The following is a 54,655-nucleotide window of genomic DNA, read 5'->3' on the forward strand; positions in this document are numbered from 1 at the left end:
AGATATTTGACCAAAGTTTAATATAAAATAGGAGAATTACATTGATCTCGCTCCTGAATTTACCCAAGATGTGCACTTTGCCCCTGTGCATTGTTAACATCATAAAAAGCGAGGCAAAGTCTTCCTTAGATTATCTTTAATTATAGACTACTCTTTCACAAAAAAAACCCCCAAAACTCAAAAACAACACATTTATCTGCTTTTATACAGTGAAATCAGGGGAGAGCGCGAACGCAGTCCCCCACTACCACAAATTATGCAGTCGAGATTCCCACATTTGGGGAATTCGCAGGGGTCAGACAGCCGGAGTGCAATGGCTGAGCCTCGCCCTGGGTGAACCACCTTCTTGATCATGGTATCTCCCCTGCCAGGTAAGTATGAGTTCACAACCCACTGCGGAGCGCCGCCACCACCACACACACTCTTCACCAGCATGGTGAGGATAACATTTCCCATGATGCACTGCTCCTGACCATATAAGGAGAGCCACGCTTTTCCGGAAGTAGTTCTTCACTCCAACTTGATCACTCAGTTCACAATTGGTAAAACAAATCTTTCCACATTCTACTTCGAGAGACAATATAACATTTGGCATGATCTTGCAAAACAAAAATGATGAACTCTAATGTAATTCCATGTTTGGCCAATTTTTTTTTTAAATGCACAAGAACAGTATCCTGAAATCATCCCCCAAATTTTCTTTGTTGAACGAATTTAAATGATACTTAAGAGTCTTAAAATTTGTAAAAAGGTGCAAAAGCAGAAAGATTGATATTTTAAAACATTTTCCCACTGAATTAGATAACTGAGATAAAACCATTTCCCCCTTGGACACGTTTTTCTTAATTGTTCATTTTCTTGTGTGTTTTCTTTTGTCCCCCCCCTTCTGTCCATGGATATCTTTAACTACAGCATTTCATACATAATTTATTTTCAGTTTTGTAGCGTATTATAAAAGTTGTTTATCCTCGATTTTTATTAGATTGTTCCCTTTGATAACTTCTCTGTTCTTTCCTATATTTAGGAGGATAACATATTATACTATATTGGTTTTGTACTTTCAATAAGGACTCAAGATTCAAAGATTTTTTATTTTCAATTCACTATATATCCAGGACATATAGGAGAATCGAAATGCCATTTTTCTCTCACCTTACTTGTAAGAACAGAAAAAATATTTATATTAAGAATATATATATATATACACACACAAGTTATACTAGATTATGATGTTACCATAGGGGCGGCACGGTGGTGTAGTGGTTAGCGCTGTCGCCTCACAGCAAGAAGGTCCTGGGTTCGAGCCCCGGGGCCGGCGAGGGCCTTTCTGTGCGGAGTTTGCATGTTCTCCCCGTGTCCGCGTGGGTTTCCTCTGGGTGCTCCGGTTTCCCCCACAGTCCAAAGACATGCAGGTTAGGTTAACTGGTGACTCTAAATTGACCGTAGGTGTGAATGTGAGTGTGAATGGTTGTCTGTGTCTATGTGTTGCCCTGTGATGACCTGGCGACTTGTCCAGGGTGTACCCCGCCTTTCGCCCGTAGTCAGCTGGGATAGGCTCCAGCTTGCCTGCGACCCTGTAGAAGGATAAAGCGGCTAGAGATAATGAAATGAGATGAGATGAGATGTTACCATATTGGTTTTGTACTTTCAATAAAAGGTGTTTTAAAAAAACAGTTGATCCAGAAGAAGGGAAGCATTTCTCCACAGACAGCCTGATCCTTCACTCGGTTCTCACCAACATTTTTTTTATGGCTTGGAAACCACTACAGCTTGCGCCAATTACAGTGACCCCATTGTACAATCCGTATGTCTTTGGACGGGTGGGCGAACCCTCGCAGACACGGGGAGAACATGCAAACTCCACGACAGAAAGACCCCTGTCGGCCGCAAAGTTCGAACCCATAACCTTCCTGCTGTGAGGCGACAAGGATGATAACTACACTGCCACACAGTGACATGAAACAAAATCTACCCCTTGCTTATGTAAAACATGGTGGGATACATACAGAAAATACATTATCAAGGAAAACTAATGACAGCACAACATTAAAAGTTCTTTAAAACAAAAATATACCCATGCTCAAAATTAACTTACACATATATTGTAGTGACAGATTATCTAAACACTAGTCTTTTTCGTTTTTCCACTGTATAAAGGAGGTGCACTATTCCCAAAAATACTACAATATTGAGTCAATGCGTGGAGTGGCCAGAGCAAGCCCCTATTCCACCTCCCTATTCCAAAAATCAATTTAATATATGATCCCTAGATAGGAGACGTATAAGATATTAAACAGATAAAAACAGATACTACACTTGATCTTAGCCAAAAGGCCAAAAAGCAATACTTTAACGAACGACCAGGAGGGACATCCTTCACTACACAACACACGAGGACGGAAGATACTGCTTTAGTCACTAAACAGTTAATTAAATATAGAAACTGCATCATTAATAAAATGCATTTAAACATGTTTTAAAATGGATAAAGCTGTATTAAACAATACACATTTAATACAAGGTCAGAACGTCTCGGATTAAAATAAGTTGCCTCTCGGTGGCCAAATGTGGAACTGCAGGTTGGAGTGAAGTGGCCATTTTACATGTGAGGAGAATGTGGGCACGCACACCTAATGCCGCATTCTTTACTTAGGCCTGTGGGGTTCTCTCTCCCTGTGTGTCCTTGTCCAAGTTTTACATTTATCCATCCATCCATTATCCTGTCCTACAGGGTCGCAGGCAAGCTGGAGCCTATCCCAGCTGACTATGGGCGAGACAGAGGCTCCAACTTGGGAAATTGCAAAGATTCTCCCTCTCTGCGAGTAGTTTGGAGGGAGACAAGTTTGAGCGCCGTAGGCGCGAAGGCGATATATCTCATCTCATTTCATTATCTCTAGCCGCTTTATCCTTCTACAGGGTCGCAGGCAAGCTGGAGCCTATCCCAGCTGACTACGGGCGAAAGGCGGGGTACACCCTGGACAAGTCGCCAGGTCATCACAGGGCAACACATAGACACAGACAACCATTCACACTCACATTCACACCTACGGTCAATTTAGAGTCACCAGTTAACCTAACCTGCATGGCTTTGGACTGTGGGGGAAACCGGAGCACCCGGAGGAAACCCACGCGGACACGGGGAGAACATGCAAACTCCACACAGAAAGGCCCTCACCGGCCCTGGGGCTCGAACCCAGGACCTTCTTGCTGTGAGGCGACAGCGCTAACCACTACACCACCGTGCCGCCAAGGCGATATATATTATATATATATATATATATATATATACACACACACAGTGGGGCAAAAAAGTATTTAGTCAGTCACCAATTGTGCAAGTTCTCCCACTTAAAAAGATGAGAGAGGCCTGTAATTTTCATCATAGGTATACCTCAACTATGAGAGACAGAATCTCATCTCATATTATCTGTAGCCGCTTTAGCCTGTTCTACAGGGTCACAGGCAAGCTGGAGCCTATCCCACTGACTATGGGTGAGAGGCGGGGTACACCCTGGACAAGTCGCCAGGTGATCACAGGGCTGACACATAGACACAGACAACCATTCACACTCACATTCACACCTATGGTCAATTTAGAGTCATCAGTTAACCTAACCTGCATGTCTTTGGACTGTGGGGGAAACCGGAGCACCCGGAGGAAACCCGTGCAGACATGGGGAGAACATGCAAACTCCACACAGAAAGGACCTCACCAGCCACAGGGCTCGAACCCAGAACCATCTTGCTGTGAGGTGACAGCGCTAACCACTACACCACCGTGCCACCAGAAGAGCAATATAGCCCTTTTTAAATACTTGAATTCTGTACCTTGAATGATAATATTAATGCACATTAAAAATTCACACTGATTTGTTAAATGGAGAACCAAGGGAACTGTGACTGATCAACTGGGGCGGTATGATGGTGTAGTGGTTAGCACGGTCGCCTCACAGCAAGAGGGTTCCAGGTTCGAACTCAGCGGCTGGCGAAGGCCTTTCTGTGTGGAGTTTGCATGTTCTCCCCGTGTCCACGTGGGTTACCTCTGGGTGCTCCAGTTTCCCCCACAATCCAAAGACATGCAGTTATGGCCCTTTTCCACTACCCTTTTTCAGCTCGCTTCAGCTCACTTCAGCCCGACACGGCTCGCGTTTCGACTATCTCAGAGCAGCACGACTCAGCTCGCTTCAGCCCTGCTTAGCACCCAAAACTCGCACCGTTTTGGAGTGGGGCTGAAGCGAGCCAAACCGAGCCGAGTGGGGTTAGGGGCATGAGGAGACACTCCCCTGTGCACTGATTGGTGAGGAGGAGTGTCCTCACACGCCCACACATGCCCCGCGAGCACGCTGGGATCTGTAAACCCGGAAGAAGAATAATTACGAATTACGAGAATTTCTGAAGCCTTATGTGCCTCGCCTCATCTATACGCTCTTGCCAGTATCTGTTGGCGTTGTCGGTGACAACAAGCCACAGAACCAAGACCAGCAACACTAACGAATTCATGTCCTCCATGTTTATTGTTTACTATCCGGGTCATGAGACTACCACTTAAAAGATCACTGATGTCACTGTTTGCGCCGCCTAATGACATCATGTGACGTCCACCCACTTTCGCTAACTCCACCCAATGTGTCCACCCACTTCCAGCCAGCACGGTTCAGCGTGGTTGTAGTCGAAATGCAACTCCAACAGCCCCACTCAGCTCGACTCAGCACGGCACAGCTCAGCCCAACTCAGCCGCGTTGGTAGTGGAAAAGCAGCATTAGGTTGACGTGGGGCGGCCTTGAGCTGAGGTGCCCTTGAGCAAGGTACCGAACCCATAACTGCTCCCTGGGCACTCTGGTGTGGCTGCCCACTGCTCTGAGTGTGTGTGTTCACTGCTTCAGATGGGTTAAATGCAGAGGATGAATTTCACTGTGCTTGAAGTGTGCATGTGACAAATAAAGGTTTCTTCTTCTTCAGCAGCCATTTTAATACCCAAATACAATGAGTATTTTAGGTCAGTTTATAGTGTTTATACATCCATCTTCAAAATTTTGTTTTGAAATGGATCAGTGTTAGAGTTGTTGGTCTATTTATTTATGTGTGTTTTTTTAACTTGCAGTTTGCACAGTAAAATTTGTTTACATTCTGCAATTGTTTCATGCATACAATATATGAAGGAATCAGGTGTCATTTTGTGGGGCTGAGCAAACCTTGTAGTAATCAAAGCCTTCATTATATACACATGATGAAATAAAAAAAAAAGAAGAAGAATCAAAAAATGTGTACACACACACACCAGAATCTTAAACACAGTGATACAAGTTTTGGGTCATACTACCTAGCACTATTAAGAAGCAAGGAACAGGACAAATTCCATGTTGGCATTAAAAATATGACTCTTAATTGATTCCAAGAGCAGATGGACTCCCCTTAGGAATAACAATCTTGTTACTCCTGATACTTCCCTTATGTGTTTTAAAATGTTCTGTCTGGCAGTCAGGGACGCAAGTCCTGTATTTTACAATCATCTCCTGCAGAAATTTATGCTCTTATAATGCAAGTTAAAGGCGATTCTATTAGGGCAGATATGTCTACAACAATTTACACTAGCTTTTAATTTATGGCCTTTCAATTTCATAAAATCAGTGAAATTTAGTTCCCTCTGAAATTTGGTCATTGTGATATTTGTTTATTTCTGTAATATCTCAAAAATCAGGCCATTTTGTAGCTAAGTTATTTAGTTTGAGGGGATACCCTAGCAAATAATTTGCATGAAATTACTCGCTTCATGCAGTCAAGTAAACAGAGGAAGTCTGTGTGCACATGTGCAAGTTTACCTGTTGCTGCTTCTTCCTCCTCCTCCTCCTCTTCGTCTTTTGGGTTTTACGGCAGCTAGCATCCAGTGTTGCATTACTGCCATCTACAGGTTTACCTTGACCGTGCACTGACAGTTACATCATTCTATCACTAAACGAACAGCTGATCACTGAGGTGCTCACTGACCGCTGATATTTATTAGTTTCATCCTGCGTTTCCTTTCCTTGTAGTCGGTCTTTTACGTTTCATTTGCATCCTCCATTTTCCTCTTCTGTTACAAATTTGTATCCCACAATGCCTTGCATGAACGGGGAAAGCCCACCACGTGATGCATGACATACAACCCCGATTCCAAAAAAGTTGGGACAAAGTACAAATTGTAAATAAAAACAGAATGCAATGATGTGGAAGTTTCAAAATTCCATATTTTATTCAGAATAGAACATAGATGACATATCAAATGTTTAAACTGAGAAAATGTATCATTTAAAGAGAAAAATTAGGTGATTTTAAATTTCATGACAACACATCTCAAAAAAGTTGGGACAAGGCCATGTTTCCCACTGTGAGACATCCCCTTTTCTCTTTACAACAGTCTGTAAACGTCTGGGGACTGAGGAGACAAGTTGCTCAAGTTTAGGGATAGGAATGTTAACCCATTCTTGTCTAATGTAGGATTCTAGTTGCTCAACTGTCTTAGGTCTTTTTTGTCATATCTTCCGTTTTATGATGCGCCAAATGTTTTCTATGGGTGAAAGATCTGGACTGCAGGCTGGCCAGTTCAGTACCCGGACCCTTCTTCTACGCAGCCATGATGCTGTAATTGATGCAGTATGTGGTTTGGCATTGTCATGTTGGAAAATGCAAGGTCTCCCCTGAAAGAGACGTAGTCTGGATGGGAGCATATGTTGCTCTAGAACCTGGATATACCTTTCAGCATTGATGGTGTCTTTCCAGATGTGTAAGCTGCCCATGCCACACGCACTAATGCAACCCCATACCATCAGAGATGCAGGCTTCTGAACTGAGCGCTGATAACAACTTGGGTCGTCCTTCTCCTCTTTAGTCCGAATGACACGGCGTCCCTGATTTCCATAAAGAACTTCAAATTTTGATTCGTCTGACCACAGAACAGTTTTCCACTTTGCCACAGTCCATTTTAAATGAGCCTTGGCCCAGAGAAGACGTCTGCGCTTCTGGATCATGTTTAGATACTGCTTCTTCTTTAAACTATAGAGTTTTAGCTGGCAACGGCGGATGGCACGGTGAATTGTGTTCACAGATATTCCTGAGCCCATTTTGTGATTTCCAATACAGAAGCATGCCTGTATGTGATGCAGTGCCGTCTAAGGGCCCGAAGATCACGGGCACCCAGTATGGTTTTCCGGCCTTGACCCTTACGCACAGAGATTCTTCCAGATTCTCTGAATCTTTTGATGATATTATGCACTGTAGATGATGATATGTTCAAACTCTTTGCAATTTTACACTGTCGAACTCCTTTCTGATATCGCTCCACTATTTGTCGGCGCAGAATTAGGGGGATTGGTGATCCTCTTCCCATCTTTACTTCTGAGAGCTGCTGCCACTCCAAGATGCTCTTTTTATACCCAGTCATGTTAATGACCTATTGCCAATTGACCTAATGAGTTGCAATTTGGTCCTCCAGCTGTTCCTTTTTGGTACCTTTAACTTTTCCAGCCTCTTATTGCCCCTGTCCCAACTTTTTTGAGATGTGTTGCTGTCATGAAATTTCAAATGAGCCAATATTTGGCATGAAATTTCAAAATGTCTCACTTTCAACATTTGATATGTTGTCTATGTTCTATTGTGAATACAATATCAGTTTTTGAGATTTGTAAATTATTGCATTCTATTTTTATTTACAATTTGTACTTTGTCCCAACATTTTTGGAATTGGGGTTGTAGTATCTTGAATTAGGTCATGGTGAAGCAAGAAAAAATAGTGGAGAATTTAGGGCCACGTGGCCCTAATTCATTAATTGTTCTATTTAAAAAAAAACTAATAAAATTGGAAGTCTGTGATTCAAATTCAGTAGCTTTCGGTCCACTAAACAAAAATAACTGGGTGTCGGGGAAAATTCTTTTTATGGCCTAAACTTGAAAAATCTGAAAGGCAGTCTACCTTTAATTCTACAAAATCAACAGTACATATAAATGCAGTTTCAGGTCAGACTGAGTAATTACTCAAACTAATAATAAAAATATATGATCATTAAGTAAGTTTTTGTAAAACACCTTTATACAATGTGTTGTAGAGATGCATGTACTGTTTATGTATAGCTCATTTTCATTTAAGTCATTCAGTAGTAATTAAAATGTCCTGCTCTGAACTCTTTAAATAAACAATTTGTCCCAAGACGCATTACAGGCTACCACTTGTAAGAAGAGGAGGAGGTGGTCTTACCAAGGAAGGCAAGCTGAGGGGCAAGGAAAAGGCATTAGTATATCTCCCCTAACAGACCACAGGCAGCTTTGAATCGACTCTGAGGTGAAGGAGAGGAGAAGCTAAGAGAGTGTTTGATGATTTAAGAGACTAATGCTTTGCTACTTTATATTAGCAAAAGAAACAGAAATTCCTTAAATGTATAGCGCTATATACCTGAAACTTTAACAAGCAGAGCAAAACTGAAGATTTTTTTTTTTCAATTTCAAGTTAGCATTTGTGAAACCACTGAGATCCAAATATTTCAAGAAAGACATTACAGAAAGGCTTGGCAAATTTTTTTTGGGGTGGTATCTTTACACTGGTGTATTAACAAGGATTTACTTAAAGGACTCTCTAGAAGAGGACAACTAGACTCCATACCACACGGTGAGTGCTTGCAGAGGAGGAACATGATGAAGTGCAGATGATGGCCACCTATCTGATCTAATTCTCATGGAATGTGAGGTATTCCCACTACCAGACCATAGGTTTTAGGGGTAAATTTCACTTAAAAATGAAACCTTTTGAACATACTCAAGATTTATAGGAAGTACGGTAGTAAACCTATGCACTTTGGGCAAATTAGTACAGGGTCTGAAATAGAGCTGAAATGTTTTTTTTCTTTTTTTTAAATAATTAATTAATTTAAAAAATCAGCAGAATTGTCATAGAGTATATTAAATGGACATCAAGTGTGCAATCTAATTCTTAATGCAGTACAATGCCCTTCTAATCTAATAATTAATGCCCTTTTGGAAATTACTTTCAATTAATGAAATACACAAAGCTTTCAGAGAATGAAAATTGAATAATGACAATGAAAACAGGACAACTATTGATCTACAAAACCTAGGCAAGTTTAATGTCACATTATCCAATGTGTGGGAAAACTGCAGAAGTGTTGCAGGCCAAATAGAATTTAGCATCAAATATCAAAACATGACCATATCCCCTCCCATTAAATCCCTCAGAAATCATGTGAATGTTTATTTAACAAAAAAAGGGGGGGAAATTCAATTGTGTAGTTCCCAGAAAGGCAGACGTGAACAGGAATGCAGATTTTAAAGAACCGTACAAAATATTGTTTTTAGATTCTGATTGGCACTTGATACATGCACTCTGATAAAGTGCGCCAGCATCCAAAAAACACAACAGCAGGAAATCCTTTGTATGGAATTTAAATATAGATCTTTAAAACTTCCTGACTCATACCTTACCTCAGTCTCACAGTACTTGTGTGTGTAGCTTTTTATTTATCAGTAAAGAAGGGATTAAGTTCTGTGCAATTTTTTTTCCAGGATGTAAACCTCAGCATGATTACTGTGTGTAGATATGGTCACATCTCTTCACTATTGAGACTTTTGCATACTATTTCACTAGAAGACATTTCTCCACAAAGGAATTCATTTCAGACTAAATGTAATCCAGGTCCAATAAACCTACAGGCATTTTAGACATTATGTTTGGTGCAGCATACAATTGTCATTGAGTATTCTTTGATTTTTAAATCCAATCTTTAATTTTTTGCTTAATCAGTGTCTGAAAAACTAAATTTTCTGTTCAGTGAGCAGAAAGAATCCTTTGCTACAGATTGATTGATTTTTCCAGTAATGTTCTCAGTGATCAGAGTCAGTTGCTGTTTCCACTTTTATCCTTTAATATGATATACATTAGGGCGACACAGTGGTGTAATGGTTAGCACTGTCGCCTCACAGCAAGAAGGTTCTGGGTTCAAGCCCAGTGGCTGATGGGGGCCTTTCTGTGTGGAGTTTGCATGTTCTCCCTGTGTCTGTGCGTGGGTTTCCTCTGGGTGCTCTGGTTTCCCCCACAGTTCAAAGACATGCAGGTTAGGCTAATTGGTGGCTCTAAATTGACCGTAGGTGTGAATGTGAATGGTTGTTTGTCTCTATGGTGGGGTTTACATTAGACCGTATCAGCGGATCATCAGATTAACGTTTTTAAAACGATTAGCGTGCACACAGCAATGCCAATACACGATTCGCTTGCACACAGCAACGCCAATACACGGATACGCTCGGCTCCGCAGGCATCCTGCGCTCCAAATCACTCCGCCCTGAACAGCGAGTGCCCTCTGGAGGGTGCGCACTCCGGCCCTGCGCAGCTCACAGAGCGCGCGAGTGAAGCGCACGAGCAGTGATTCGGGACTGAGCCGCTGTGTGTGTGATCTCAGTGCATATCGGGTATGCGTGTCACTTACCACTTGCAAGTGGAAGGATGGCAAGCCTAAAGACAATCATAACTACACAATGGGCAGTATTTGGATCAGTATTTGCAGTATTTTCATACTTTTATACTCTTTAATGAAGGGTGATACCAGGCGGAAGTCCGCGCCGTTTTTTAGCAGTCGTGTCACATGACCAACACCAGCGAATCAGGAAGGTGGATGTCACAGTGACGTTGTCCAATGACGACGCCAGCTAGAGCTCAGCACAGCGTATCCGCGTATCCGTGTATTCTCAATGTTTACACAGCACCGGACCAGACACGATCTGGATTGAACACGTGGACCCTGGCGGATTCCCGTTTCCCGGCATTTCCAGGCGTTTTAATGTAAACGGACAGTGCATCCGCGAAGAAAACGAGACAGATACGGTCTAATGTAAACTTGGCCTATGTGTCAGCCCTGTGATGACCTAGCGACTTGTCCAGGGTGTACCCTGCCTTTCGCCCATAGTCAGCTGGGATAGGCTCCAGCTTGCCCACAACACTGCACAGGATAAGCGGTTATGGATAATGGATGGATGGATTATATATATTAGGGGAAAGAAAATACACTTCAGAAGTAAAATGTAATGCACAGGGACAGCCATGGTCTAAAAGGTTAGAGAAGCAGCCTTGAGCCCAAAGGGTCACTAGTTCGATTCCCTGGACTGGTAGGAAAATCCCTGGCTGAAGTGCCCTTAGGCAAGGCACCTAACCCCCAACTGCTTCAAAGGCCCAGGGGATGTGTGTGTGTGTGCTTGTTGAATGTTGCTCTGGATAAGATCATCTGCTAAATGCCTATAATATTATGTAACAGTGGGATACAATTTAAAAGATTATAACCAGATTAACAAACAACAATAATTTAAAATATTTGCACAGCCTACAAGGCACCCAAAACAAGCACATACATTGTTTGCACTAGCTGGAAATCATACCACTGTTTCAATCCAATAATAGAACAATTATTTCATAAGATTCTAAAACCACTGCCATGAGAGGCATATGATATTGATGAGAACTGGTTGAGTCGATTGCTGTTATGGAGTGAGGTTAGCTGGATGAACTCCAAATAATAATTTAGGAAAGTGAAAAACAAAAAAACACCCAGCTTCCTATGTGGCTAGTAATGGCAGTTACTAAAAGCCTCTCATAATTAATTATTACATCAACACTCGATCACAAACACTTGCAGAGCAGCTTCCAGCCAAGCTGATTAACTTTTATATCATTCAAGTTTATCTTCACTGTCAAAAGGCACATTCCTTCACTATGATCTCTCATTCAATATAATAAAATTTGATATGCATTACTAAATTGGATAAAATGCAACCGACATTTGAATACAACATTACAAGGAACACTGACTGACTATCATCTTAAAGTTCATGAACTAAACATTCTGTGCAGAGAATTCTGGACCAACACTCAAGTAAACTCTGCTCTGTATACTCACGTAAAGGCTCCATAGCAGTATTAACAGTTGAAGAATAATGTAAATTGTATGAATATGAGCAAAAGACGGGTGACATGGTGGTGTAGTGGTTAGCACTGTCACCTCACAGCAAGAAGGTCCTGGGTTTGAGCCCAGCAACCAACGAGGGCCTTTCTGTGTGGCGTTTGCATGCTCTCCCACATGGGTTTCCTCTGGGTGCTCTGGTTTCCCCCACAGTCCAAAGACATGCAGGTTAGGCTAATTGGTGGCTCTAAATTGACCGTAGGTGTGAATGTGAGTGTGAATGGTTGTCTGTGTCTATGTGTCAGCCCTGTGATGACCTGGCGACTTGTCCAGGGTGTACCCCGCCTTTCGCCCGTAGTCAGCTGGGATAGGCTCCAGCTTGCCTGCAACTCTGTAGAAGGATAAAGCGGCTAGAGATAATGAGATGAGATGAGATGAGATGAGACGGGTGACATGGTGGTGTAGTGGTTAGCATTGTCACCTCATAGCAAGAAGGTCCTGGGTTTGAGCCTAGCAGCCAATGAGGGCCTTTCTGTGTGGCGTTTGCATACTCTCCCACATGGGTTTCCTCTGGGTGCTCTGGTTTCCCCCACAGTCCAAAGGCATGCAGGTTAGGCTAATTGGTGGCTCTAAATTGACCGTAGGTGTGAATGTGAGTGTGAATGGTTGCCTGTGTCTATGTGTCAGCCCTGTGATGACCTGGCAACTTGTCCAGGGTGTACCCTGCCTTTCGCCCATAGTCAGCTGGGATAGGCTCCAGCTTGCCTGCGACTCTGCAGGACAGGATAAGCGGCTACAGATAATGGATGGATGGATGGATGGATGACCAAAAGGCAAAAATAAAGGAAGCTAGGTAAAAATCTCATACCATTATACTGTACATTAAAGAGAGTCTACTTGTGACAAGAATATTACATATAAAGCCATGGAATAACAGCAATTCCATTTCCAGTTTTATGTGATCATAACAAAAATGCATCTATGCACCCATTATCCATACTGCTTATCCATCAGGAGGGAAGCTGGAGGCAATCCTACCAGACTTCGGGTGTAAAGCAAGGTATGCCCCGGGCATGTCTATTGCAGGGCTTGGGGGGAGGAGGACCATCATTTTGAAAATGATTATTAATATATTAATAACTTCTCACTCATTTTATCACCTTGTCAAATTATATAAATGCTTCACTGAGTAAGGGGGAAAGTATAATTAGGTATTTAAATGAACATAAGGAAAAGAGAGGGGCAGATGGTCATGTGGCATCCTGGAACATATGAACAAGATCTAACCATCCACACTCAGTTAATACCCAGTCATCGGCTGCATTCAAATATGCATATTTACGTACATATTATTAGTACACAAACAGTTGTATGTAGGATGTCTGAATACACAGAAGGCATTTAGTAGTAGCTGAATGGTACCTGGATGATCTACTACATTTGTAGTATGTAAACGTACTACACTACACTACCCCAGAATCCAGCTGGAGCCTCCGTATAACCTAAGAAGAATTCTCATCTCATCTCATTATCTCTAGCCACTTTATCCTTCTACAGGGTCGCAGGCAAGCTGGAGCCTATCCCAGCTGACTACGGGCGAAAGGCGGGGTACACCCTGGACAAGTCGCCAGGTCATCACAGGGCTGACACATAGACACAGACAACCATTCACACTCACATTCACGCCTACGGTCAATTTAGAGTCACCAGTTAACCTAACCTGCATGTCTTTGGACTGTGGGGGAAACCGGAGCACCCGGAGGAAACCCACGCGGACACGGGGAGAACATGCAAACTCCTCACAGAAAGGCCCTCGCCGGCCCCGGGGCTCGAACCCAGGACCTTCTTGCTGTGAGACGACAGCGCTAACCACTACACCACCGTGCCGCCCCCTAAGAAGAATTCCCCAGAGAAAACATAGATGGCTGTCCGAAGCAAAGCAAGTTGTTGCAGTGGTGTACAAATGTATCAGGAATTGTTTCAACATTTCTGCCATTGCAGAAATTATTATTATTTTTTATTTAGCAGCATATGTGGGTATACGTCATCTGTGAATATCCAGGTCAGAGGACAGGCAAGATGGCAGAGAGAGTACATCTGAATTGTGTCTTTGCTACTCGTTCGCATATCCATAGAATGTACTACAGTTATGGTTGTGTTGTAGGTACTTAAAGGTAGATTGCCTTTCAGATTTTTCAAGTTTAGGTCATAAAAAGAACTTTTCCTGACTCCCAAATAGTTTTGTTTAGTGGACCGAAAGTGACTGAATTTGAGTCACAGACTTCCGATGTTATTAGTTTTTTTTTTTTAAATAAAACAATTAATGAATTTAGGGCTACATGGCCCTAAATTCTGCGTTATTTTTTCTTGCTTCACCGTGACCCAGTTCAAGATACTATGTCATTTGTCACGTGGTGGGCTTTTCCCATTCACGCAAGGCATTGTGGGATACAAATTTGAAACAGGAGAGGAAAATGGAGGATGTGAGTGTGCGAATGAACCATGAAAGACCGACTACAGTAATGGAATGTGAGAAGAAAAGATGTTATGTTGTGAAGGAAAGGAAATGCAGGACCAAACTAATAAATATCGGCAGTCAGTGAGCACCTCGGTGTAATCAGCTGTTCGTTTAGCGACAGAATTATGTAACTGTCAGTGCACAGACAAGGTAAACCTGTAGATGGCAGTAATGCAACACTGGATGCCAGCTGCCGTAAAACCAAAAAGAAGAAGGGAAAGAAGAAGAAGCAGGTAAACCTGCGCATGCGCACACAGACTTCCTCTGTCTGCTTGACTGCATGAAGCAAGTGATTTCATGCACGTTATTTGCTAGGGAATTGCCTCAAATTAAAAAACTTCCAAGTCACAGAAAGGCCTGTTTTTTTTTCCAAGATATTACAGAAATAAACAGATATCACAGTGACTAAATTTCAGAAGGAACTAAATTTCACCGATTTTATGAAATTGAAAGGCCATATAGCTTTAAGTCATTAGTACATACTGAGAATTCGGATGCAGCCATGGAGTCATGTACAGTGGTGCTTGAAAGTTTGTGAACCCGTTAGAATTTTCTATATTTCTGCATAAATATGACCTAAAACATCATCAGATTTTCACACAAGTCCTAAAAGTAGATACAGAGAGCCCAGTTAAACAAATGAGACCAAAATATTATACTTGGCCATTTATTTATTGAGGAAAATGAACCAATATTACATATTTGTGAGTGGCAAAAGTATGTGAACCTTTGCTTTCAGTCTCTGGTGTGACCCCCTTGTGCAGCAATAACTGCAACTAAATGTTTCTGGTAACTGTTGATCAGTCCTGCACACCAGCTTGGAGGAATTTTAGCCCATTCCTCCGTACAGAACAGCTTCAACTCTGGGATGTTGGTGGGTTTCCTCACATGAACTGCTCGCTTCAGGTCCTTCCACAACATTTCCTTTGGATTAAGGTCAGGACTTTGACTTGGCCATTCCAAACATTAACTTTATTCTTCTTTAACCATTCTTTGGTAGAATGACTTGTGTGCTTAGGGTCGTTGTCTTGCTGCATGACCCACCTTCTCTTGAGATTCAGTTCATGGACAGATGTCCTGACATTTTCCTTTAGAATTCGCTGGTATAATTCAGAATTCATTGCTCCATCAATGATGGCAAGCCGTCCTGGCCCAGATGCAGCAAAACAGGCCCAAACCATGATACTACTACCACCATGTTTCACAGATGGGATAAGGTTCTTATGCTGGAATGCAGTGTTTTCCTTTCTCCAAACATCTCATCTCATCTCATTATCTCTAGCCGCTTTATCCTTCTACAGGGTCGCAGGCAAGCTGGAGCCTATCCCAGCTGACTATGGGCGAAAGGCGGGGTACACCCTGGACAAGTCGCCAGGTCATCACAGGGCTGACACATAGACACAGACAACCATTCACACTCACATTCACACCTACGGTCAATTTAGAGTCACCAGTTAACCTAACCTGCATGTCTTTGGACTGTGGGGGAAACCGGAGCACCCGGAGGAAACCCACGCGGACACGGGGAGAACATGCAAACTCCGCACAGAAAGGCCCTCGCCGGCCACGGGGCTCGAACCCGGACCTTCTTGCTGTGAGGCGACAGCGCTAACCACTACACCACCATGCCGCCCTTCTCCAAACATAACACTTCTAATTTAAACCAAAAAGTTCTATTTTGGTCTCATCCATCCACAAAACATTTTTTCAATAGCCTTCTGGCTTCTCCATGTGATCTTTAGCAAACTGCAGATGAGCAGCAATGTTCTTTTTGGAGAGCAGTGAATTTCTCCTTGTAACCCTGCCAGTGTTCTCCTGATGGTGGACTCATGAACATTAACATTAGCCAATGTGAGAGAGGCCTTCAGTTGCTTAGAAGTTATCCTAGGTTCCTTTGTGACCTCAACAACTATTATACACCTTGCTCTTGGAGTGATCTTTGTTGGTCGACCACTCCTGGGGAGGGTAACAATGTCTTGAATTTCCTCCATTTGTACGCAATCTGTCTGACTGTGGATTGGTGGAGTCCAAACTCTTTAGAGATGGTTTTGTAACCTTTTCCAGCCTGATGAGCATCAACAACGCTTTTTCTGAGGTCCTCAGAAATCTCCTTTGTTCGTGCCATGATACACTTCCACAAAAATGTGTTGTGAAGATCAGACTTTGATAGATCCCTGTTCTTTAAATAAAACAGGGTGCCCACTCACACCTGATTGTCATCTCATTGATTGAAAACACCTGACTCTAATTTCACCTTCAAATTAACTGCTAATCCTAGAGGTTCACATACTTTTGCCACTCACAGATATGTAATATTGGTTCATTTTCCTCAATAAATAAATGACCAAGTATAATATTTTTGTCTTATTTGTTTAACTGAGTTCTCTTTATCTACTTTTAGGACTTGTGTGAAAATCTGATGATGTTTTAGGTCATATTTATGCAGAAATATAGAAAATTCTAAAGGGTTCACAAACTTTCAAGTACCACTGTATCCTGATGAAAGAGAAGAAATGAATACCCCCCAAAATTAAATTTCTATAATAAACAATAAACTAAAAAAAAAAAATTAAACCTCAATAACAACAGCAACCGCATTGATTCCTTCTACACAGGTCACCATGAGTATGACTGGCACCCTAGAGAAGGGAGCTCATCATCAGGCCCTTGACCTCTCTGAGGAGCTCCCACCAAACCACCACCATCAACAGGTTCATCTCCAGCACAGTGGTTCCACAGCCTCCACATCTGCAGCTGGGACTCCCATCAGTGGCTCTGGGGTGGTGGTGCCTCCTCCATATTCTGCACCAGTGTCTGGAGGTGGTGAGGTTCCCCTTGAGCTGAGGGGCTCTCTGGACTGTTGGGCATGTTCAGTACTTGTAACAGCCCAGAACCTGGTGATAACCATTATTAACGTGTGCCTGGCTGCTCTGGTTTTTGGCCCGATTCTCACTCCTGTCTTAGTTATGGTGGTGTTTGGGTTTCTGTGCCACTCCACTGTAAGTATTTTACAACACATCATTTGGCAGAAGATATTAGAATAAATGATAAACATACTTAAATAATATTATTGCTATATGATTATATGAACTGAAAAGATATGAAATTTAGATAACTATGCCCAATTACAACAAATTTTAACCACAAAAATCAGAATGGTGTGGGGTCTCTCCCCCTTTTAGTATATAATCTCTTAATCTCTGGTGTTTCCCAGATGTTTAAACAGGAGGTCAGGGGAGTTCATATCATCCCAGGAGCCCACTGCAGACTCTTCAGGGGCTCCAGTAATTAAGTGATCCACTCTTAGATAGACAAACAAGTAATCAAATAAGAGATATAACATTTCAAACAGCCATACTCTTCATGTTGGGCTGAGTTCTTAACTCTTTCCACCTTCATACTGTATGCTTGTTCACACAAGTAAAACACTTGCATATAACATTATCTTTGGACACTTGTATTTTTCTTCTGTGACTTTGTAGCACTGAATCTTAGTCAGTAAAGGTCAAACAGGAGATTCATTTTACCTTCTCCACATCTTTTTAACATGCCAATCGATTAGTGGTCTTAGGACACCAGATTAGTGAAGGGATTAAGCAAAAAAAGAAAACTTTTTACAAAATGAGGGAGAGCCAGAGACTGAAAGCAGGCCATGAACAAAATCCAACCTAAATTTAAAAGCTTTTGCTGTACACTGAAAGCAAAAAGCTTACATTTTCCAGACCTCTGAACAGCCACTAAGGTATTTGAGACTAGAGGTTTTAAAAATCAGAAGTAGTTTATAATACTTAAAACATCACAACACAAATCCTTGCTTTCTGTAGGGCATGCTTTAAGATGAGGGCTTGAGATAGCAAGTAAGGAAGTTTATTTATCTGTATAAGCCTTATAATAGAGTATGATAACATTACAACTTGGCTTTGTAGTGATTGTGTATTCTCCACACCTCTGTTTCAAGTGTCTCTAACTAATTCCTTACTCGTGTATTTATCCCAAGTTTTCCACAGTTACACTGAGGATTTCGTCCTCTGTGTTGGAAATGGTGATCCATTTCCCTCTTCTGGTCCCCTATTCTTTTTTTTTCCTTTATGCAAGTGCCTTTTTACTCAAATGTGCAAATGTTCTTATAAGTGACTTGCCAGTGTATTTGCACATAATACTAGGGGACAAAAATCACATGAAATGAGAATCTCATTTCCTATTTCAGTACTGACTTCTGTGTTACTGTACTCTTAGTCAAAAATGTCAAAAATTATCATTAAATGTTTGGAAAGGGGACAGAAAAGGTCGTTTTCTGCACAGAAGAACAGGAGTCAAATAGGCATGGACATAGCACATAAAAGGGAATAATTATCAACCTAAAATCTTTTCAATTTTAGACAGCATTCCTAGTTATATATTAGTAGACATTATTCTATCCACATTCACTGGATATGAGCAATCACATGTTCTGATTGGCTACTCTACTACTAGAATATCAGCTCATATACCATGAGTAGAGAAAAACAAAATGGCGGAGCAACCGAGGATGAAATAAAAACTCTACTCAAAAACAAAACCCCCAAAATTGTCATCAAGTATTTAAAAGAAACAGAAATAGCTAAAAGAGTATAGTCCCGTCTCCCCCCAATATCTCCTGTTTCACACTCCAGCCCAGTCGGTGGCAGTAATGCACCTTTAAGCACCAAAAAACACTAAAGAAGAAGAAGAAGCCACCCACAAAAAAAGGCAAAAAAACCTACATCCATCCATCCATCCATCTATCTATTATCTGTAGCCACTTATCCTGTTCTACAGGGTCACAGGCAAGCTGGAGCCTATCCCAGCTGACTATAGGTGAGAGGCAGGGTACACTGTCCTTGGACAAGTCACCAAGTTATCACAGGACTGACACATAGAGACAAACAACCATTCACACCTATTTAGTGCCACAAATTATCCTAACCTGCATGTCTTTGGACTGTGGGGGAAACCAGAGCACCCAGAGGAAACCCACGCAGACACGGGGAGAACATACAAACTCCACACAGAAAGGGCCTCACCAGCCGCTGGGCTCGAACCCAGGATCTCCTTGCTGTGGGGTGATAGTGCTAACCACTACACCACCGTGTCACCCCAACAAGACGATGATCTCTCCCCCCAAACAAAACAAAACCATGGAATAAAATTATTTGATGGTAAGAATGTATCTTTTTTTATTTTTCAATAATGATTATTATTGCATTTTTAACAATTTGCTTTTCTCCGGATTGTTTACATTCTAAGCGGAAATGATTTTGTCGGATGTTTTGTATAAAGTTTTTATTTATCGAATTTGCAAAAAATAAAAATAATAATGCTCTGTTTCTCAAAATCCAGTGAATGTGGACAGAATAAAATGGCTATTCCACTCAATCTCATCGTACATTGTTGGCTTATAGCCAACTTAATGCTACGCGCTTCATTGGCTATCAGCTCACGTATGACTCAATTTTGTGGAATAACTCTTAAATATTCTACCCTTCATAGCATCACAGTGTCATTATATCATGCCAGTCATCTGCATTCTTTCCAGTGAAGGGGGAAACCAGAAGAAAGAAAAAAAAAACACCCACAACACAACCACAGCTGAGTTTGAAGAAGTCTTATCAGCATACCTCCTGCCCCATCCACCCTACATTCTCTGTTCAGCCTTCTGTTAATTTCTCCCCTTCAGACGGCCATATCAAATGTTTTCTCTCACATTTTTACACCAGACCTCTTCCCTCAGTTGTGCAGTCTTCATTATAAATTATTATGACATCCAAGTGCTGCCAAATTTTACAGATACTAGATTCCCATGTTTATGGACACTTCACATAAAGAGCAAATCTATAGTTTTTTTTTTCTTTTTGTCAAAACAGACCGTAAAACTTCTGGTTAACGAGGGAAGCCTAAATGGAACTTGGAACTGATTTACATGTTTACAGCACACATGATCAGTGATGTATTTTACAACTAGTGTGTAAGTGTACATGTAATAATGCAACAGATATTTGAGCCTTATGTGTCTGTTCTTCGTCTGTCTGCACTTCAAAAGCACATTCTTTCAGCAGCACCTCATCCCTTAACTTCTCCTCTGAAAGAATTCTCTGTTATCTCCTCCAAGTTAAACACCAAGCCCTACTATGCACTGAACCTATAACCCCAAATCAGTAAAAGTTGGGACGGTATGGAAAATGCTAATAAAAAAGAAAGCAGTGATTTCTAAATTTACTTTGACTTATATTTCATTGCAGACAGTATGAACCCAAGCTATTTCATGTTTCGCCTGGGCAGCTTCATTTCATTTGTTAATATACAGCTATTCCTGTGTTTCAGACCTGCAACACTTTCCAAAAATGTTGGGACAAGGGCAATTTAAAGCTAGTAATGAGGTAAAACAATCAAATGATGACAATGTGATTTGAAACAGGTGATGTCAACAGGTGATTGTAATCATGATTTGGTACATGATTTGCTATCCAGGAAAGACCTCGTCTTTGAGGATCAAAGATGGGTCGAGGATCTTCAGTTTGTCAATAAATACATGAGAAAATTATTGAAATGTTGAAAAACAATGTTCCTCCAAGAAAGATAGGAATGGATTTGGATATTTCACACTCTATGGTGCAGATTATAAAATGATTCAAGGAATTTAGAGGAATTGCAATGCGTAAAGAGTAAGGGCGTAAGCCTAAGCTGAACTCCAATCCTCAGATGGCACTGCATCAAGAACCGTCATTCATCTATAGCTGATGTAATCACGTGGGCTTGAGATTACTTTGACAAACTTTTGTCAAGCACTGCAATACACAGTTACAGCCACAAATGCCAGTTAAAAATTTACTGTACAAAAAGGAAGCCTTATATTAATTGTGTCCGGGAGCACTTTTCACCTCTTCGGGCTCTGAGGTATCTGGAATGGACCATCACACAGTGGAAATGTTTATTGTGGTCAGATGAATCAGTATTCCAGGACTTTTTTTGGAAGAAATGGATGCAGTGTGCTCTGGAACAAAAATGAAAAGGACCATCCAGCCTGTTACCTGCAACAAGTCCAAAAGCCAGGGTCTGTCATGGTATGGGTTTGTGTCAGTGCTCTTGGCAAAGATAACTTACACTTCTTTGATGGCAGCATTAATGCAGAAAAGCACATTGAGATTTTGGAGCAACATATGCTGCCTTCAAGACGACATCGTTTCCAGGGAGATTTTAACAAGCGAATGCAAAACTACATTCTGCACACATTACAAAGGCATGGCTGTGGAAGAAGAGGGTGCCTGTCCCCTCTGTCCCCAATAGAGAATGTGTGGTGAATTTTGAAACAAAACATATGACAACAACGATCCTGTACTGTTGCACACCTTAAGACTTGTTTGCAGGAAGAACGGGACAAAGTAACACCTGAAACGCTTCATCACCTGGTGTTTTAGTCCCTAAACATCTTAAGTGTTGTGAGAAGGAATGACAAAGTGGTAAATGCTTTGCCTTCCCAACTTTTTTTGAAATGTGTTACAAGAATCAAAATTGAAATGTGTTTATTTTGAAAAAGAAAAACCAAAAGCAATCAAACTCATGAGGTAAAACATCAAATAATATGCTGTTGTATTGTTTTGAGTGCAATACAGGTCTAAAATTATTTACAAATTATTGTTTGCAGTTTTAATTTCAATTTACCATCCCATTTTTTTCTAATTTGGGGTTGTAGTTTCAATCCAAAATATAATGCACATTGTTGAAAATATCAACCAAACCCCTTATATGCAGTGTGACAAAAAGAGGTTCGTGTGTGTGTGTTTGAACAAATGGGTTAGTCTATATTCCTAAAAAAGTATTACGTAAAGTAATGTAAACTTACAGCACCAGTAAAAAGCATTAAGAAGGCAAATAATTGCACTAATTAACTTTTGACAAAGTACACCCGCTAACTGAAAAGCATTCCAGGTGACTACCTCATGAAGTAGATAGTTAAGATAATGCCAGTAGTGTCATCAAGGTAAACAGTGGCTACTTTGAAGAATCTAAAATATGAAACATTTAGTTTTTTTAACACTTTGTTTACCACATAATTCCATATATGTTCCATGTGTTATGTCATGGGGCGGCACGGTGGTGGAGTGGTTAGCACTGTCGCCTCACAGAAAGAAGGTCCTGGGTTTGAGCCCAGCGGCTGGTGAGAGCCTTTCTGTGTGGGGTTTGCATGTTCTCCCTGTGTCTACGTGGGTTTCCTCTGGGTGCTCCGGTTTCCCCCACAGTCCAAAGACATGCAGGTTAGGTTAACTGGTGACTCTAAATTGACCGTGAGTGTGAATGGTTGTTTGTCTCTGTGTCAGCCCTGCGATAACCTGGCGACTTGTCCAGGGTGTACCTCGCCTCTCGCCTGTAGTCAGCTTGGATAGGCTCCAGCTTGCCTGCGACCCTTTAGAACAGGATAAGCGGCTACAGATAATGGATGGATGGATGTTATGTCATAGTTTTGATGTCTCCAGTATTGTTCTACACTGTAGAAAATAGCCAAAATACAGAAAAACCTATGAATGAGTAGGGGTGTCCAAACTTTTGTCTAGTACTGTACGTGTGAATGATTAAAAAAAAAAAGTTACCACACTTGTGATACACAACTGCATCTGACTGGTCTAAATCGGACAAAACATTTTAATGACATTCCTCTGTTCAAGTTTAATTTGTCACCTTCTCCATACTCTCTCTCTAAGGTGCGTCCACATGGTACATCACCCTACTGTTTGGACCTGCTGAGTGACGGAGGCTGTGTGGCTTTGTTAATCATTGGCTTCCTGCTCGTCACCCCACTGCTTGTTCTGGCATTGGCTGCCTATTGCAGATTAGCTCGTCACCTGCAGCTCAGCCTCTGTTTCATCCCTTACAGTCGCGCTGTCTACAAAAACCTGCCTGTCACATACCACTACGGCCTGGGAGGAGGCTGCTGTATACAAGACGCAGGTCAAGACAGAAAGAAGGGAAAAGTTTGGGTATGATGGTGGAATTTGATGGGTCTCAACCAATTTGCCATTTGCAGTATGTTTAATTAAAATACTACAACTCTTACAAATGATAGCCAATTCATAGCCATACGAGGTCCTTGAAACATGTAAAATATTTTTATTAACAAATTCTGTCAAAAGTGAACCAAATTCTCAACTATTTAGTATGTGTTTGCTACATGTCTCAAAATGGAGGAAAAGGGGAAACAAAAAAGGTAAACAAACAGGGTCAAGAAGAAGAGGGTTTTTTTCTTATGTATTTTCAAATCACCATCACAGATACCTTATCTTATATAACCAAGATCGCATATTTTCTGTTTTGTATAAATACTCCATGTATAGCAGCACTGTTATATAAACCAGAGTTTTTGCCAAGCTATCAGCAATTTACAAGTCTATATTAAAAGCTAATTAGACTTTCGTAAATTACTACTTTTATCATAAAAACACTGGATTTTTTTCCCTAAATAAAGCTGGATTATTTGTACTAGATTGTAATGTTGTATGCATTTATCACTCCATATATGATGGCCTTAAAAACAAAACTTTTAAAATGTGTGTCCCCATATTTCCCCCTTCTTTTTAAAAATTAATTTTTGGATAGTGAACTATTTGATCCTGTCCATTTGTTTACACCTGCTATGCGTTTTTATCCTCTGCATTCTGTAGCATTGTGATAGGATGTTCTTCTCCTGGACGATACGTAAAATGACATGGAAATTCAGGCAGTTAAAAGCGTGCCTGTATGCTCAAGGAAGGACAAATGAAGGATTACACTAATACTGGCAATGTCATGTGCTTGTCCATGATTAGGAAAAGAGTTCTGTGAAGAAATATAGCTGCCATAAGAGTCTGCAAATAAAGCTTGTCCACTATAAAACCATAGTAGTAGTAGCAGCTTATAACTAATGGAATCAAAACCACTGTAACCTGTTTGTAAAGTCACCTCGTGGAGCCCCCTATTGTTTCACTCACAATACAGCAGCATATCATCATTTGCACCAGGGGGCATTATCGTCCCTGCTCTGTGGGTGTAATTTATCTCATCTCATTATCTCTAGCCGCTTTATCCTGTTCTACAGGGTCGCAGGCAAGCTGGAGCCTATCCCAGCTGACTACGGGCGAAAGGCGGGGTACACCCTGGACAAGTCGCCAGGTCATCACAGGGCTGACACATAGACACAGACAACCATTCACACTCACATCTACGGTCAATTTAGAGTCACCAGTTAACCTAACCTGCATGTCTTTGGACTGTGGGGGAAACCGGAGCACCCGGAGGAAACCCACGCGGACACGGGGAGAACATGGAAACTCCGCACAGAAAGGCCCTCATCGGCCACGGGGCTCGAACCCGGACCTTCTTGCTGTGAGGCGACAGCACTAACCACTACACCACCGTGCCGCCCGGTGTAATTTATTTTTTAACCTCCACTGACTTTATTGGAGGTTGTTTTCGCCTCCATTTGTTTGTCTGTTCCCAGTGTAACTCAAAAAGCAGTGGACAGATTTTGATGAAATTTTGAGGAAAGGTGGAAAAAAAAGTAAACTTTGGGGAAACACTGTTTTCAATGTAGTGGGGCCTAAAACCCCACAGGGCCTAGTGCCTCCCTTTCCCTTATTTACATGCATATCCAGATTTATTTTTTTACCTTTAATCATATTTAAGTATAAGTAAAATATGTACCAGGTCTATAGACATAGGGCACAGTTAAAAAATAGATTCAGGCAAAAACCTGCACTTCTTTCTGTGTTCACATTATTAGGTCAACTTTACAACACACTCTCTGGGGCCGAGGCCCTAACATTAATTTTCCTACAACTATTCTGACTACTGTCAAATCCGTGGTGTTAAACTATTGTCCAATTCACAGATTTATGCCACAATGAATGTGGTCGACGTTGCATATAGTTATTAGGGAATTTAGGGCCAACAAATATACATTCACATTGAGTGTATGTGCATGAGTGACGGCCACGACAGTGGAATGTGGAGCAGCCACTCGCCGTGGGATCAATTCTGATTTGTTTCCTTTTGTTGGTAAAACTTTGTATTCAAAATCATCATTTTAAATTATACACTGAATTTTAGGAAACATTATCATGAAGCAGTTTAGCTCCAGGGACATCTGTTTCTATGAATTTTATTTGATAAAATGGACTAGAAGTCGTCACCATTGTACACGTAAATACACTTGCTCCTTGTTTTCCTTGTACGAGTCTTGAGCACTTGTGTATCACGTGATGCACAACATCAAAAATGATAATGCATTAGTAGAACTTGGCTATTAGTAAAATAAAATGGCTGCCTTACTGAAATCACCTGCTGCTCAAGTCTAATTAGTGTTTGTGAGGGCGGGCACAATCTCTAAGAGGCCAAAGGTTATGTCTGAAATTTGTGTGCGCTCAAAAATATTATCAGTCATAGACAAGTGAAAATGATTTGTTATACAGGTTTTAAGCAAATATTAGATAGCCTATATTATACTGAGAATAAATGTTAGAGTGCATATGTCACCCTTTTTCTATGTATTTTCAAATTCACACTGAATCTTAATCAGTGGAGTTTTTAATTTTATGAAGACTGAGTTTTCCACCAAAAATAACTCCTATCAAAATGTATAACCAACTGCAACTGAGTAGAATCCACACAATTTCATCCCAGAAGCACTTTAGGGATGCAGCAGCAGTGGATGAATGTAACCATGGGGTGAGACCAAATAGGAGAGTCACATAAACAGCTTGAAGACTGTGATATACCAATATCTTATATGGACATGAGTGTTTTACTGGGAAATACATCACTCGTATTTTTCATGCGTGATACATCCGGGCCATCAAGAATGGCAACCATGACATATTTCTCAAAATGTCACTCATGGGGAAATTGATGAATTGTTTTGATAAATTTGGGTACTTTTTGTTTGTGAATGAGTCTATATAAGAAAAAGAAAATCACAGGTTGGCTTGAAGATATGAAGTTTATCTTCTCGTGTTGAAAATTTGCATTTTTCAGATGAAATACATTGTGGATCTGAGTGACATATTTAAATAATATTGGCTGGCTTTTTCATGGTATATCAGATATAACGTATTCCATTCAGCTAGCATGATATTGAATGACTCGTTCAATATCATGCTAGCTGAATGGAATATATCTGATATACCACGAAAAAAGCCAGCCAATATTATTATTATTATTATTATTATTATTATTATTATACATGCACACTCCCTTTTCCAGTTTTTCGATGTCCGTTGGTATATTTTTCTCTTGTAAATATGGGTAAAGAATTTCTAATGAAGTTTTGGTAGCCCTCGGGTGTTCAACGCGTCTTTCTCTTTCTTGATGAACAAAGAAATGCTTCTATGCATGCGCAGCAGAAAACTTTCTCATTGGATATTCACGTCAGTTCAGATGTGTGACGTCATGTTTTCTTGACAACCATGCAATATGGTAAACCATATTCAATGCTCATTCTCCACTGGGTAGAGTGATCTAATACACATAGGATAAGCGAAATGCGAACAATATTGCATGCTATCAAACCAAATGGATGGAACAGGCTAGAAGGGAATAGAATACATGTTTTTATTCCATCGAAAATGTGTCCTGTATGTATAATAATTCCCGATATTTCACTCTGATGATGGCACTCCCAGTGTTTTCCTGCTGTCTGGACGTGCATTGTCAAAATGGTGAACTGGTTCAAAATTAAAATTATTTGGATTAATTTGCATATTTTTTGTGGATGTGTCTGTATAATATAAAGAATATTCTACGGTGGCGTGAAAATATGAAGTTTATCTTCTCGTGTTGAAAAATATATCACTCATTTGCTGTGCTCACTCATGAATACACAGTGGTTCTTGAAAGTTTGTGAACCCTTTAGAATTTTCTTTATTTCTGCATAAGTATGACCTAAAACATCATCAGATTTTCACACAAGTCCTAAAAATAGATAAAGAGAACCCAGTTAAACAAATGAGACAAAAATATTATACTCGGTCATTTATTTATTGAGGAAAATTATCCAATATGACATATCTGTCAGTGGCAAAAGTATGCGAACCTCTAGGATTAGCAGTTAATTTGAAGGTGAAATTAGAGTCAGGTGTTTTCAATTAATGGGATGACAATCAGGTGTGAGTGGGCACCCTGCTTTATTTAAAGAACAGGGATCCATCAAAGTCTGATCTTCACAACACATGTTTGTGGAAGTGCACGAACAAAGGAGATTCCTGAGGCCCTCAAAAAAAGCATTGTTGATGCTCATCAGGTTGGAAAAGGTGAAAAAAACATCTCTAAAGAGTTTGGACTCCACCAATCCACAGTCAGACAGATTGTGTACAAATGGAGGAAATTCAAGACCATTATTACCCTCCACAGGAGTGGTCGACCAACAAAGACCACTCCAAGAGTAAGGCGTATAATAGTCAGCAAGGTCACAAAGGACCCCAGAGTAACTTCTAAGCAACTGAAGGCCTCTCTCACATTGGCTAATGTTAATGTTCATGAGTCCACCATCAGGAGAACACTGAACAACAATGGTGTGCATGGCAGAGTTGCAAGGAGAAAGCCACTGCTCTCCAAAAAGAACATTGCTGCTTGTCTGCAGTTTGCTAAAGATCATGTGGACAAGCCAGAAGGCTATTGGAAAAATGTTTTGTGGATGGATGAGACCAAAATAGAACTTTTTGGTTTAAATGAGAAGCGTTATGTTTGGAGAAAGGAAAACACTGCATTCCAGCATAAGAACCTTTTCCCATCTCTGAAACATGGTGGTGGTAGTATCATGGTTTGGGCCTGTTTTGCTGCATCTGGGCCAGGACGGCTTGTCATTATTGATGGAACAATGAATTCTGAATTATACCAGTGAATTCTAAAGGAAAATGTCAGGACATCTGTCCATGAACTGAATCTCAAGAGAAGGTGGGTCATGCAACGACCCAAACCACACAAGTCATTCTACCAAAGAATGGTTAAAGAAGAATAAATTTAATGTTTTGGAATGGCCAAGTCAAAGTCCTGACCTTAATCCAAACAAAATGTTGTGGAAGGACCTGAAGCGAGCAGTTCATGTGAGGAAACCCACCAACATCCCAGAGTTGAAGCTGTTCTGTACAGAGGAATGGGCTAAAATTCCTCCAAGCCGGTGTGCAGGACTGATCAAAAGGTACCAGAAACATTTATTTGCAGTTATTGCTTCACAAGGGGGTCGCACCAGATACTGTAAGCAAAGGTTCACATACTTTTGCCACTCACAAATATGTAATATTGGATCATTTTCCTCAATAAATAAATGACCATGCATAATATTTTTGTCTCATTTGTTTAACTGGGTTCCCTTTATCTACTTTTTGGACTTGTGTGAAAATCTGATGATGTTTTAGGTCATATTTATGGGGAAATATAGAAAATTCTAAAGGGTTCACAAACTTTCAAGCACCACTGTATACATTCGCCACTCAAAGATAAACTTCATATCTTTGCACCACTGTGTAATATCATATATATATATATATATATATATAGAGAGAGAGAGAGAGCTGTCCAAATATATGGGAACCAAGGCAGCTGTCCTTCTAGACCAGGGGTGTCAAACCTGATCCATAAAGGGCCGTGTGGCTGCAGGTTTTCATTCCAGCCATGCAGCAGCACCCTGATTTGGCTTATTCAATCAACTGACACACCCACCCTTTAATCAAGGGTGGGTGTGGCTGCAAGTATTTGACTGTGTGAAGACAGTTCAGTTGATTGAATGAGCCAAGTCAGGTGTGCTGCTGCATGGCTGGAATGAAAACCTGCAGCCACAAGGCCCTTTATGGATCAGGTTTGACACCCCTGTTCTAGACCTTTATTATGGTATGTGATATTTTACTGAATAAAATAATGAATGTATATTTAATAATTAATTAGCTGCAGTAGTACCAAACACATTTGTCTGATTAAAGAGGGTAGGAACATAAAGATTGTGCACAAATTGGTAATTGATCTGTGTTATTAGACACAAGGTATTAGCTACAATTGCATGAGCTTTTTCAGATTAATCCACCAACACTATTAACACAGATGTGTGTGCAAGAGAAGCTGAAACTGAGTATGAAATGTTGACCCGCATATTAGAGATAAAATTAGAGTATTTAGAAATCCACCCTGACCTGAGGTTCCTAATAGATATTTTCATCATTTATAGAGCCTGTAAATCTACATGGTCTGGAATGCAGTTTGGTTGTCTTGGAGAGAGATTAATTGAGAGATTACGCCAAGGTGTGATAGGGTGATTGTGGGTATTTTTATTTATTTATTTATTTTTTAAGGTTATGTCTAGGAAACACTTGTAATAACAGGGACAAAGCCACAAAACCATCCTGGAGATGCAGTTCTATGTAGCAGAGACTAATTAGAATCTAATGGAGTCTAATTGGTTTACAATTTGCAGAAATATGTTTTTGAAATGGCTATCCATTTGCTAAACTATATGGATACAAGGTCTTCGCTGTTGTACAGAGTACAGTGAAAGATGTGTAAAATGGCATGAACATGGCTGTACGTCAAGGGAGAAAAAAGCTCAGCCACACACAAAGACATTTTGCTTGTGAAATTCCTCAGCTGAACCACAGAAATAGAGTCATTGGCCAACAGATGTAATGATCACTGCAAGACCTTAGCTTTAGAAAATGAGAGTGGCAGTCATGGAAAAAACTGACCTGTAATCAGACGACTAACAGACAATATGACTAGACTTCTCCCAGACAACATGACTATGTCTATCTTTCATCCAAAAGAAACAATTGAAGGAAATCTGCCCAGTTCTCTGGACTGAAGCTTAATGTACACTGTCCCTACAACTGTGGAATTTTTTTCTTATCTAAGGTCAGCAGCAGGCTGGGAATACATCATGACATGTACAATAATAACTGTAATTTGGCATATCATTAATGAATTCAGAAGACAGCAGGTAAACAGTAGAGTTTGATTGAGTTCACTGATTGAGTTCAGTGAAAAGCAGCACAGAGAAGTTGTGTAAATCTAGTTTTACATATCTATAAAATAAAGCACATTATTTTACCTTTAGGGGTACAATGGCTTCTCACTGGGGCAGTACCCTCTAGGGTAGTTATTTGTACTCTTTATGTACTGCTTGGGAACATATATGTACCTTTTTGGCCCTAAAAGGTGCACATAGTTACCTTGAGGTCCAATAATGAGCCCTAGGAGGTACATTAGTGTAGATTGTAGCTTGGGGGACAGAAATTGACTCCTACTGTACCCTTATCTCTGACAGTGTAGTGTTTCTTAAATGTGCTCACTAATTTTAAAGCCATCTTATTAAATTAATTTTAAATCTTACTTTGAAACCGTTGCATGATTTTAATTTAATAGTCATTGATTTATTTGTGGGCGGCACGGTGGTGTAGTGGTTAGCGCTGTCGCCTCACAGCAAGAAGGTCCTGGGTTCGAGCCCCGGAGCCGGCGAGGGCCTTTCTGTGTGGAGTTTGCATGTTCTCCCCGTGTCCGTGTGGGTTTCCTCCGGGTGCTCCGGTTTCCCCCAAAGACATGCAGGTTAGGTTAACTGGTGACTCTAAATTGACCGTAGGTGTGAATGTGAGTGTGAATGGTTGTCTGTGTCTATGTGTCAGCCCTGTGATGACCTGGCGACTTGTCCAGGGTGTACCCCGCCTTTCGCCCGTAGTCAGCTGGGATAGGCTCCAGCTTGCCTGCAACCCTGTAGAAGGATAAAGCGGCTAGAGATAATGAGATGAGATGAGATTTATTTGTTCATTACCTAAATTCATATTATATATTTCAATGTCCATCTGTTCTTCCTGGGCAAATCTTTCTCTGTTTCACTTTAATTATAATACTCAGATGAGCTTGATCACTGTTCCTCTACCTTTATTTTGTACAAGATTAATAAAATAATCCAATCCAAAGCTACAGTAATAAGACAATTTTACCTTGCACTTGTATTTCCTGAAGATTTAAACAAGAACTGCAATTCCTTGATAAAGCCCTGGGCCATAAGTATGTGTAAACAAAATTGTTTAGCATTTATTGGAGAACAAAAAGATATGGAGTGTGCCCCTCAGGAAGACAATGTATTGTACAGACGTGAGAGTTCAGTCAAGCTAATAGAATATATACTGGAAGAATGAAGAATGTGCAGATATACAATCGTTCTTGCTCTAGCACCACCCGCATAGAACCAAAACCCTCTAAATCCAAAGGAATTGTTCTGGATTAGTGGTGCACACATGAGCGAACCACAGGAAGGAAGGATGAGGAGGAGAAGCGTTTTTGGTTCATAGATAAAGAGCCATGACTTAAAACTTGACCTTGGCTAATGATAGTTTGCATAAAATGTGTTATCCTTGGATTCTTTGTTTCTACTGAAAAAATATACATTACTTAATTTGTTGAATAATGTTATTAATGGTGGCACGGTGGTGTAGTGGTTAGTGCTGTTGCCTCACAGCAAGAAGGTCCTGGGTTCGAGCCCCGGGGCCGGCGAGGGCCTTTCTGTGTGGAGTTTGCATGTTCTCCCCGTGTCCGCGTGGGTTTCCTCCGGGTGCTCCGGTTTCCCCCACAGTCCAAAGACATGCAGGTTAAGTTAACTGGTGACTCTAAATTGACCGTAGGTGTGAATGTGAGTGTGAATGGTTGTCTGTGTCTATGTGTCAGCCCTGTGATGACCTGGCGACTTGTCCAGGGTGTACCCCGCCTTTCGCCCGTAGTCAGCTGGGATAGGCTCCAGCTTGCCTGCGACCCTGTAGAAGGATAAAGCGGCTAGAGATAATGAATGAATGAAATGAATGAATGTTATTAATACCATTTCAGAGAATTCCTGCATGGAACATTTTGATTTTCATATACAAACACAATGATCACAGACACACACACAATGACCACAGACACTATGTTTCCAATTAAAAGAAATTAATTTAATTTTAATTTATATAAAATAGGTCTTGTCTTTGTCCAGCAAAAGAACTTTAGATTTGACAAAGTCAATAATATCTTCATCCATAGCATCAACCTTTACATTTTATTCTGTCTGGCTTATTTGAGTCCTTGGCCTGCTTGGACTCCTAGACTATCAACACCATCAACAAAACAGGTTTCCTTCAATCAAAATTATAGTTCCTACGAATATTTAGGATTCAAGACAGCATTTATAGTAGTGTTACTAAATAAATAGGCTCCAGGCCTTTTTAGATTAGTAGGGCATAGAATTGTTAGTGCATAAGTAACTAGAAAATAACATGTGTAGGCTGTCATTCTCACATACACTAAGTATGAGAACATGACGACCATTGACTTACTGAGATACAGCCAAGCACAAAATTGTTCTCTCACTCAAAAAGAAAAAGAAAACAAACTGGTCCATACCATACCAAATATGAATCCAAATATGGCTAACTCCCATAAGCATTGCTTTTTCTACTTGCACAGACGTTCTTCCACTTCACAGACAAAATGATACAATTTCACATTATATCAATCAGATTCTCGTTCTTTATCCTTCTCACACATACATATCATTTCATCACACTTTTCCTGTCCATCGCTTCACATTTCAGATCTCACCCATTTAAAAAAATATATATTAATTTCTTACTCAACTTTACTTGTACTTCTTTGTTATCCATCTAAACTCCTAACACACACTCCTCCACAAACCAATTACATTACTTTAGGAATTACCATCTACTGAACTGAAATATTTCTCGTAGTTATGTTACTCCAAGAGACAGCTGTAAATAACTTGCAGTTTACTGTGATTAACAGTAATATTAATTTAAAAATGACATTCTTTCCATTTTTGAGAGATGTATCAGAAACTAATATTTTTATCATTTTTGTTCTTTTTAAAATGTACTGTCCCTGTCTTTTGTCCACAAATAGTATATAAAAACCAAGCGAGAATGAGAACAAAGCCAGGCAAATAAATAATAAAGTAGAAAAGTATGATAATTAATAAATGTCAGCACGTCAAGTGCAGGAGAACAGCATTCCTGGAAGGCATTTGTGTGTTTTGATGTGCATATGCTTTCCAGGAATGCAACACTCCACCTCATTTTGTAAATCATAAAAGCCTAGGAGTAGTTTCCATGCCTTTCTCTTCATATGGAGCAATTTTGTAAGCCTTTGCCAATATCAGAAGTTACAGAATGCTAATCTGGGATTTTTCTGAGTATAATAAACCTAACTGGAATACTAGAATGATATTATATCAGACCTTGAAACTTGTCAGGACATTGTAAAATGGGTGACGATGGTATTAGATCCTTCAGGAGGCCTAAAGTATGGCTGGTCCAGTCTGGTATGGGTCGGCCAGGACTTTATAGCGGATCTTGGTGTTGGTAATAGCACCATGCTTCTGCCTCAGATGTAGCCTCAGCTGGCTCTTATGACGGAAACGCAGATCACACTTCTCACACTGGCACAGATGGAGGGAAGGAAACAATGGAGAAATAACGACAATAGATTTATTATGTTGTTATATTTTTCCCTCCTTGGTAACCTCATACAATACAGCTGATAAGTTTATAAATAGTGCAACACAGGAACATTTTACCGATCTTTTTGCTTGTGACTCTGAGTATTAGTTATTACTCACGCTGTATGGTTTCTCCCCTGTGTGAATGCGCAGATGGCTCTTCAGTGTTTGCAGATGACGGAAACGTGTTCCACAGGTGTGACAAGGATATGGTTTCTCCCCAGTGTGGATCAGAACATGGGCACGCAGGTGAGCCACCTACACACACACAGTAAGTGATCTGGTGTCATACATACCTAGTACAAGTTTCTAAAAGAATCTCTATAAATTTGTGCATGGGTTCTCTCTCATGTAATGTTTGTGTATATACATCATGGTAATTCATCATCTTCTCCAGCACTGTTGCCAGGTCAGGGTCCATGTGGACCCGATTGAGCCACGTCATATTAACTGGAGCATAGTTTTACATCGGATGCCCTTCCTGCCACAACCCTTCCATTTCTGGGCTTGGGAAAGAACCATTCACACCTATGGACAATTTAGAGTAGACCGTTAACCTAACCGCATGTCTTTGGACTGTGGGGGAAACCGGAACACCCGGAGGGAGAACATGCAAACTCCACACAGAAAGGCCCCCACTGGCCACTGGGCTTGAACCCAGAACCTTTTTGCTGTGAGTTGACAGTGGTAACCACCACACCACCATGTCCACCCTATGTACATCATGGTAACTGATGTCCAAAATGCTTTAAAAATGAATCAAAATATGTTCACAATTTTTAATAATGTTTTTATTTATATTTTTTATTTATGTAAGGCATTATTTGGGTATTTAAACCTCACAAGAATATTAGAAGATATTATACCAGGCCCTTGGAGTGGCACAGTGGTGTAGTAGCCTCACTATCACCTCACAGCAAGAAGGTTCTGGGTTCGAGCCCAGTGGCTGACAGGGGCCTTTTTGTGTGGAGTTTGCATGTTCTCCCTGTGTCTGCATGGGTTTCCTCCAGGTGCTCTGGTTTCCTCCCACAGTCCAAAGATGTGGATCAGGTCGATTGGCTACTTTAAATTGCTCTTAGGTGTGTATGCATACCTGCCACTAGATGAGGGTTTGGGTCCCTCTGGTGTGTTATAAACACCCAAGAGAATTCAGGGAAGCTAGTTGATAGCTTCCTGGATCACCGACCCTCAACTATGAGGATGGCGACAGACAGACAGACAGATACCAGGCCCTAAAATTTACCAGGGTAGAATAGGACATTGTGAATATGTCCATCATATATGTACACTATGGTGATTAACTTCCATGATACTACATCACAAATAGTGCACTGACCTGCCCGCTGTAGCACACTTACTTCAATCAAAGCATGGCAATTAAGTAACACCAGTACCAGTAATAAATTTGACCATATATGCATATGTTTATAACTGTTTTTGTGATACTGGGAAGTGATAAAATTACAGATTAACCCTTTGATGCAAAACATGGGTCAAAAGTGACCCGGCTGAGTTTTTATCTTCTATATCTTTGCAATAAATTAATTCCATCATTCAGTATTCAAGGTATTCCTCAATTAACTTGTTTTTGATCATCATACATCCTTATTTTATTTTTTCCCTTCTTACTTTTTGAATAAAAACCCTTTTTGTATCACTACCCTTCTAATGCACAACATGGGTCAAAAACAACCTGCATTCATTTTCCAGGTTATTTCATGTATGGCTGAGTGTTTCTATGATATACTTTTGAAATAAATTCATTTTGTCATTTACTTTTCCAAATATGCAGTAAATATCTTGTTTTTGTTTAGCACAAATCTCATCTCATCATCTCTAGCCGCTTTATCCTTCTACAGGGTCGCAGGCAAGCTGGAGCCTATCCCAGCTGACTACGGGCGAAAGGCGGGGTACACCCTGGACAAGTCGCCAGGTCATCACAGGGCTGACACATAGACACAGACAACCATTCACACCTACGGTCAATTTAGAGTCACCAGTTAACCTAACCTGCATGTCTTTGGACTGTGGAGGAAACCGGAGCACCCGGAGGAAACCCACGCAGACACGGGGAGAACATGCAAACTCCACACAGAAAGGCCCTCGCCGGCCCCGGGGCTCGAACCCAGGACCTTCTTGCTGTGAGGCGACAGCGCTAACCACTACACCACCGTGCCGCCTTAGCACAAATCATCATTTTTATTTTTCCTTCCTTAAGTTATGAACAATCACAGCTTTTGTAATTCTACATCAAGTTTACACACATGGGTCAGAAACAACCCGCATGCATTTACTACAGCGTTTGGTGGGAACTGTGAATTGTGCTTGTGTCAGGCATTTCACAGCACAGCGCCCTTTGCCCATCTAATACGTGTAAGTAATGTTTTTCAATTGTTCTAACATTACCTTAGAAAAAAATTGATTATGTTTAGGTTACCTTGAGAGTGAGTAGATTACTTGTCAGAAAGTTACAAGTAATTACTATTAGCTACCGAGCTGTTGACATTCTACTTTAGTTAGCTAATTTTATTGTAGTTGGCTTAGCTAACTACATAGTTAATAAATAAATAACTGGCTCCATTCACTGCTAAAGTAATTACTTGAAACAAATTATTATTATAGTATTAAGACATTTAATTTTAAATCACACTTGGATGACTCATGTGTAGTAATATAAAAAGTATTTTTGTTCATAAAGTAGGAAAGAAAAAAATTAAATTAATGATTTGTGGTAATTAAAAACAAGATATTTAAAGAATACTTGGAATATTCAATCATAAAATAAATTGATTTCAAAAGATAGAGCAAAGAAAAACTCAGTCAGCATGAAATAACCTGGAAAATGAATGCGGGTCATTTTTGACCCATGTTGTGCATTAGAAGGGGTGTGCATATGTTTTGCATCAAAGGGTTAAGCTTATTTAAACTACACTGTAGCACATGAGTCTTGTTCATTACCTGGACAAATCGAGCACCACAGGTATCACAGCGATACGGCTTCTCTCCTGAATGAATGCGGGAGTGAGTCTTCAAATTGGCTGGACGATTAAACTGTGCCCCACACACATGACAGCGGTATGGCTTTTCTCCTATAGAAACACAGATCACAGGCAGAACAGCTGAAGTTAATTGAAATACTTTAGAGTTTGTATGTGAAAATGTGACAATTATCTTCTGTAAGTCACTCTGGATAAGGGCATTTGCTAAATGCCATAAATGTAAATGTACAAGTAAATGTCACTTTATAATACTCTATGTCACACTGAGCTTGTCTGAGAAGTAGCCACCTTACCTGAGCAGGTAGGCTTTGTGCTCCCTTGAGTTCCCGAATAACAAATCACTGGGGAGTGAGTCTCAAGCTTGACTGGAAGCTTCTCAAAAGGATGGGTATTCTGTTTGGCGCCATCTAACACAGGGTGGCATGGGCGCTGATACAGAGAGCAGAGGTCTAGGGACAGAGATAGATCCCAGACATTGTTATTTTTAAACATTTTATATGAACACAATGAACTATACATAATTAACACATCCATGACAAAATCTTTTTTTAGCTTCAGCTGAGTAAGCATTATTTTTTTATTAGAAATAAAGACTGTGCTAAACGCTGTTACCCTGGGCAACAGCTGTTGGCGGTCCCGTGTAAGTGTCTGCTGTGTGTGGTGAGAGTCCATGGTAGGCTGTGAAGGGTGTTTGTCTGAAAAAAAAAATTGATTTGTCAAAATAGTTTTTTGCTCTTTTGCATCTTACTATTACCATTTTATGAGCACCAACGTATAAGCTGGCATTTAGTTTTCAGTTAGCAAATATTCTATGTGTGACTCTGACATTACAACTATAAAAGATGATTATAATATGTATAAATATGAAGAGATGTGTTACGAATTCCATCACTTAATTGAACTTACATATCATTTAGGCCATGTCCAGCTGTTGACCATGCCTCATTGGACAGTTTGGGTGTTACATCTGGCTTATCACTAGAGGAGGAGGAGGAGTGGTCAAAAGTGTGCTGCTCCTCCCCTGGACCTTCTTCTTTAATGGGCGTAGCACAGAGAGGATTGAGGACAATATATTTATATTTCTTCCAGTTACAAGCCTTAGGGTCAGGATTAGGTCTGGATTCAGAACGTGGCTGTAAAGAAATATCACACACACACACACACACACACACACACACACACACATTAATATTCCATAGCAAATGCGATGCCTTGACCTTCCTATAGCATCAGTACACAAAAACATTTAGCCCTTTTACTTTTTGAATATAAAATTATCTAACTACATAAGCTAAGCACACTTAAATACATGGCCACATATAAACACTCAGAGACAGTGTCAACATACCTTTAGCTTAGGGGAAAGACTACAACCACTGGACTCAGCTGGTGAGTTAGGTTGACCTCTGGACTGACAGGGACTGCCTGGAGATGGAGTGTTTGGAGATAAGGCTGGTGATTCAGAGCTGGGAGCAGGACTTTGGCATATCATTGGCTCTAATGAAGCTGAGCTCTCTCCAGGAACCCTACATAGGACCCAACAGTATAATATAATATAGCAAATGTGAAATTCAAATACAGGATGTTATTATTGGTTGCTCATATAGTTCAACCATTTCACTTGCTATTTAACCCTTTCTTCCCTTCCCCCTCTCTCACCTGGCTCGGGCAGGGTGGGGTTCCTCCATGTCCACTGCAGGTCTGGAAGGGGAGGAGGAGAAAGAGGGATGGGCTGGAGGTGATCTGCCACCAGGGATAACTGTGAAACTAACATGGGTGTTTCTGGATGCCAGGTCCACCAGAGGAGGGCTTACACAGACTTTTTCACTGCAAGGGACAGAATGGTTCAGCTTTCCACAGTCTACAGCAAACACACCATAACTTAAACATTAGAATACCACTGTGTCATCTATGCATTCCAGTGTTATGCATCACTAAATGCATACATATAGTACCAGTCAAAAGTTTGGGCACACCTTCTAATTCAATGGTTTTACTTGTTTTTTTTTATGAATTAAAAGACACTTCATTTCTTAAAGTATTGATGGATGTTGTTTCGCTTTAGTTGAGCAGTTCTTGATCTAAAATGGATTACTACAGTTGTGGAATAGGGCTATTTACTGTATTTTTATTATTTACTATTTGATCCCAAATGCATTAAGAAGCCAAGAAATTGCACTAATTAACTTTTGATGAGGCACGCCTGTTAATTGAAAAGCATTCCAGGTGACGACCTTATGAAGCTGGTTAAGATAATGCCAATAGTGTGTAAAGCGTCATCAAGGTAAACAGTGGATACTTTGAAGAATCTAAAATATGAAACATAATTTTGTCTTTTAAACACTTTTTGTTTACTACATAATTCCATATCTGTTCCATATGTTATTTCATAGTTTTGATGTCTTCAGTATTGTTCTACAATGTAGAAAATAGTCAAAATACAGAAAAAACGATGAATAAGTAGGTGTGTCCAAACTTTTGACTGGTACTGTATGTGCTGCAAGCCTCACCATTATTAAGGACAATTTTACCAAAAAAAACAAACAAAAAAAATTGTATGCTGTTTTGAACAGCTGTAAGGTAGCTCCAAGTTTCACCTCTTCTGTAAAAAAGCTCGGCAGGTGTCAGCAACATGCTCCATCTGTAGGTAGGTGGCAGCGGCGAGTACACCAGGCGCAGTGCCAGGACTGAGGGGAAGGCGGGAGGTGTACATGAAGTCCAGCAGCAATGCCACACTGCCCACATCAAGCCCCTCCGGGAGAGACAGGGAAACCCCTCGTTCTCCCACAGCACCGGTCTTGTGGCGGGAGAACAAGGAATAGAAGAAGCCACTGAGAGGAAAGAGATACAAGGCAGTAACAGAGAGACAGACAGACAGACAGAGTCATCATAAGGTCATAGGAAAGAAAGACACAAAATGCAATTGACCACCTCAAAGTTTGAAGACAAAAAGCATGAAGGAAATCAGTGGAGATAAACAAGCCTGGATTTCAGGATTTGGACATTCAAATATATCAAATAAAGTAAAAAGAAAAAAAAGACTTAAAATATAAGAAACATACATTCAGAAAGTAGTCTATACAGATTTCCTTAAAAAATAAACTTGGGGTGAAAATGATGAGGGAAACATATACAGATATAAATGGCCTCAGGAGAGTAAAGAATGACATAACCATCTTCAAACAATAAGGCGTTTTTCTGAAAACAGGATCAACAGAGGGAGGAAAGTGGGAAAGGGAAGAAAGATGGGAGGGAGGATGAGAGAAAGCACACGTGTCCTGGTGATGCCTGCAAACTGACCTGCATGCTATGAGAACTGCACAGTGGGCGTGCAGCCGGGCACTGCCCACCAGAAGTGTGGCATCAGTCAGAATGTTGCGATGCCGTAGCTCGTTTAAATTGAGCAGAACATCATTGGAGTGGCGTGTGAACTCCTTCACATATCCCTGCACCTCCACCACCAAGTCACATGTGGTGGAGCCTTGATAATCCTCCTTAGCCAGCTGCATTTTGCTCATTGTCTATTACAGGAAGATAAGTATATAATCTCAATTTACAACACACTACTTATTCAGTTTTGCACATTTTCAGAGAATGAATAAAGTTATCTTGACTTTCTTACCCTGTATTAGAAATGTCGAGAAGAGAAAGTTCTAGATGGATCTGTTTGGGGAGACCAGCTCCCTACTCGTACCTACCAACAGAGAGACAATTAATCGAATCTCAAATCAGTGCATTCTCTAATTCCCTAATAACTTAATTTGGAATGCTTTAATTTAAAAAAGTACAAATGTTATCTGTTCTATATAATGAATGTGAAATTGATGCTAAAGTGATCACTGCCTATTTCAGCAAGTCACTCATTAAAAGCTTAGAAAGTCCCATAGTTTTCACAGAAAAAAAAACAAATTGCAAAGCATATCATGAAATAAACCAATACTGAAAAGTTATGCAGGATTCAATACAACCAGACAGTCATGCATTCATTCTGAAAGCACCAATCAATGACTCTCCACACCTGAAGGGCCCTTAAAACATTTCACTGCAGCTTCATGTAAAAGCACTAAATTATCCATTAACCTTAAAAAATAAAAGGTGTACATCTCGTAACATTCTTTATAAGGTGTATTCAGGATTCAAAAGATACTCATGGAACTACACAAATCCAAGATATTAAAAATGAAGAAATATATTTAAAATATATTAATAGTAAACTCACCCCGACCAGCAGGGACGAGAACACACACCACCGTGTCTTTGTAACCCCTCTCTACCACTGCCAATTCACACACACAGACTTCTGTGCTCTCTTCTCAGATGTTTATTACAACTGGCTGGGGCAAATGGAAGGAGGAGATCCTTTATAATGTAAGGCAGGAAGTTCCATGTGGCTGGGCTGTTCATTTCCTGTGTTGGTAGAAGACATTCTATTTACACTGACCTGGGAACAGCTTCTCAAACCTTTCATGCTGACTGTAAACCATGACAATAGATTCACTAAAACTGGCCTCAAATCAGGGCAAAAACATAATACCTTTCTGGATCTTTGTTTCCCTTTCCCCAGGCAGCCCACGCATGCATTGGAAGAGCCACAGGAAAAGAAATCAGACCCCAATGTGTGTCAGGTATTTATAGTTGTTTATTTGAACCTTTTCTGTTTTACCTGCCTCCAATGTAAAGTGATGGCAGGAAAGGAAGGTTGTCTGTTTTAGATCTGTAGCCTACCTGTTTATTTGTGTGGGTGGGTTTATGCAGAATATGTGTTAGTGTGTGTGAGTGGTTAAACAGCAGGGTGTATGGGTGCGTGCTTGTGTGCTTGTGCGTGGGCACACATGCATTGTCAGTGGGTCACAAGGTCCAATAACACTGTCCAGGAGTTCTCTTAACCAAAGCAAACCTCCACAACTGGGTTTGACTCCCTTCAGGACACAGGAACTACAACAAAAAGACCAAAAGATTTTTACAGACCACTCAATTTCTCAATCTGCCCTGTATTATGGTAGATTTATGGACCAGTGAAACAACATCATGCTGTTTAAACACATATCAGTAATTCTTTCCATTAAGTTTCCCTTAACCGATATGAGTTGATGCATTAATTAACAAAGTAAATGACACATGTATTCATTTATATTTAAAAAATAAGCCAAATAATCAACACCTACATAAACCAGCATTTATCACATCCATAAATAAAATTAACATTTGTGCTTGTTAATAAGCAAAATCAACTGAACCTGGAGTTCCTATTTTTACATGTAGAGACCAGAGTTCAGTAAGTTATCGTCATTTAGAAGCATATTGTAATTTAACTGTTGCTACATTTTGTACACTTAGCCATGGAATGAATAAACATTAGTGTGTATTTAGCTAACATTTAAAGAAACAAACATACCGTATTACTTTAGATAACATTATTTATGATTTATTGAAGTTACAGTTGATACCAGAACGTTTTATACACCTCAGCTAAAAACCACATATTGCATGTTACCTTGCATTTCTTTTGGCAAGTCAATTAGGGCTATTGGTAATGTAAAAACAACCGAATAAATACATATTACAATAATGGCATTTGGCAGACACTCTTATCCAGAGCGATGTACAACATTACCCAGAGCAGCCTGGGGTTAGGTGCCTTGCTCAAGGGCACTTCAGCCATTCCTGCTGGTCTAGGGAATCAAACCAGCAACCTTTTGGTTCTAAAGCTGCTTCTCTAACCATTACGCCATGGCAATAAGGCAAATATTCTGAACCTAAAATAACCTTAAAAAAACTGTTTCATGTAAAATTATTTTACATAAATCCAATGCATTTCTCTTTTAATTGTGCCACCAAAAATATATTCAGTCAAGGTGATTAAATATGGAGCACACCTTCTCTGTTGCACGTGAAGCCTGTATCTTCATCTTCACATGAAGCCAGCATCTTTCCCAGAATTGTTAAATACTGAGGAAAACCAGAAACAGCAAATCACAGTATTTCTTCATATGCTACATAGTGAAATCTGGATTCTATAAATTTAACCAATAATCTAATTTTAGGACATCTCACATTATTGCAGAGAGCATGACTGCTACACTATATACAGTACATGTCTTTTCAGTTATGTCTGAAGAATGATATCATTTGATATGAGGAAATGACATCTTTCAGCTTGACTAAAAAACTATAGAGTTTGAACGTTGTTCCAGGACTAATGCTTGTCTAAAACATCACAGATAATATTCTGAAATTTACTCTGGCTGACTCTTGTTCTTTGATCCGGGTCCTGCCCTCAGACTAGAAAATCCTGTGCATAATTGCTGCCAGGTCAGTGGGTGAAGCAAGATTACACACCCTGCTCAGACTGCTGACACGAGCTGTCAGCCATATCAGTCTGGTTTCCTGTGACTTTATGAATTTGTGAGTGTGTCTGTGTGCTTCATGGCCCTTGTTATGGGCATAGTGAGGAAGGAAACAGGAGAGTGAAAAAATGATACGGGGTAATACCCTTCTTTCATGACTGAAAAACAACACCCAGAGAAATGCACCACACAGATGTACAGGAACCATGGAACACCCTCTCCGCCCCCTACAACCTCCACATCTCCTCAATGCTTCCTGTGAGCAACACACACACACACACACACACACACACACGCTCATAGTGAGCCAGGCATGAAACGCTTGCACAGGACATCCGTCAATAAGGTTCAGCGGAGAATGAGAACGGGGATATGGGGCCTGTGTAGGTCTCCAATAGGTTGAAAACAAATGGGAAGTTACCTCATTTTGAATAGACTACATAGTTCATGGAGAGGTTCTGGCACGTTTTCAGTTACATATAGCATTATAAGATAGATACTGTATGGTCATACAGTATATCCTTTATTGTAGTTCTTGTGTTTGATAGGATTGCATGTTTTATTAAAAAAAAAATTCCATGGTCAGCAGCCAGCACAGCATCTTTACAGTCGTGTATATGCATATGTATTGTATTGTGTGTATTGTCTTACTAGTTCAGTTCTGCACAAACACAAAATCTTTTTTTGCAAAATTTTGCAAAATTATTGTACTAAATTCAGTATGGCAGATCAAACTGAACTTCTGTAGTGAATTTAAATACACGACAGAATTTCTCTATATTCTGTATATTCCTTGTCCTTATATACTTATTATTTGGGAAATGCACTGAAATCCCATGTGCCTTATGGTCTCAATACTCTTGAGAGGTTCTTGAGAATGGAATTGGACACATTTCCATTGGAAAGGAAGATATATGGTCATTATATGGCCACATGGCAGAAATACAATCTTAGAACACTATACTAATACTGAGCAAGGCCTCCACTTTGCTCTCAAAACAGCCTCAATTCTTCATAGCATCTTCCCCAAGATGTAGGAAATATTCCTTTGCGATTCTGGTCGGGGGCGGCACGGTGGTGTAGTGGTTAGCACTGTCGCCTCACAGCAAGAAGGTAAGGGTTCGAGCCCCATGGCCAGCGAGGGCCTTTCTGTGCGGAGTTTGCATGTTGTCCCCGTGTCCACGTGGGTTTCCTCCGGGTGCTCCGGTTTCCCCCACAGTCCAAAGACATGCAGGTTAGGTTAACTGGTGACTCTAAATTGACCGTAGGTGTGAATGTGAGTGTGAATGGTTGTCTGTGTCTATGTGTCAGCCCTGTGATGACCTGGCGACTTGTCCAGGGTGTACCCCGCCTTTCGCCCGTAGTCAGCTGGGATAGGCTCCAGCTTGCCTGCGACCCTGTAGAAGGATAAAGCAGCTACAGAAAATGAGATGAGATTCTGGTCGGCGGTACAGTGGTGTAGTGGTTAGTGCTGTCGCCTCACAGCAAGAAGGTCCAGGTTTGAGCCCCGTGGCCGGCGAGGGCCTTTCTGTGCGGGGTTTGCACGTTGTCCACGTGGGTTTCCTCCGGGTGCTCTGGTTTCCCCCACAGTCCAAAGACATGCAGGTTAGGTTAATTAGTGACTCTAAATTGACTGTAGGTGTGAATGTGAGTGTGAATGGTTGTCTGTGTCTATGTGTCAGCCCTGTGATGACCTGGCGACTTGTCCAGGGTGTACCTTGCCTGTAGTCGGCTGGGATAGGCTCCAGCTTGCCTGTGACCCTGTAGGACAGGATAAAGAGGCTAGAGATAATGAGATGAGATTCTGGTCCGTGTTGACATGATTGCATCACACAGTTCCTGCAGATTTTTCAGATGCACTTTCATGCTGCAAATCTCCTGTTCTACCACATCCCGAAGGTCTTCTTTTGGATTCAGATCCAGTGACTGAAAAGGTCACTGAAGAAAACTGATTTCATTGTCATGTGTTCATGAAATCAGTTTGAGATTACGTTTGCTTTGTGACATGGTTCATTATTATGCTGGAAATAGCCATTAGAAGATGGTAAATTGTGGCCATGAAGGGATGCGCATGATCAGCAACAATACTTAAATAGGTTGTGTTCAAGGAATGATTGATTGGTATTAATGAGCCTAAAGTGTGTCAAGAAAACATTCCCCACACCATTACACCATATCCACCAGTCTGAACTGTTGACATTATACAGTTTGGGTCAGTGGTTTCATGCTGCTAGCACCAAATTCTGAACCTACTATCTATATGCCTCAGCAGAAATCATGATTCGTCAGACCAGGCTACATTTTTCCATTCTTCAACTGTCCAGTTTTTGTGAGTCTGTGCCCACTGCAGCCTCAGCTTTCTGTTCTTGGCTGATAGAAGTGGAACCCAACATGGTCTTCTGCTGTTGTACAGTACCAGTCAATAGGTTGGACCCACCTTCTATTTCAGTGTTTTTTCTTTATTTTTATTAATTAAAAGACACTTCACATCTTAAAGTAATCTCATCTCATCTCATTATCTCTAGCCGCTTTATCCTTCTACAGGGTCGCAGGCAAGCTGGAGCCTATCCCAGCTGACTATGGGCGAAAGGCAGGGTACACCCTGGACAAGTCACCAGGTCATCACAGGGCTGACACATAGACACAGACAACCATTCACACTCACATTCACACCTACGGTCAATTTAGAGTCACCAGTTAACCTAACCTGCATGTCTTTGGACTGTGGGGGAAACCGGAGCACCCGGAGGAAACCCACGCGGACACGGGGAGAACATGCAAACTCCGCACAGAAAGGCCCTCGCCGGCCCCGGGGCTCGAACCCAGGACCTTCTTGCTGTGAGGCGACAGCGCTAACCACTACACCACCGTGCCGCCCATCTTAAAGTAATGATAGATGTCATTTCTCTTTGCTTAGTTGAGCAGTTCTTGACATAATACACAAATACTACAGCTGTTGAACTAGGCTATTTATTTTTATTATTTACTGTTTGATCTCGGGTGGCACGGTGGTGTAGTGGTTAGCGCTGTGGCCTCACAGCAAGAAGGTTCTGGGTTTGAGCCCAGCAGCCGGCGAGGGCCTTTCTGTGTGGAGTTTGCATGTTCTCCCCGTGTCCGCGTGGGTTTCCTCCGGGTGCTCCGGTTTCCCCCACAGTCCAAAGACATGCAGGTTAGGTTAACTGGTGACTCTAAATTGACCATAGGTGTGAATGTGAGTGTGAATGGTTGTCTGTATCTATGTGTCAGCCCTGCGATAACCTGGCGACTTGTCCAGGGTGTACCCCGCCTCTCGCCCATAGTCAGCTGGGATAGGCTCCAGCTTGCCCGCGACCCTGTACAGAATGAGCAGCTACAGATAATGGATGTTTGATCTCAAATGCACTAAGACGGCAAGAAATTGCACTAATTAACTTTTGACAAGGCACACCTGTTAATTGAAAAGCATTCCAGGTGACTACCTGATATTCATAATAAAGTGCTCAGTGAGTGTAGGTGGTTTGCGCAACTACTGTTGGCACACTGATTTCACATTGCTGCTGCTGATGTGGGCAAAATCCTAGGTCAGAAACTACTAACTTCTGTGACCAATAATTTTCCCTCTGTATTTTCTGCAACAGAACCTTAGTTGCCACTAGTGCAGATAGGCTAATTTTATAACCAGTAAAATTCACTTAAAATATGGTGAAATTGAAATTCAAGTCAATAGTAAATTCTTACCAATAAGAAAATAAATGTGTGATTTTGAAACTTGTGATTTAAATAAACATATAGCCAATGCACTAACATTATTCGGAAGTATCTTTTAGATTGGGGTGTAAAGTGCATGTGTGTCTTTGTTTTCATGTTTGTTTTGATGGAGCCCAGAATCAATTGTGTATATTGTTTGAGAGGGAGGCTGAAAAAAAGAGAGAAAGAAAACAACAGAAGAAGAAAAAAAATAAGGAGATGTGGGTCTAGGCTACTTCCAGGCATTGTGCGAATAACGGAAGAGAGGGGGTGGCCGAGGAAAAGTGAGAACATTACTGAAGGAGGTTCACAAATTAGCGGAAACTGCACAGTCTCTCTGACTGGCAGCAGCACCACTTTTATCCAGAGCTTTGTCTCTCACCTAGTGTCTCACAGCACTCTCTTATTCCCTGGGTAGGGTAAATCTATCTCTTGTGTGTAATTCTGCTGCAGGTCAACAACTGTGTATGAACCTTATGCACGATGAAGAAATAAAACATTCCTAATCAGTTACTCAGATTTTACGTATGTAGTTAAAACCTAGTCTTAGATTAAAAATAAAAAATGGAATCTTTTGTGACTCTTGAGTATCTAGATAGAGTCTATTTAATGGTTAAAAATGGTTCATTAATGTACAGTCAGCTCTCAGTCAAATAGTCTAATATAATGTTTCGTATTAAATAAAAAATGAATGCAGTTATATTTTGGCTGATTAACTGACCACTACAAAACCCTGATTATATAAAAATAAAATTGCGCTGTGCACCAATCCAACAATCCGAGCAACCAGAAATGCAACTAACAAAGACATAAAAACCACAAACCAGGAAAAGGTTCATTTTTTATTTTATTTTATACATTAGTTTATATAATGGAAAAACACCACTATTGCAGCTGTTAAAACAATAACTGCAGCCATGATAAACTGCTTCTTCCTGTTGAAGCTGTCATGGACATATAAGGACATATACAAAGGCTATCCGGCAGGGCTGAGGTGGAGAGGGGAGTTTGTTTGTCCTCTTTAGGAAGGTGACAAAAGGCAGAAACATGGAAAAAAAACCTTCACAAGAAAAACAATAGAGAGAAATACTGAAAACAAGCTTCCTTTGATAGAGTGGAATGTAGGAGCATTATGTAGAAGTGTGTGTGCATTTTGTTTTTATATCTTGGTAGGGAGACATATCCCCACAAAGAAAACAGATTTGGAATAACTGCAGCTTTTATTAAAAAAAAAAAAGGAAAAGGGGGTAAGAAACCTAAAAGAGCCATACGGTGTCTTTTAGATTCCTGAGGTAAACATTATGGCCAGATTTAAGTGCATGCATACTATTTATTAACTGTTTCTTTACTATTTATTATCCTCACAAGGATAGTAAGACAAGCATGTGTGTGTATGTATATGAGTATGTGTCATGAAGCATGAATAATACACTATTCATTGCCTCTTCAGGCTCTTAGAATAGTAAAAAAAAAAAAAAAAGTTGGAAAGTGAAAAAGGCCATGTAGAAACCCATGAATCAGCCATAAGTGACAAGTACTCCACGGTCATGGGAAAAGTAGAGAAAAGAGGGTTTCGATGTGGTTACATTATGAGGTGTAAACTCCACAATGAATTCACTAATCAATTTAAGAGCCGGCGGCACGGTGGTGTAGTGGTTAGTGCTGTCGCCTCACAGCAAGAAGGTCCTGGGTTCGAGCCCCGGGGCCGGCGAGGGCCTTTCTGTGTGGAGTTTGCATGTTCTCCCCGTGTCCGCGTGGGTTTCCTCCGGGTGCTCCGGTTTCCCCCACAGTCCAAAGACATGCAGGTTAGGTTAACTGGTGACTCTAAATTGACCGTAGGTGTGAATGTGAGTGTGAATGGTTGTCTGTGTCTATGTGTCAGCCCTGTGATGACCTGGCGACTTGTCCAGGGTGTACCCCGCCTTTCGCCCGTAGTCAGCTGGGATAGGCTCCAGCTTGCCTGCGACCCTGTAGAAGGATAAAGCGCCTAGAGATAATGAGATGAGATGAGAATTTAAGAGCCTTTTCTTATTTTTTCTTGCTAATAATGATATTTCATATATAGTTTATCTTTGTAATCAACTAAGTTTTCCAACCATATTCAGCTATTTTCTACCGTAAATGGCCATTTGATCTCTACAGTTAATGCAACAAAATATCTTGGAATCACCATATCAGAGAAGTTGTGTTGGAATGAAGAACATGTCAATAACATTTGCAAGAAGGCAAATTCTACCCTCGGGCTCCTGCGTTGGAGGTTGTAATCCAAAAGTCAAGGACACAGCCTACCATACCCTGGTGCATCCAAAACTTGAATATGTTTGTAGTGCCTGGAATCCTTACACCAAACAGAACATCAACCACACTGAAATGGTCCAACACCGAGCTGCAAGATTTGTTTTCAACGAATCACCATATTTCAGTCACATTTCACCATTGATTGAACGTCTTGGCTGGGATTCCCTCGAAGATCATAGACTCCTCTTCCAAACAAGCATGTTCTACAACATTTTGATGGGACATGTTGGCATCAGCTTCCCTCCTGAGGTGCATCAAATAACAAGAGCTACCAGATTACCAAACAGTCGTCCTTTCCACCAACTTAGTGTATCTAATAATGTTTATAAATACTCCTTTTATCCAAGGACAGTAGTAACATGGAACAATTTACCAATAACTAATGAAGTAAACAAAAACAATTTCAAGGCTGTTGCCCTTTCAGCCATCAAGTCTTACAACTAATGAAGTCAAATTTTTAGAATCAAATTATAATTATGCTATTATTAAACTGTAAATGGGAGTATGTATATTTATTCACGATTTTATATTAGTATTTGTATTAAGACATTTATGTGTATTTGTGAAATATATATTTTTTATTTCCTTGTATATATACAGTAATATTTCCTCCTAGTATAGTGTAAACTGTTTTAGGAGTAATTTCATTAAAGGATTTTGTTAATGGAAGGTAATGTCATACTCCTTTTAATAATAAATGAAGCTGAAGAGAAATCAGTGCTAATAGCAGGACCTTATTCACTCAGTCACACAAAGAGAGGGCAGTGTCCGATTGGGCCTGAGACAATTCCTCAGCCCTACAGTAATGCCCAGGTCAGACAGCAGAAAGACACATCCTGCGACCTGCGATCGGTTGGGTGGTGACTGATTGCAGGTGGACGCAGGCGTTTTGCATCAAATCCTTTGTTCTGGTCAGACATACTGCAAGACGCAGAGTTTTTAAGCTGAATCTGTGCCAATCGCAGGGTGTTGCAGAGTGAATCGTGCAAGCGTTGCATGATCAGATGCGTGATTGGTTGCTTCTACTTGCATCTACCTGCGAGTGTTAAAGAGTGGAAGCAGAAGTCCCTTGGAAATAGTCTGCGATTTGATAAGATTTGACGCAATATAGCTCTGCGTCTCACTATTTCCATTATTTATCCTGCCTACTACTACTTGTGTCTGCTTGCCTCTGCTTGAGACGAGTAGCAAGTAATTGCACAAGCAATCGCACCACCACCTGCAAATCGCACGGGGTAGGGAGGTGGCTTCCACCATCTATTTATACCCCGTGTTCGGACCTGGCATCTAGCTGCATCTGGTTATGACTGGTTGAGTCTAGTCTTGCAACTAGTTACAACAGGACGCAACCAGTTGGAAGCAGATGCAGCTAGACACAGCGTACAGAAAACCTTTAAAAAATATAAGGCCATAAGACTGCTCGCAGGTTGTTGTAAACTATTTGCAGGTGCAGTTTGCATCTACCTGCGATGCATCTCAGCCATCTCTAAAGACTTGTGCTCCCCTGCGTCAGCCTGCGTTGAGCTGCCACTACCTGCTTCAACTTGCGATTGGTTGCTCAAGCGTTGCACGACCGCCTGCCTCTACATGAGTCAACCTGCTATATGCACCAGCAGTGAATCGCAGCTGAAATGCAAACAGATCGTGATCCACTTGCATCAACCTGCCTCTACTAAAGACCCTCTGCAACACTCTGTCATTATCTGCGTCATCGTGCGTCAACGTAAGACCAGTCTTGCGTCTACCTACGATTTTGTTATCGCAGGTAGACACAAGTAGTTGAAAACTAGTTGCAGCCTGCCGTCTGACCTGGGCATAAGTGAAGAACCAATGGTGCATGATGGTCCAATATTGACAATTAAATAAGAAAAAAATAAACAAGTGTCTATCATATATACACTATATTGCCAAAAGTATTTGCTCACCTGCCTTGACTCACATATGAGCTTAAGTGACATCCCATTCCTAATCCATAGGGTTCAATATGACGTCGGTCCACCCTTTGCAGCTAGAACAGCTTCAACTCTTCTGGGAAGGCTGTCCACAAGGTTTAGGAGTGTGTTTATGGGAATTTTTGACCATTCTTCCAGAAGCACATTTGTGAGGTCATACACTGATGTTGGACGAGAAGGCCTGGCTCTCAGTCTCCGCTCTAATTCATCCCAAAGGTGTTCTATCGGGTTGAGGTGAGGACTCTGTGCAGGCCAGTCAAGTTCATCCACACCAGACTCTGTCATCCATGTCTTTATGGACCTTGCTTTGTGCACTGGTGCACAGTCATGTTGGAAGAGGAAGGGGCCAGCTCCAAACTGTAAAAACAGTCTGCATGCCTAGGTGCTTGATTTTATACGCCTGTGGCCATGGAAGTGATTGGAACACCTGATTCCGATAATTTGGATGGGTGAGCAAATACTTTTGGCAATATAGTGTATATATATATATATATATCATCTCATCTCATTATCTCTAGCCGCTTTATCCTGTTCTACAGGGTCGCAGGCAAGCTGGAGCCTATCCCAGCTGACTACAGGCGAAAGGCGGGGTACACCCTGGACAAGTCACCAGGTCATCACAGGGCTGACACATAGACACAGACAACCATTCACACTCACATTCACACCCACGATCAATTTAGAGTCACCAGTTAACCTAACCTGCATGTCTTTGGACTGTGGGGGAAACCAGAGCACCCAGAGGAAACCCATGTGGACACGGGGAGAACATGCAAACTCCACACAGAAAGGCCCTCGCCGGCCACGGGGCTCGAACCCGGACCTTCTTGCTGTGAGGCGACAGCGCTAACCACTACACCACACATTTTTTTATTTATTTAAATATGTATTTATTGTGTCCCATACTGCCATGTGCCCAATGTTAACAGGAATGGCCTCGGCTCCACTGCAACTAAGATAAAGCAGTTAGTGAAGATTCATTCGTTTAACCATCCATTGACCACTCTCTGATTCTAATTTCACTTGCTTTATTAAAAGCAAGTGTTTGGTGAAGCATTTACTGTAAGACTGTGAAGGTACTGTAAGCCTAGGTTTGTCATACAGTTGATATAAGACAGAGTTAGTATCAACTCTATACAGTATGTTGTGTGCCTAATTAGAGTGATCCAGACCAGTCAGTTCAACCTCTTCCAGATATCTCTAGATTTTTCAACAATAAAATAAAAAGTAACAGACATTTCTCAATTCATGCATATACCTATTTCTTACTTAGGTTTTCTAATTCTAGAGCATTTAACTGGAAGCCTTTTCTTGAAGTTTAAACAAAATATGAATATACAGTGTTACATTTTTGACTGGCAGTGTATCTACATATACCTACCTTAATTTCTATTTTAATCTTTTAAATACATTATCACCTGCAATATTAGCTACCTTTATAATCTGAGATTTGTACTGTATGTGCATAAAGATGTGTAGCCTTGAGGCTCCAGTATAGTCTGGAATTATTCCAGGAATTCTGGTATATCCCTGACATTTCCTCTTGATGTGAACAGATTCACTTTTCTTCCATGAATCCTTGGAGAGGCTCCTCTCAGAAAAAAACGTTGGGAAAAACCAGTGCTGAGCTAAGAGGGGAGAACAACTGCAGTATAGTTGTTTGTTGGTGTGAAATTGCATTCTCGACCATGTTTCCAAGCCTTTGAACCATAATTTGAGCAATCATTGGAAAAAAAATCCTACTCCAATGAGGAGTATGTTTTACATATAACCCCCCCCCCAACACACACACACACACACACCCCCTTTGGATCATTCCAGAAATGTGTCATGTGACCCAGTTCCAAGCTGTATTCTAAGGTGATAATGGTTCACTGTAATCATAGGCTGAGCATCAGTGACCTAAGGTTATTCACTTGGCTGCTAAAATAAGGAAGTAAATCAAAATGAGGAAATTACCAAAACTAGCATTGCTTCTCTGTGTTGCAACTTAAAATTTTGATTGAAATTATATGATTATTACAGACTGAGTGACTATTAGGTACTATGTTGTATCTAAGTTTGTTGGTTCTTTTATCAGGTAAACCTACACTATAAATCACCTTGTAGGTATGTCATAAGTGTCTGTAGCCCATCTGCTGCTATGCAGAACTTGTCAGCACCCTTTCTCCCTTAACATTCATAAGACTGCTGCTGACCAGAGCTAATTTGGGTGGTGGTCTATTCTCTGCACTGCAGTGACCTATGTTAACTGACATCTAGCCCTTCATATGGGGTCATTGTTGTTGCATTTTTCACGTCAAAAATTTGCCACACATTCTCTATTGGGGACAGACGCCCTCTTCTTCCACACCCATGCTTTTGTAATGTGTGCAGAATGTGGTTTTGCATTGTCTTGTTGAAATATCCCTGGAATGTCACTCTTCCAGGCAGCATGGTGGTGTAGTGGTTAGCGCTGTCGCCTCACAGCAAGAAGGTCCGGGTTCGAGCCCCGTGGCCAATGAGGGCCTTTCTGTGCGGAGTTTGCATGTTCTCCCCGTGTCCGCGTGGGTTTCCTCCGGGTGCTCCAGTTTCCCCCACAGTCCAAAGACATGCAGGTTAGGTTAACTGGTGACTCTAAATTGACCGTAGGTGTGAATGTGAGTGTGAATGGTTGTCTGTGTCTATGTGTCAGCCCTGTGATGACCTAGCGACTTGTCCAGGGTGTACCCCACCTTTCGCCCGTAGTCAGCTGGGATAGGCTCCAGCTTGCCTGCGACCCTGTAGAACAGGATAAAGCGGCTAGAGATAATGAGATAAGATGTCACTCTTCCAGATGTTCGTCTTGAAGGCATCATATGTTGCTCCAAAATCTCAATGTACCTTTCTGCATTAATGCTGCCATCACAGAAGTGTAAGTTACCTTTGCCAAAGTCACTGACACAATCCCATACCATGACAGACCCTGGCTTTTGGACTTGTTGCTAAGTCTGGATGGTCCTTTTTGTCTTTGGTCCGGAGTATATGGCGTCCATTTCTTACAAAAAAAAGACCTGGAATTCTGATTCGTCTGACCAGATCACACATTTCCACTGTGTGATGGTCCATCCCAGATGTTTTCAAGCCCAAAGAAGTCGAAAGCACTCCTGGACACAATTAATATAATGCTTCCTTTTTGTACAGTAAAGTTTTAACTGGATGTAACTGTGTATTGTAGTGCTAGACAAAGGTTTGCCAAAGTAATCCCAAGCCCATGTGGTTATATCAGCTATAGACAAATGACAGTTCTTGATGCAGTGTCACCAGAGGGATCGGAGATCACAGGTGTTCTCAAATTTCTCAAGATTCCTTGAATCATTTCATGATGTTATGCACCCTGGAGAGTGAAATATCCAAATC

At 40.9% G+C, this 54,655-nt stretch overlaps 2 protein-coding genes and 2 non-coding genes across 4 annotated transcripts; 1 reads left to right on the forward strand and 3 right to left on the reverse strand.

The window, feature by feature from the left end:
• Positions 1-216: 216 nt before the first annotated feature.
• Positions 217-379, reverse strand: LOC132898190 (U1 spliceosomal RNA). The gene has a single exon (XR_009656464.1). It is a non-coding gene; the product is annotated as a U1 spliceosomal RNA (small nuclear RNA).
• Positions 380-2,155: 1,776 nt separating this feature from the next.
• On the reverse strand, positions 2,156-2,346 carry LOC132897377 (U2 spliceosomal RNA). Its single transcript, XR_009656307.1, has one exon. It is a non-coding gene; the product is annotated as a U2 spliceosomal RNA (small nuclear RNA).
• Positions 2,347-8,322: 5,976 nt separating this feature from the next.
• Positions 8,323-23,810, forward strand: tmem88b (transmembrane protein 88 b). Its single transcript, XM_060924666.1, has 3 exons — positions 8,323-8,635; positions 17,064-17,447; positions 23,163-23,810. Exons 2-3 carry the CDS (start codon positions 17,070-17,072, stop codon positions 23,442-23,444), a joined length of 660 nt encoding a protein of 219 aa, XP_060780649.1. The 5' UTR covers positions 8,323-8,635; positions 17,064-17,069; the 3' UTR covers positions 23,445-23,810.
• An 8,581-nt stretch (positions 23,811-32,391) lies between these two features.
• Positions 32,392-41,300, reverse strand: bcl6b (BCL6B transcription repressor). Its single transcript, XM_060920106.1, has 12 exons — positions 41,174-41,300; positions 40,577-40,648; positions 40,255-40,475; positions 39,552-39,785; positions 38,614-38,781; positions 38,303-38,480; positions 37,861-38,087; positions 37,567-37,649; positions 37,248-37,403; positions 36,914-37,044; positions 34,076-34,213; positions 32,392-33,895 (listed from the first exon to the last, which is right to left on the reverse strand). Exons 3-12 carry the CDS (start codon positions 40,470-40,472, stop codon positions 33,755-33,757), a joined length of 1,674 nt encoding a protein of 557 aa, XP_060776089.1. The 5' UTR covers positions 40,473-40,475; positions 40,577-40,648; positions 41,174-41,300; the 3' UTR covers positions 32,392-33,754.
• Between the last annotated feature and the right edge of the window lie 13,355 nt (positions 41,301-54,655).

The sequence above is a fragment of the Neoarius graeffei genome, chromosome 1 (genome assembly GCF_027579695.1).
Source record: "Neoarius graeffei isolate fNeoGra1 chromosome 1, fNeoGra1.pri, whole genome shotgun sequence".
NCBI classification, from domain to species: domain Eukaryota; kingdom Metazoa; phylum Chordata; class Actinopteri; order Siluriformes; family Ariidae; genus Neoarius; species Neoarius graeffei.

Coding starts and splice junctions, on each gene's coding strand:
- bcl6b (XM_060920106.1), bottom strand. CDS start 40,472: ATGAGCAAAATGCAGCTGGCTAAGGAGGATTATCAAGGCTCCACCACA. Junction 38,782..39,551: donor CGAGCTTTTTTACAGAAGAG/GTGAAACTTGGA, acceptor TGTCCCTTGCAG/TGAAAAAGTCTGTGTAAGCC. Junction 37,650..37,860: donor GGACATGGCCTAAATGATAT/GTAAGTTCAATT, acceptor TTTTTTTTTCAG/ACAAACACCCTTCACAGCCT.
- tmem88b (XM_060924666.1), top strand. CDS start 17,070: ATGAGTATGACTGGCACCCTAGAGAAGGGAGCTCATCATCAGGCCCTT. Junction 17,448..23,162: donor GGTTTCTGTGCCACTCCACT/GTAAGTATTTTA, acceptor TCTCTCTCTAAG/GTGCGTCCACATGGTACATC.